Raw genomic sequence first — 72089 nt, forward strand, 5'->3', positions numbered from 1 at the left:
TACAGCGCAGAAGGAGGCCATTTGACCCTTCGTGACCAGGCCAGATCTCTGCAAGAACAACTCTGCTAGTCCCCCTCCCCTACCCTTTCCCTATAACCCTGCAAATTATTTTCTTCTCAGGTGCTTATCCAATTTCCTTTTGAACGCCATGATTGAATGTGCCTTCACCACACTCTCAGGTCATGTATTCTGGATCCTAACCAGTCGCTGCGTAAAAACGTTTTTCCTCAAGGTTACCTTTGATTCTTTTGCCAATCACCTTAAATTGGTGTCCCCTGGATGGGAAAGTTTCTCCCCATCTACTCTGTCCAGACCCCTCATGATTTAGAACACCTCTATCAAACCTCCTCTTAACCTTCTCTTCTCTAAGGAGAAGAAGACTAGCTTCTCCATTCTATCCACGTAACTAAAGTCCCTCATCCCTGGAACCATTCTCGTCAATCTTTTCTGCAACCTCTCCATTGTCTTCAGGATTTTGACCCAGCGACAGTGAAGGAACGGCGATATAGTTCCAAGTCAGGATGGTGTGTAAGTTGGAGGAGAACACGCAGGTGATGGTGTTCCCATGTATTTGCTGCCCTTGTCCTTCTAGTTGATAGAGGTTGCGGGTTTGGAAGGTGCTGTCTAAGGAGCCTTGGTGCATTGCTGCAGTGCATCTTGTAGATGGTACACACTGCTGCCACTGTGCGTCGGTGGTGGAGGGGGTGAATGTTTGTAGATGGTGTGCCAATCAAGCGGGCTGCTTTGTCCTGGATGGTGTCAAGCTTCTTGAGTGTTGTTGGAGCTGCACCCATCCAGGCAAGTGGAGAGTATTCCATCACACTCCTGACTTGTGTCTTGCAGATGGTGGACAGGCTTTGGGGAGTCAGGAGGTGAGTTACTCACCTCAGGATTCCTAGCCTCTGACCTGCTCTTGTAGCCACGGTATTTATATGGCTACTCTATTTAGTTTCTGGTCAATGGTAGCCCCTAGGATGTTGATAGTGGGGGATTCAGCGATGGTAATGCCATTGAACATCAAGGGGAGATGGTTAGATTCTCTCTTGTTGGAGATGGTTATTGCCTGGCACTTGTGAGGCGCGAATGTTACTTGCCACTTATCAGCCCCTGCATCCCCTTTAGAACTGTACTCTTTATTTTATATCGCCTCTCTTCACTCTTCCTTCCAAAATCTATCGCTTCACACTTCTCTGCATTAAGTTTCATCTGCCATGTGTCTGCCCATTCCACCAGCCCTGTCTATGCCCTCTTGAAGTCTATCACTTTCCTCCTCACAGTTCACAATAATTCCAAGTTGTGTGTCATCTGAAAATATTGAAATTGTGGCCTGCACACCCAAGTTCAAGTCATTAATATATATCAAGAAAAACAGCGATCAAAGAACAGACCCCTGGGAACCCGACTGCACACGTTCCTACAGTCTGAAAAACAACCGTTCACCAGTGCTCTCTACTTCCTGTCACTTAGCCAACCTTGTAAGCATGTCCCTTTTATTCCATGGACTTCAACTTTGCTGGCACTTTATCAAATGCCTTTTAGAAGTCCATGTACACCACATCAACCACATTACCCTCGTCAACCATCTATGTTACCTCATCAAAAAAACTCAAAACTAGTTAAACATGATTTTCTTTTAACAAATCCGTGTTGGCTTTCCTTAATTAGTCCATGCTTGTCCAGTGACTGTTAAATTTGTCGCGGATTATCGTTTCTAAAAGCTTTCCCACCACCGAGAATAAACTGACTGGCCTGTAGTTACTGGGCTTACCTTTACACCCTTTTTTGAACAAGGGTGCAACATTTGCAATTCTTCAATCCTCTGGCATCACCTCCACATCCAAGGAGGATTGGAAGATTATGGCCAGTGCCTCCACAATTTTCACCCTTACTTCCCTCAGTATCCTCAGATGCATCCCATCTAGTCCTGGTGACTGATCAATTTTAAGTACAGCCAGTCTTTCTAATACCTCCTCTTCAGCCATTTTTAGAGAAAGGGCACATGGCAGTGGGGACTCTTTTCATGGGGTTCCTCACTTCTCATCCTTTGCTCCCCCCACCACCACCCCCCCACCACCAAAGCAGTCAGAGCCCTACATGCTGCCTCCTGTCCCAATGACCGTATCTGCCCCTGCATAGGTGCAGGTGGGAAAGTTTTTGACAGGGCCCTCACAGGCTCCAAAACCCAGAGAGCATCTGTCACAAGCATTTCCTATGTCAGAGCAGGGGAACGAGCAGCCTGCCTCCAGCTCTGCTAAAGCCACAAGGGTTGGATTATGTAGGATTGAAGCGGATGAGAAGGATTTAATAGTTGCACAAGGGGATTCACTTGGATGTGTAAATTCTAACGTTTATTTCAAGAATGAAAGACTTTATTTGAACTCCTCATTCTCCTGGTCTCCACTTTGTTCCATTCCCCATTCATCCTGGATGGTAGCCTCCAGGTGAATGGTATGATTTGTTTTTATGAGGAGGAAAGAGTGTGAACATGATGGTTGTCAGGTTGACTGTTGCAATGAAGTGTATCTGGGGGGGGTTGGGGGTGCAGGGAAGGGCATGGGGTTTCTGATGGAATTCTAAAATGGTTTGACGTACACAGATTAAGTGAATCATGCTTGGATGAGTCCGCAGGCTTCTCTGGCTGCAGGCACCATGGCTACATCTGGCTCCTCCTCCTCGGATGCCGGCTGTTATAGAGCCATAGAGTCGTACAGCATAGAAACAGGCCCTTCGGCCCACCGCGTCCATGCCGACCATAATGCCTATCTATACTAATCCCACCTGCCTGCATTAATTCCATATCCCTCTATGCCTTGCTCATTCAAGTACCTGTCCAGATGCCTCTTAAATGTTGCTACTGTTCCTGCCTCCACCACCTCCTCTGGCAGGTCATTCCAGATACCCATTATTCTTTGTGTGAAAAATTTACCCCTTTGATCCCCTTTAAACCTCACCTTCCTTTTGCTGCAGCTGCACTCCACTCTTCAGTGCAATGTTGTGACGGAAGCAGCAAACCAAAACCATTCTGGAGACCTTTAATGGACATACTGAAGGGCGCCTCCAGATCTGGTCAGGCACCTGAAGTGCATCTTGAGCAACACACTCGCTTGTTATATTATTGCTCTGGTGACGATGCAGCTCCTGTTGTATCTCACTCCTGTTTCACTCGTAGGCTTCCTAACAGGAGTCGGCAGCCAGGTCTTAAGAGGGTAACCCTGGGTCTCCCAGAAGCCAGCTGCTGAGGCTGTGTGGAGGAAAGAAAACCTGCAGGAGATGTGATTACTGCAGAATGAATAAGTCACGGCAGCTCCCTGGATATCTGGTGCAGACATGCGCTACCTTCCAATGGTCACATCGTAGCTGGACATTGAGGGAGTGGAATCCCTTGCGATTAATGAAGACACCTTACTGATCTGAGGGCACCTTGTTTGCCACATGCTTGTATACAATGACTCCCTACACTTACCGAAACCCAGTCACTGCAGCAAAGCCGACAGCCTACTTCAGTGTTTGACTGGCCTCAACCATGGCAAAGTTCACACAATTGGCGGCCTTGGAAAACAAAGATTCGGTGACCTGGGTGGTGCACTTATGGACAGCAGATTGAGAAATCCTGCAGATGTCACCAACAGATCTCTGGAAGGAGCCAGAGATGAAGAAATTCAGGGCTGTGGTAACCTTGAAGGCCACAGTCCTCTTGTTGCAGGAGGTTGCAAATATCTACAATAACCAGCTGCGAAAGCCTAAGCCTTCTGAGACACTATTACTCTGTCATGTTGAGGAAGCTCTTCCTCTGTCTATAGACCCTGTGCTGGGGTATCACCTTCTTCGAGCTGTAGCTCCCTGTCTATCTCCTCTGACACGTGAGGCAGCATGTGGCCGCGGTGAAGTCAGCTGCTGTTGGTGATGTTGCTAGCCTTGGTGCTGTAGGTATTTCTGTTATTCCTAGTGTGGCTGCTCCTTATCAGAAGTCCAGGAACATAGGTTGCTGCCATGCTGCAGTGCAAGGAAGTTGAAATGACTGTGAGTAAACTCCAAGGCAGTACTACCAAAAAGTTGAAATTGACCCTCATAGCAGTTACTTCAAGCTTTCAGAACTAATCCTGCAAGCATAAACCTTTTACTGTGCCACAGGCTTTGTCACTCCCTGAAGTTTCCCAGCACATCAATTTCATTAAACAATAACTCACGGCCGTGCACTCACCTCAGTGATGCTGGCGAGATGCAGAGAGCTCGGCGAACCTGCGCGTTGTCTGATAGTGCCAAATTGCAGTGCTAAATTCAAAGTTAAAGACCTGTTTGCAGACTTTAATGACTTTCCCAACAGCTGCATGGGGGTTCTCCACCTGCCTGCAAACCTGCCCAGGTGAAACCCAGAAATGCGCAGAATTATGTCAGGTTCCAGACCTGCTGCCACTATTCCAGGATTTAACTTTGCACTCGCACCAAGCCTCCTCCCCTTGACAGTTAAAATTCTGCCCCTTGTTTCTGACCCTGCCCTCAGTTGCCTGTTTAAATATGCAGAGCTATGCAGAAGCTTCAGGGAGGACAGGTCAAGTTGGTGCAGAAAAATACCTGGATGAGATGTAGACACTTGGTGCAGGAGCCGCAAGTAAAACCTACTGCTACTTGTTTCGACCAAGGTGGGAGTAATGCACTGCTAACGCAGTCCCACTACTCCACAGGTCACAGCATATGAGTAAAGTTTCCCACCTACCGGAAAAATCCAAATTATTCACTTTATTTATCCCCAGAATAAAGCACGCCAAACTTGGTTTCTTTAAACAACAACAAAATTAACTATTTATTAATAAATCAAATTTTAAACAGTAATGAGATGGATCTATATGTATGAAAAGGCTTTATAACTCCTAATCTTCCTAGCCCTCATGCACACACATACATTAAATTACCAACGGTTAACTGGGAAAAAATGACTTTACAAGAGTATTTTTAGGAATAAATAAATAACAAGGTTGTAACGTTTGGTTGTATTTTCCTGAGAGGTGTCCCAAAGTCGAATAGTCAGATGCCACTCGATGGCTCTCCGGGTGAAATTAATGAACAGTCTATGGTGGGTAAGTGATCAAGGTAGTTCGTCTGCAGCAGACACCACACAGATCTTTTAGCAACAGTTTTCAGCGACAGGGCTATTTAAATTTTAAAGTAGCAGTCTCATCGTAAGGATTAGATACAGAGTAAACCTCCCTCTACACGAGGACTTACTCTTAGCAAAAGAGCCTTCTCCACAGAGCACAACAATTACAGAACTCACTCTTCAGGCAGGAATCCTTGAAGCGAGGCATCAGCAACTTGCCACACCCCCGAAACAGAGGCTTCTTTTCTCCGAAAGTCTTTCTCCACAGAGGGTAACAATTCCCCTTTTCTCTGGGTCTCTTCGTCTCTTTTCAGGCAGGTCAAAACCTCAGCTTAAATGTAGCACTTTTTCCCTTCAAATACAGAGCTTATTTTCAGAGAGAATAAGCCTTTTCCTCTGGTCGATCAACAACTCTCAGTTCCAGCCACTGCTCACAGCTCTCTGTGTACTGTTTCACTGCAGAACTGCAACTAACAGTTTTTCACAGGAGTCATAAGATCGTTGTAAAAGTTTCTGGTTGCTTGGATACAAATTTACAGCCTGTACTCTGCAAACACCAAATGCCAACACTCAATGCACAGGAAGTCCTTTTTTTCTCCTCAGTCTTAAAGGCACACAGACCTTTTAGTTTTTTGGAAAAAAAACTCTAATAACATACTTCACAGGAAAACAGTCAGATTGAACAAACAAGCAGCAAACTTAAAGGAGCCAGACTTACAATATGCCACAGGAGGGATGGTCAGTTTGGTTCAAGGCCAGAGGCCCTGAATGAATGTTGGAAACACTTTGTGGAGTGAGAAGGCCAGAGGCTCTGAATGAATATTGGAAACACTTTGTGGAGTGAGGGGACTCTGGCAGTGATTGCCAACACCTTGTAATGCATTACAGTGCGGGAAGGAGATTAACAACCTGACCAGAGCAGTCAAGGTACATTTCTAACTCCAGCTGACCTTTGCAGTCCAGGTTTGCTATGTATATGTGACACATAGGAGTGGATTTATCTGCCTGTACCAGGCACAGGATTATTTACCTGAAGCTTTGAGCAGGTCATTAGTTCCTTTAGTTTGTTGATTTCACTGACAACCGTATTTTCAGGCCCAGAATGTGCCCGGGATATATAATCTGTGCAATGTAGAAACAAACCAATGATAACAGTGACAGTAGGATACATGGCCAGGTGAAACTGAAGAAATAAGTTACTTTATGCTGGAAATGATTACACGGAGGAAGGATCTATTTTCAGTGCTGACCCTGTCTATGGATTCTTCCCACACATCCATTTTATGCTATTCTTACTGAAGTGGACAGATGGTGTCTGTTCTGAAATGACCTGGGGACTAAAATTCTGATGTCCTACAGGAAGAGCTGGTGTATTTAGCTCAGTGCACTTTATAACTCCCCCACATTTCCTGCTGTCTGTCCACAAAGCTGCTGATTGGTGTCACATGTTGAGATGACCTGGTCATTACCACTTTGCAGTTTGTGGGAGTTTGCTGTGCACATACTAACGGCTGCATTTCCTACACGACAAGTGACTACGCTTCAAAATTATTTCATTAGTAGGAAAGCGCTCTGGGATGTCCTGAAATCATGAAATGTGCTATATAAATGAAGTTATGGTTTGGCCCATTAACCATCTCACTACTGCACTGATACTGCACCAATGTATCCATGCCTGCAGCCAAGGAGCTGACAGTACAAGGGAACACAGAGTCTGGAACTATTAATACGCACTGGAAAACCTGACCCTTGACATCATGAGCGTGCAACTCATGGTCCCACTGGTAGTGGTGACCCTCAATCCACATGCTCATCAATTCAGCCATCTTTCCAATATCTCAAGGGAGGGCAGGAACATTTCTGGCAGGGTGGCCTGACTCCTTGCAAATGGTGAATCATGCTGAAGGAGACGTAGCAGCAAGGGCAGGAGAGGGAGAGGGAAGTGTCCCTCATGGTGACTGAAGGAAATATATTATTTCACACATAATACCTTAGTTAAGTTAATCATTATTTAATCTAATTACAAACCCCAAACGCCCAGCATTCAGTCATCTTCAAACCCCTATTATCCAGTCTTTAATACAATTCCAAATCTCCATTACCCAGTTTTTAATACAATTCCAAACCCCTATTACCCAGTTTTTAATACAATTCCAAATCCCTATTACCCAGTTTTTAATACAATTCCAAATCCCTATTACCCAGTTTTTAATACAATTCCAAATCCCTATTACCCAGTTTTTAATACAATTCCAAACCCTATTACCCAGTTTTTAATACAATTCCAAACCCCTATTACCCAGTTTTTAATACAATTCCAAATCCCTATTACCCAGTTTTTAATACAATTCCAAATCCCTATTACCCAGTTTTTAATACAATTCCAAATCCCTATTACCCAGTTTTTAATACAATTCCAAACCCTATTACCCAGTTTTTAATACAATTCCAAACCCCTATTACCCAGTTTTTAATACAATTCCAAACCCCTATTACCCAGTTTTTAATACAATTCCAAATCCCTATTACCCAGTTTTTAATACAATTCCAAATCCCTATTACCCAGTTTTTAATACAATTCCAAACCCCTATTACCCAGTTTTTAATACAATTCCAAACCCTATTACCCAGTTTTTAATACAATTCCAAACCCCTATTACCCAGTTTTTAATACAATTCCAAACCCTATTACCCAGTTTTTAATACAATTCCAAACCCCTATTACCCAGTTTTTAATACAATTCCAAACCCCTATTACCCAGTTTTTAATACAATTCCAAATCCCTATTACCCAGTTTTTAATACAATTCCAAATCCCTATTACCCAGTTTTTAATACAATTCCAAACCCCTATTACCCAGTTTTTAATACAATTCCAAATCCCTATTACCCAGTTTTTAATACAATTCCAAATCCCTATTACCAGTTTTTAATACAATTCCAAACCCCTATTACCCAGTTTTTAATCCAATTCCAAACCCCTATTACCCAGTTTTTAATCCAATTCCAAACCCCTATTACCCAGTTTTTAATACAATTCCAAATCCCTATTACCCAGTTTTTAATACAATTCCAAATCCCTATTACCCAGTTTTTAATACAATTCCAAATCCCTATTACCCAGTTTTTAATACAATTCCAAATCCCTATTACCCAGTTTTTAATACAATTCCAAACCCCTATTACCCAGTTTTTAATACAATTCCAAATCCCTATTACCCAGTTTTTAATATAATTCCAAATCCCTATTACCCAGTTTTTAATACAATTCCAAACCCCTATTACCCAGTTTTTAATACAATTCCAAACCCCTATTACCCAGTTTTTAATACAATTCCAAATCCCTATTACCCAGTTTTTAATATAATTCCAAATCCCTATTACCCAGTTTTTAATACAATTCCAAACCCCTATTACCCAGTTTTTAATACAATTCCAAACCCCTATTACCCAGTTTTTAATCCAATTCCAAACCCCTATTACCCAGTTTTTAATACAATTCCAAATCCCTATTACCCAGTTTTTAATCCAATTCCAAACCCCTATTACCCAGTTTTTAATACAATTCCAAATCCCTATTACCCAGTTTTTAATACAATTCCAAATCCCTATTACCCAGTTTTTAATACAATTCCAAATCCCTATTACCCAGTTTTTAATACAATTCCAAACCCCTATTACCCAGTTTTTAATACAATTCCAAATCCCTATTACCCAGTTTTTAATACAATTCCAAACCCCTATTATCCAGTCTTCAGTACAATTCCAAATCCCTATTACCCAGTTTTTAATACAATTCCAAATCCCTATTACCCAGTTTTTAATACAATTCCAAACCCCTATTACCCAGTTTTTAATACAATTCCAAACCCCTATTACCCAGTTTTTAATACAATTCCAAATCCCTATTACCCAGTTTTTAATACAATTCCAAATCCCTATTACCCAGTTTTTAATACAATTCCAAACCCCTATTACCCAGTTTTTAATACAATTCCAAACCCCTATTATCCAGTCTTCAGTACAATTCCAAATCCCTATTACCCAGTTTTTAATACAATTCCAAACCCCTATTACCCAGTTTTTAATACAATTCCAAATCCCTATTACCCAGTTTTTAATACAATTCCAAATCCCTATTACCCAGTTTTTAATACAATTCCAAACCCCTATTACCCAGTTTTTAATACAATTCCAAATCCCTATTACCCAGTTTTTAATACAATTCCAAATCCCTATTACCCAGTTTTTAATACAATTCCAAACCCCTATTACCCAGTTTTTAATACAATTCCAAACCCCTATTACCCAGTTTTTAATACAATTCCAAACCCCTATTACCCAGTTTTTAATACAATTCCAAATCCCTATTACCCAGTTTTTAATACAATTCCAAATCCCTATTACCCAGTTTTTAATACAATTCCAAACCCCTATTACCCAGTTTTTAATACAATTCCAAACCCCTATTATCCAGTCTTCAGTACAATTCCAAATCCCTATTACCCAGTTTTTAATACAATTCCAAACCCCTATTACCCAGTTTTTAATACAATTCCAAATCCCTATTACCCAGTTTTTAATACAATTCAAATCCCTATTACCCAGTTTTTAATACAATTCCAAACCCCTATTACCCAGTTTTTAATACAATTCCAAATCCCTATTACCAGTTTTTAATACAATTCCAAACCCCTATTACCCAGTTTTTAATACAATTCCAAATCCCTATTACCCAGTTTTTAATACAATTCCAAATCCCTATTACCCAGTTTTTAATACAATTCCAAACCCCTATTACCCAGTTTTTAATACAATTCCAAACCCCTATTATCCAGTCTTCAGTACAATTCCAAATCCCTATTACCCAGTTTTTAATACAATTCCAAATCCCTATTACCCAGTTTTTAATACAATTCCAAACCCCTATTACCCAGTTTTTAATACAATTCCAAATCCCTATTACCCAGTTTTTAATACAATTCCAAACCCCTATTATCCAGTCTTCAGTACAATTCCAAATCCCTATTACCAGTTTTTAATACAATTCCAAACCCCGATTACCCAGTTTTTAATGCAATTCCAAACCCCTATTACCCAGTTTTTAATACAATTCCAAACCCCTATTACCCAGTTTTTAATACAATTCCAAACCCCTATTACCCAGTTTTTAATACAATTCCAAATCCCTATTACCCAGTTTTTAATACAATTCCAAACCCCTATTACCCAGTTTTTAATACAATTCCAAACCCCTATTATCCAGTCTTCAGTACAATTCCAAATCCCTATTACCCAGTTTTTAATACAATTCCAAACCCCTATTACCCAGTTTTTAATACAATTCCAAACCCCTATTACCCAGTTTTTAATGCAATTCCAAACCCCTATTACCCAGTTTTTAATACAATTCCAAACCCCTATTACCCAGTTTTTAATACAATTCCAAACCCCTATTACCCAGTTTTTAATACAATTCCAAACCCCTATTATCCAGTCTTCAGTACAATTCCAAATCCCTATTACCCAGTTTTTAATACAATTCCAAACCCCTATTACCCAGTTTTTAATGCAATTCCAAACCCCTATTACCCAGTTTTTAATACAATTCCATACCCCTATTACCCAGTTTTTAATGCAATTCCAAACCCCTATTACCCAGTTTTTAATACAATTCCATACCCCTATTACCCAGTTTTTAATACAATTCCAAATCCCTATTACCCAGTTTTTAATGCAATTCCAAACCCCTATTACCCAGTTTTTAATACAATTCCAAATCCCTATTACCCAGTTTTTAATGCAATTCCAAACCCCTATTACCCAGTTTTTAATACAATTCCAAACCCCTATTACCCAGTTTTTAATACAATTCCAAACCCCTATTATCCAGTCTTCAGTACAATTCCAAATCCCTATTACCCAGTTTTTAATACAATTCCAAACCCCTATTACCCAGTTTTTAATACAATTCCAAACCCCTATTACCCAGTTTTTAATACAATTCCAAACCCCTATTACCCAGTTTTTAATACAATTCCAAACCCCTATTACCCAGTTTTTAATACAATTCCAAACCCCTATTATCCAGTCTTCAGTACAATTCCAAACCCCTATTACCCAGTTTTTAATACAATTCCAAACCCCTATTACCCAGTTTTTAATACAATTCCAAACCCCTATTACCCAGTTTTTAATACAATTCCAAACCCCTATTATCCAGTCTTCAGTACAATTCCAAACCCCTATTACCCAGTTTTTAATGCAATTCCAAACCCCTATTACCCAGTTTTTAATACAATTCCAAACCCCTATTATCCAGTCTTCAGTACAATTCCAAATCCCTATTACCCAGTTTTTAATACAATTCCAAACCCCTATTACCCAGTTTTTAATACAATTCCAAACCCCTATTATCCAGTCTTCAGTACAATTCCAAATCCCTATTACCCAGTTTTTAATACAATTCCAAACCCCTATTACCCAGTTTTTAATACAATTCCAAATCCCTATTACCCAGTTTTTAATACAATTCCAAACCCCTATTATCCAGTCTTCAGTACAATTCCAAATCCCTATTACCCAGTTTTTAATACAATTCCAAACCCCTATTACCCAGTTTTTAATACAATTCCAAACCCCTATTACCCAGTTTTTAATACAATTCCAAACCCCTATTACCCAGTTTTTAATACAATTCCAAACCCCTATTACCCAGTTTTTAATACAATTCCAAACCCCTATTACCCAGTTTTTAATACAATTCCAAACCCCTATTATCCAGTTTTTAATACAATTCCAAACCCCTATTACCCAGTTTTTAATGCAATTCCAAACCCCTATTACCCAGTTTTTAATACAATTCCAAACCCCTATTACCCAGTTTTTAATACAATTCCAAACCCCTATTATCCAGTTTTTAATACAATTCCAAACCCCTATTACCCAGTTTTTAATACAATTCCAAACCCCTATTACCCAGTTTTTAATACAATTCCAAACCCCTATTATCCAGTCTTCAGTACAATTCCAAATCCCTATTACCCAGTTTTTAATACAATTCCAAACCCCTATTACCCAGTTTTTAATACAATTCCAAACCCCTATTACCCAGTTTTTAATACAATTCCAAACCCCTATTACCCAGTTTTTAATGCAATTCCAAACCCCTATTACCCAGTTTTTAATGCAATTCCAAACCCCTATTACCCAGTTTTTAATACAATTCCAAACCCCTATTACCCAGTTTTTAATACAATTCCAAACCCCTATTATCCAGTTTTTAATACAATTCCAAACCCCTATTACCCAGTTTTTAATACAATTCCAAACCCCTATTACCCAGTTTTTAATACAATTCCAAACCCCTATTACCCAGTTTTTAATACAATTCCAAACCCCTATTACCCAGTTTTTAATACAATTCCAAACCCCTATTACCCAGTTTTTAATACAATTCCAAACCCCTATTACCCAGTTTTTAATACAATTCCAAATCCCTATTACCCAGTTTTTAATACAATTCCAAATCCCTATTACCCAGTTTTTAATACAATTCCAAATCCCTATTACCCAGTTTTTAATACAATTCCAAATCCCTATTACCCAGTTTTTAATGCAATTCCAAACCCCTATTACCCAGTTTTTAATGCAATTCCAAACCCCTATTACCCAGTTTTTAATACAATTCCAAACCCCTATTACCCAGTTTTTAATACAATTCCAAACCCCTATTACCCAGTTTTTAATACAATTCCAAACCCCTATTACCCAGTTTTTAATACAATTCCAAACCCCTATTACCCAGTTTTTAATACAATTCCAAACCCCTATTGCCCAGTTTTTAATACAATTCCAAACCCCTATTACCCAGTTTTTAATACAATTCCAAACCCCTATTACCCAGTTTTTAATACAATTCCAAACCCCTATTACCCAGTTTTTAATACAATTCCAAACCCCTATTACCCAGTTTTTAATACAATTCCAAACCCCTATTACCCAGTTTTTAATACAATTCCAAACCCCTATTACCCAGTTTTTAATACAATTCCAAACCCCTATTACCCAGTTTTTAATACAATTCCAAACCCCTATTGCCCAGTTTTTAATACAATTCCAAATCCCTATTACCCAGTTTTTAATACAATTCCAAATCCCTATTACCCAGTTTTTAATACAATTCCAAATCCCTATTACCCAGTTTTTAATGCAATTCCAAACCCCTATTACCCAGTTTTTAATGCAATTCCAAACCCCTATTACCCAGTTTTTAATACAATTCCAAACCCCTATTACCCAGTTTTTAATACAATTCCAAACCCCTATTACCCAGTTTTTAATACAATTCCAAACCCCTATTACCAGTTTTTAATACAATTCCAAACCCTATTACCCAGTTTTTTAATACAATTCCAAATCCCTATTACCCAGTTTTTAATACAATTCCAAACCCCTATTACCCAGTTTTTAATACAATTCCAAACCCCTATTACCCAGTTTTTAATACAATTCCAAACCCCTATTACCCAGTTTTTAATACAATTCCAAATCCCTATTACCCAGTTTTTAATATAATTCCAAACCCCTATTACCCAGTTTTTAATATAATTCCAAACCCCTATTACCCAGTTTTTAATACAATTCCAAATCCCTATTACCCAGTTTTTAATATAATTCCAAACCCCTATTACCCAGTTTTTAATATAATTCCAAACCCCTATTACCCAGTTTTTAATACAATTCCAAATCCCTATTACCCAGTTTTTAATATAATTCCAAACCCCTATTACCCAGTTTTTAATATAATTCCAAACCCCTATTACCCAGTTTTTAATACAATTCCAAATCCCTATTACCCAGTTTTTAATACAATTCCAAACCCCTATTATCCAGTCTTTAATACAATTCCAAATCCCTATTACCCAGTTTTTAATACAATTCCAAACCCCTATTACCCAGTTTTTAATACAATTCCAAACCCCTATTACCCAGTTTTTAATACAATTCCAAACCCCTATTACCCAGTTTTTAATACAATTCCAAACCCCTATTACCCAGTTTTTAATACAATTCCAAATCCCTATTACCCAGTTTTTAATATAATTCCAAACCCCTATTACCCAGTTTTTAATACAATTCCAAACCCCTATTACCCAGTTTTTAATACAATTCCAAACCCCTATTACCCAGTTTTTAATACAATTCCAAATCCCTATTACCCAGTTTTTAATACAATTCCAAACCCCTATTACCCAGTTTTTAATATAATTCCAAACCCCTATTACCCAGTTTTTAATACAATTCCAAATCCCTATTACCCAGTTTTTAATACAATTCCAAACCCCTATTACCCAGTTTTTAATATAATTCCAAACCCCTATTACCCAGTTTTTAATATAATTCCAAACCCCTATTACCCAGTTTTTAATACAATTCCAAATCCCTATTTCCCAGTTTTTAATACAATTCCAAACCCCTATTATCCAGTTTTTAATACAATTCCAAACCCCTATTACCCAGTTTTTAATACAATTCCAAACCCCTATTACCCAGTTTTTAATATAATTCCAAACCCCTATTACCCAGTTTTTAATATAATTCCAAATCCCTATTACCCAGTTTTTAATACAATTCCAAACCCCTATTACCCAGTTTTTAATATAATTCCAAACCCCTATTACCCAGTTTTTAATATAATTCCAAACCCCTATTACCCAGTTTTTAATATAATTCCAAACCCCTATTACCCAGTTTTTAATATAATTCCAAACCCCTATTACCCAGTTTTTAATATAATTCCAAACCCCTATTACCCAGTTTTTAATACAATTCCAAACCCCTATTATCCAGTTTTTAATACAATTCCAAATCCCTATTACCCAGTTTTTAATACAATTCCAAATCCCTATTACCCAGTTTTTAATATAATTCCAAACCCCTATTACCCAGTTTTTAATACAATTCCAAACCCCTATACCCAGTTTTTAATACAATTCCAAACCCTATTACCCAGTTTTTAATACAATTCCAAATCCTATTACCCAGTTTTTAATACAATTCCAAATCCCTATTACCCAGTTTTTAATACAATTCCAAACCCCTATTACCCAGTTTTTAATACAATTCCAAACCCCTATTACCCAGTTTTTAATACAATTCCAAACCCCTATTACCCAGTTTTTAATACAATTCCAAACCCCTATTACCCAGTTTTTAATACAATTCCAAACCCCTATTACCCAGTTTTTAATACAATTCCAAATCCCTATTACCCAGTTTTTAATACAATTCCAATCCTATTACCCAGTTTTTAATACAATTCCAAATCCCTATTACCCAGTTTTTAATACAATTCCAAACCCCTATTACCCAGTTTTTAATACAATTCCAAACCCCTATTACCCAGTTTTTAATACAATTCCAAAACCCCTATTACCCAGTTTTTAATACAATTCCAAATCCCTATTACCCAGTTTTTAATACAATTCCAAATCCCTATTACCCAGTTTTTAATACAATTCCAAATCCCTATTACCCAGTTTTAATACAATTCCAAACCCCTATTACCCAGTTTTTAATACAATTCCAAACCCCTATTACCCAGTTTTTTAATACAATTCCAAACCCCTATTACCCAGTTTTTAAATACAATTCCAAACCCCTATTACCCAGTTTTTAATACAATTCCAAACCCCTATTACCCAGTTTTTAATACAATCCAAATCCTATTACCCAGTTTTTAATACAATTCCAAACCCCTATTACCCAGTTTTTAATACAATTCCAAACCCCTATTACCCAGTTTTTAATACAATTCAAACCCCTATTACCCAGTTTTTAATACAATTCCAAACCCCTATTACCCAGTTTTTAATACAATTCCAAATCCCTATTACCCAGTTTTTAATACAATTCCAAACCCCTATTACCCAGTTTTTAATACAATTCCAAACCCCTATTACCCAGTTTTTAATACAATTCCAAATCCCTATTACCCAGTTTTTAATACAATTCCAAATCCCTATTACCCAGTTTTTAATACAATTCCAAACCCCTATTACCCAGTTTTTTAATACAATTCCAAACCCCTATTACCCAGTTTTTAATACAATTCCAAACCCCTATTACCCAGTTTTTAATACAATTCCAAATCCCTATTACCCAGTTTTTAATACAATTCCAAATCCCTATTACCCAGTTTTTAATACAATTCCAAACCCCTATTACCCAGTTTTTTAATATAATTCCAAACCCCTATTACCCAGTTTTTAATACAATTCCAAATCCCTATTACCCAGTTTTAATACAATTCCAAACCCCTATTACCCAGTTTTTAATACAATTCCAAACCCCTATTACCCAGTTTTTAATACAATTCCAAATCCCTATTACCCAGTTTTTAATACAATTCCAAACCCCTATTACCCAGTTTTTAATACAATTCCAAACCCCTATTACCCAGTTTTTAATACAATTCCAAACCCCTATTATCCAGTCTTCAGTACAATTCCAAACCCCTATTACCCAGTTTTTAATACAATTCCAAACCCCTATTACCCAGTTTTTAATACAATTCCAAACCCCTATTACCCAGTTTTTAATACAATTCCAAACCCCTATTATTAGTCTTCAGTACAATTCCAAACCCCTAATTACCCAGTTTTTAATGCAATTCCAAACCCCTATTACCCAGTTTTTAATACAATTCCAAACCCCTATTATCCAGTCTTCAGTACAATTCCAAATCCCTATTACCCAGTTTTTAATACAATTCCAAACCCCTATTACCCAGTTTTTAATACAATTCCAAACCCCTATTATCCAGTCTTCAGTACAATTCCAAATCCCTATTACCCAGTTTTTAATACAATTCCAAACCCCTATTACCCAGTTTTTAATACAATTCCAAATCCCTATTACCCAGTTTTAATACAATTCCAAACCCCTATTACCCAGTTTTAATACAATTCCAAACCCCTATTATCCAGTCTTCAGTACAATTCCAAATCCCTATTACCCAGTTTTTAATACAATTCCAAACCCCTATTACCCAGTTTTTAATACAATTCCAAACCCCTATTACCCAGTTTTTAATACAATTCCAAACCCCTATTACCCAGTTTTTAATACAATTCCAAACCCCTATTACCCAGTTTTTAATACAATTCCAAACCCCTATTATCCAGTTTTTAATACAATTCCAAATCCCTATTATCCAGTTTTTAATACAATTCCAAACCCCTATTACCCAGTTTTTAATACAATTCCAAACCCCTATTATCCAGTTTTTAATACAATTCCAAACCCCTATTATCCAGTTTTTAATACAATTCCAAATCCCTATTATCCAGTTTTTAATACAATTCCAAACCCCTATTACCCAGTTTTTAATACAATTCCAAACCCCTATTACCCAGTTTTTAATACAATTCCAAACCCCTATTATCCAGTCTTCAGTACAATTCCAAATCCCTATTACCCAGTTTTTAATACAATTCCAAACCCCTATTACCCAGTTTTTAATACAATTCCAAACCCCTATTACCCAGTTTTTAATACAATTCCAAACCCCTATTACCCAGTTTTTAATACAATTCCAAACCCCTATTACCCAGTTTTTAATACAATTCCAAACCCCTATTATCCAGTTTTTAATACAATTCCAAATCCCTATTATCCAGTTTTTAATACAATTCCAAACCCCTATTACCCAGTTTTTAATACAATTCCAAACCCCTATTATCCAGTTTTTAATACAATTCCAAACCCCTATTATCCAGTTTTTAATACAATTCCAAATCCCTATTATCCAGTTTTTAATACAATTCCAAACCCCTATTACCCAGTTTTTAATACAATTCCAAACCCCTATTACCCAGTTTTTAATACAATTCCAAACCCCTATTATCCAGTTTTTAATACAATTCCAAATCCCTATTATCCAGTTTTTAATACAATTCCAAACCCCTATTACCCAGTTTTTAATGCAATTCCAAACCCCTATTACCCAGTTTTTAATACAATTCCAAACCCCTATTACCCAGTTTTTAATACAATTCCAAACCCCTATTATCCAGTTTTTAATACAATTCCAAACCCCTATTACCCAGTTTTTAATACAATTCCAAACCCCTATTACCCAGTTTTTAATACAATTCCAAACCCCTATTATCCAGTCTTCAGTACAATTCCAAATCCCTATTACCCAGTTTTTAATACAATTCCAAACCCCTATTACCCAGTTTTTAATACAATTCCAAACCCCTATTACCCAGTTTTTAATACAATTCCAAACCCCTATTACCCAGTTTTTAATGCAATTCCAAACCCCTATTACCCAGTTTTTAATGCAATTCCAAACCCCTATTACCCAGTTTTTAATACAATTCCAAACCCCTATTACCCAGTTTTTAATACAATTCCAAACCCCTATTATCCAGTTTTTAATACAATTCCAAACCCCTATTACCCAGTTTTTAATACAATTCCAAACCCCTATTACCCAGTTTTTAATACAATTCCAAACCCCTATTACCCAGTTTTTAATACAATTCCAAACCCCTATTACCCAGTTTTTAATACAATTCCAAACCCCTATTACCCAGTTTTTAATACAATTCCAAACCCCTATTACCCAGTTTTTAATACAATTCCAAATCCCTATTACCCAGTTTTTAATACAATTCCAAATCCCTATTACCCAGTTTTTAATACAATTCCAAATCCCTATTACCCAGTTTTTAATACAATTCCAAATCCCTATTACCCAGTTTTTAATGCAATTCCAAACCCCTATTACCCAGTTTTTAATGCAATTCCAAACCCCTATTACCCAGTTTTTAATACAATTCCAAACCCCTATTACCCAGTTTTTAATACAATTCCAAACCCCTATTACCCAGTTTTTAATACAATTCCAAACCCCTATTACCCAGTTTTTAATACAATTCCAAACCCCTATTACCCAGTTTTTAATACAATTCCAAACCCCTATTGCCCAGTTTTTAATACAATTCCAAACCCCTATTACCCAGTTTTTAATACAATTCCAAACCCCTATTACCCAGTTTTTAATACAATTCCAAACCCCTATTACCCAGTTTTTAATACAATTCCAAACCCCTATTACCCAGTTTTTAATACAATTCCAAACCCCTATTACCCAGTTTTTAATACAATTCCAAACCCCTATTACCCAGTTTTTAATACAATTCCAAACCCCTATTACCCAGTTTTTAATACAATTCCAAACCCCTATTGCCCAGTTTTTAATACAATTCCAAATCCCTATTACCCAGTTTTTAATACAATTCCAAATCCCTATTACCCAGTTTTTAATACAATTCCAAATCCCTATTACCCAGTTTTTAATGCAATTCCAAACCCCTATTACCCAGTTTTTAATACAATTCCAAACCCCTATTACCCAGTTTTTAATACAATTCCAAACCCCTATTACCCAGTTTTTAATACAATTCCAAACCCCTATTACCAGTTTTTAATACAATTCCAAACCCCTATTACCCAGTTTTTAATACAATTCCAAATCCCTATTACCCAGTTTTTAATACAATTCCAAACCCCTATTACCCAGTTTTTAATACAATTCCAAACCCCTATTACCCAGTTTTTAATACAATTCCAAACCCCTATTACCCAGTTTTTAATACAATTCCAAATCCCTATTACCCAGTTTTTAATATAATTCCAAACCCCTATTACCCAGTTTTTAATATAATTCCAAACCCCTATTACCCAGTTTTTAATACAATTCCAAATCCCTATTACCCAGTTTTTAATATAATTCCAAACCCCTATTACCCAGTTTTTAATATAATTCCAAACCCCTATTACCCAGTTTTTAATACAATTCCAAATCCCTATTACCCAGTTTTTAATATAATTCCAAACCCCTATTACCCAGTTTTTAATATAATTCCAAACCCCTATTACCCAGTTTTTAATACAATTCCAAACCCCTATTACCCAGTTTTTAATACAATTCCAAACCCCTATTACCCAGTTTTTAATACAATTCCAAACCCCTATTACCCAGTTTTTAATACAATTCCAAACCCCTATTACCCAGTTTTTAATACAATTCCAAACCCCTATTACCCAGTTTTTAATACAATTCCAAACCCCTATTACCCAGTTTTTAATACAATTCCAAATCCCTATTACCCAGTTTTTAATATAATTCCAAACCCCTATTACCCAGTTTTTAATACAATTCCAAACCCCTATTACCCAGTTTTTAATACAATTCCAAACCCCTATTACCCAGTTTTTAATACAATTCCAAACCCCTATTACCCAGTTTTTAATACAATTCCAAATCCCTATTACCCAGTTTTTAATACAATTCCAAACCCCTATTACCCAGTTTTTAATATAATTCCAAACCCCTATTACCCAGTTTTTAATACAATTCCAAATCCCTATTACCCAGTTTTTAATACAATTCCAAACCCCTATTACCCAGTTTTTAATATAATTCCAAACCCCTATTACCCAGTTTTTAATATAATTCCAAACCCCTATTACCCAGTTTTTAATACAATTCCAAATCCCTATTTCCCAGTTTTTAATACAATTCCAAACCCCTATTATCCAGTTTTTAATACAATTCCAAACCCCTATTACCCAGTTTTTAATACAATTCCAAACCCCTATTACCCAGTTTTTAATATAATTCCAAACCCCTATTACCCAGTTTTTAATATAATTCCAAATCCCTATTACCCAGTTTTTAATACAATTCCAAACCCCTATTACCCAGTTTTTAATATAATTCCAAACCCCTATTACCCAGTTTTTAATATAATTCCAAACCCCTATTACCCAGTTTTTAATATAATTCCAAACCCCTATTACCCAGTTTTTAATATAATTCCAAACCCCTATTACCCAGTTTTTAATATAATTCCAAACCCCTATTACCCAGTTTTTAATACAATTCCAAACCCCTATTATCCAGTTTTTAATACAATTCCAAATCCCTATTACCCAGTTTTTAATACAATTCCAAATCCCTATTACCCAGTTTTTAATATAATTCCAAACCCCTATTACCCAGTTTTTAATACAATTCCAAACCCCTATTACCCAGTTTTTAATACAATTCCAAACCCCTATTACCCAGTTTTTAATATAATTCCAAACCCCTATTACCCAGTTTTTAATATAATTCCAAACCCCTATTACCCAGTTTTTAATACAATTCCAAATCCCTATTACCCAGTTTTTAATATAATTCCAAACCCCTATTACCCAGTTTTTAATACAATTCCAAACCCCTATTACCCAGTTTTTAATACAATTCCAAACCCCTATTACCCAGTTTTTAATATAATTCCAAACCCCTATTACCCAGTTTTTAATATAATTCCAAACCCCTATTACCCAGTTTTTAATATAATTCCAAACCCCTATTACCCAGTTTTTAATATAATTCCAAACCCCTATTACCCAGTTTTTAATATAATTCCAAACCCCTATTACCCAGTTTTTAATACAATTCCAAATCCCTATTACCCAGTTTTTAATACAATTCCAAACCCCTATTACCCAGTTTTTAATACAATTCCAAACCCCTATTACCCAGTTTTTAATACAATTCCAAACCCCTATTACCCAGTTTTTAATACAATTCCAAACCCCTATTACCCAGTTTTTAATACAATTCCAAATCCCTATTACCCAGTTTTTAATACAATTCCAAATCCCTATTACCCAGTTTTTAATACAATTCCAAACCCCTATTACCCAGTTTTTAATACAATTCCAAACCCCTATTACCCAGTTTTTAATACAATTCCAAACCCCTATTACCCAGTTTTTAATACAATTCCAAACCCCTATTACCCAGTTTTTAATACAATTCCAAACCCCTATTACCCAGTTTTTAATACAATTCCAAATCCCTATTACCCAGTTTTTAATACAATTCCAAACCCCTATTACCCAGTTTTTAATACAATTCCAAACCCCTATTACCCAGTTTTTAATACAATTCCAAACCCCTATTACCCAGTTTTTAATACAATTCCAAACCCCTATTACCCAGTTTTTAATACAATTCCAAACCCCTATTACCCAGTTTTTAATACAATTCCAAATCCCTATTACCCAGTTTTTAATACAATTCCAAACCCCTATTACCCAGTTTTTAATACAATTCCAAACCCCTATTACCCAGTTTTTAATACAATTCCAAATCCCTATTACCCAGTTTTTAATACAATTCCAAACCCCTATTACCCAGTTTTTAATACAATTCCAAACCCCTATTACCCAGTTTTTAATACAATTCCAAACCCCTATTACCCAGTTTTTAATACAATTCCAAATCCCTATTACCCAGTTTTTAATACAATTCCAAACCCCTATTACCCAGTTTTTAATACAATTCCAAACCCCTATTACCCAGTTTTTAATACAATTCCAAATCCCTATTACCCAGTTTTTAATACAATTCCAAACCCCTATTACCCAGTTTTTAATACAATTCCAAACCCCTATTACCCAGTTTTTAATACAATTCCAAACCCCTATTACCCAGTTTTTAATACAATTCCAAATCCCTATTACCCAGTTTTTAATACAATTCCAAATCCCTATTACCCAGTTTTTAATACAATTCCAAATCCCTATTACCCAGTTTTTAATACAATTCCAAATCCCTATTACCCAGTTTTTAATACAATTCCAAACCCCTATTACCCAGTTTTTAATACAATTCCAAACCCCTATTACCCAGTTTTTAATACAATTCCAAACCCCTATTACCCAGTTTTTAAATACAATTCCAAACCCCTATTACCCAGTTTTTAATACAATTCCAAACCCCTATTACCCAGTTTTTAATACAATTCCAAATCCCTATTACCCAGTTTTTAATACAATTCCAAACCCCTATTACCCAGTTTTTAATACAATTCCAAACCCCTATTACCCAGTTTTTAATACAATTCCAAACCCCTATTACCCAGTTTTTAATACAATTCCAAACCCCTATTACCCAGTTTTTAATACAATTCCAAATCCCTATTACCCAGTTTTTAATACAATTCCAAATCCCTATTACCCAGTTTTTAATATAATTCCAAACCCCTATTACCCAGTTTTTAATACAATTCCAAACCCCTATTATCCAGTTTTTAATACAATTCCAAATCCCTATTACCCAGTTTTTAATACAATTCCAAACCCCTATTACCCAGTTTTTAATACAATTCCAAACCCCTATTACCCAGTTTTTAATATAATTCCAAACCCCTATTACCCAGTTTTTAATATAATTCCAAACCCCTATTACCCAGTTTTTAATACAATTCCAAATCCCTATTACCCAGTTTTTAATACAATTCCAAACCCCTATTACCCAGTTTTTAATACAATTCCAAACCCCTATTACCCAGTTTTTAATACAATTCCAAACCCTATTACCCAGTTTTTAATACAATTCCAAATCCCTATTACCCAGTTTTTAATACAATTCCAAACCCCTATTACCCAGTTTTTAATACAATTCCAAACCCCTATTACCCAGTTTTTAATACAATTCCAAATCCCTATTACCCAGTTTTTAATACAATTCCAAATCCCTATTACCCAGTTTTTAATACAATTCCAAACCCCTATTACCCAGTTTTTAATACAATTCCAAACCCCTATTACCCAGTTTTTAATACAATTCCAAACCCCTATTACCCAGTTTTTAATACAATTCCAAATCCCTATTACCCAGTTTTTAATACAATTCCAAATCCCTATTACCCAGTTTTTAATACAATTCCAAACCCCTATTACCCAGTTTTTAATATAATTCCAAACCCCTATTACCCAGTTTTTAATACAATTCCAAATCCCTATTACCCAGTTTTTAATACAATTCCAAACCCCTATTACCCAGTTTTTAATACAATTCCAAACCCCTATTACCCAGTTTTTAATACAATTCCAAATCCCTATTACCCAGTTTTTAATACAATTCCAAATCCCTATTACCCAGTTTTTAATACAATTCCAAACCCCTATTACCCAGTTTTTAATATAATTCCAAACCCCTATTACCCAGTTTTTAATACAATTCCAAATCCCTATTACCCAGTTTTTAATACAATTCCAAACCCCTATTACCCAGTTTTTAATACAATTCCAAACCCCTATTACCCAGTTTTTAATACAATTCCAAACCCCTATTACCCAGTTTTTAATACAATTCCAAACCCCTATTACCCAGTTTTTAATACAATTCCAAATCCCTATTACCCAGTTTTTAATACAATTCCAAATCCCTATTACCCAGTTTTTAATACAATTCCAAACCCCTATTACCCAGTTTTTAATACAATTCCAAACCCCTATTACCCAGTTTTTAATACAATTCCAAACCCCTATTACCCAGTTTTTAATACAATTCCAAACCCCTATTACCCAGTTTTTAATACAATTCCAAACCCCTATTACCCAGTTTTTAATACAATTCCAAACCCCTATTACCCAGTTTTTAATACAATTCCAAACCCCTATTTCCCAGTTTTTAATACAATTCCAAACCCCTATTACCCAGTTTTTAATACAATTCCAAACCCCTATTACCCAGTTTTTAATACAATTCCAAACCCCTATTACCCAGTTTTTAATACAATTCCAAATCCCTATTACCCAGTTTTTAATACAATTCCAAACCCCTATTACCCAGTTTTTAATACAATTCCAAACCCCTATTACCCAGTTTTTAATACAATTCCAAATCCCTATTACCCAGTTTTTAATACAATTCCAAATCCCTATTACCCAGTTTTTAATACAATTCCAAATCCCTATTACCCAGTTTTTAATACAATTCCAAATCCCTATTACCCAGTTTTTAATACAATTCCAAATCCTTATTACCCAGTTTTTAATACAATTCCAAATCCCTATTACCAAGTTTTTAATATAATTCCAAACCCCTATTACCCAGTTTTTAATACAATTCCAAATCCCTATTACCCAGTTTTTAATACAATTCCAAATCCCTATTAACCAGTTTTTAATACAATTCCAAATCCCTATTAACCAGTTTTTAATACAATTCCAAATCCCTATTACCCAGTTTTTAATACAATTCCAAATCCCTATTACCCAGTTTTTAATACAATTCCAAACCCCTATTACCCAGTCTTCAACACAATTCAGAACCCAGATTCCCAGTATTTCATTAAATTCAACACCCGAATTACCCAGTATTACAATTCCAAACCCCTATTACCCATTACTTAATATAATTCCACAACCCATATGAAATATAATTCCACACTCGTATCACCCAGTGGTTAAATATAATCCAAGATCTATAGTTACCTGAAAGACGACTTCTTGCTTTAAATCCACTAGCTGATGACCGACCACTGCCAGATCTCAGAGAGGAAGCATCGATCTAAAAGGGATAGGCATAATAATGAGAAATTTTTTAGAATAACTTCTCTCGTATTTGGTGTTATTTCAGAGGCCAGCAGGACGGGTCATGGCTCGGGGGCAGGCTCCGGGAGGGATGCTGCTCAGGAGCCCAGGGTTGGGGTCTGGGAGGAACGCTGCTCAGAGGTCTCAGAGTGCCGCTTGAGGGCAGAAGAACACTGCTCGGGGGCAAACGGACACTGCTCGGGGGGCAGAAGGACACTGCTCGGGGGCAGAAGGACACTGCTCGGGGGGCAGAGAGAGACACCACTTAGGGGTTCGGGGGGAAAAAGACACTGCTTGGGGGCAAAGAGACACCTGCCCTCAAGCCTGTTCTGCCAGTCACTGAGACCACAGCTGATCTGTATCTCAACAGCCCTTGATACCCTTACCCAATAAAAATCTATTTCTCTCAGTCTTCAAATTTCAGTTGATCACAGCATCCACAGCCTTTGGGGGTGTTAGAACAGGAGGCCATTCAGCCCCTCAAGCCTGTTCTGCCATTTAACTGGATCATGGTTAATCTGTATCTTAGCTCCATCACTCCCCTTGGTTTCACAATCATTCATACATCTGACAAAAAATGATCACTCAATTGATCCCCAGCCTCAACAGCCTTTTGGGAGGGGGAAGAGTTCCAGATTTCCATTAGCCTTCTGTGAAGAAGTGCTTCCTGATTTCACCCCAGATTATGCCTCATTGTTCTGGACTCCCCCACCAGAGGCAATAGTTTCTCTCTCGCTACCCTATCAAATCTCTACCATTTTAAGCAACTTGATTAATTTACCCCTCAACCATCTGAACTCAAGTGACGGAAAATAGCTGAAGTTGACCTTTAAAAAAGGTTAGTGTTGACTGCCAGACTAGCTTGCATCTAATGGAGTTTTTCTGTTCCCATAGATGCCTTTCTTCTGGATTAACAAGTTGTGATGACTATCCCTCTAAATTCAGACAGTGACCTAGACACAGAAACAGAAGCAAACTGGCTCCATCCTTACACGTTTCAGTGCATATTTTTCCAAGTTCAGCAGCTTTCTCCGGTTGGAAAGTATGGTTTCTCGCTCTTTCTTCTCCATGCTGTATGACTTCTCCAGGGCATCTAACTCGATCTTTATACAGGGAAAAATAAATATCAACCAACAGCAGCTTAACATCGCTGAAGGCACCATTTCAAATATTTAGCATATATATGTTGCTGGAAGACACTAGTCAGAAAAATTGAGGCACGTGTTATTACAGGGTATGTGTCGATGCTGATAGAGAGATGGTGAGGGAGCAGAAAGCAAACAGTAAAGACAAATAGATGTATTTCAGGCATGTAGCCTAGTGATCGTGCTGGAACCCATTTCATTTTCCATTTATGTACATGTTTTGAACAGAACCACAAGAGATACACATCAAATCTGCTGAGGGCGAGCAACCAGTGAAGGGGAATACAGAAAGATTGCACGAGTGCACAGACTTAGTGCGGTGGGCAGATGGGGGGCAGTTACAGTTTAATGTACAACAAGATGAGGTAGTGCATTCTCAGGAAATGGAAAGGGACAGAAAGTACATTCCAAATGGTTAAATTGTTAATAGAGAAGCAGGATCTGGAGTAGCAGATACATAAATCCTTAAAGGTTAAAATGCAGGTAAGAAAAGAAAATTGAATTTAAAGTTGCATACATGAAGCATCAAACATAAAGGAAAAGAAAAGCTAAATTAGTATAGGACATTAATGAGGACGCAATACTGTGCATGATCCTGAGAACCACATTTTAGGGAGGATAGAATCCAGGAAGGGCAACAATGAAAATTCACGAGAATGATAACAGCAATGAGAGGGTCATTTAAGAAGACCAGCTCAAAAAAATTCATCCCAATTACTTTGGAAGAATGATTGCTGGAGTTACAGGACTATATTTTCCACACAGAGGATTATCAGAACATAGAGTGCGTTACCACAGTGACTATTGAGATAGAGGGGAATATAGGGACTGGTGGGGATGCGGTAGGAATATAGGATTAGTGTATTATTAGTATAAATGGGTGGTTGATGGTCGGCACAGACTCGGTGGGCCGAAGGGCCTGTTTCAGTGCTGTATCTCTAAAACTAAAACTAAAAGAAGAAACATAACATATAAGGAAATTGGATAATTACTTTAAAAAATATTTAAAAGAGTTACAGATAGGGCTTGAAATTGGAATTAGACAGTCTGGGAGACAGCAACACAGGTTCAATGGCACTCTGCATCTAATCCATGCTGTTCCTGCCTTGGGCATGTTTGATGGAACAGTGTAGAGGGAACTTTACTCTGTATTTAACCCGTGCTGTGCCGACCCTGGGAGTGTTTGATGGGACAGTGTAGGGGGAGGTTTACTCTGTATCTAACCCAATTTTTTTTTCTTTTTTTTAATCTTTTCTTTATATGGGGGCAGTGTAGAGGGAGCTTTACTCCATATCTAACCCCCTTTTTTTCCCATTCCCGTGCTGTACCTGTCTTGGGAGTGTTTGATGGGAAATGTAGAGGGAGCTTTACTCTGTATCTAACCCGTGCTGTATCTGCCCTGGGTGTGTTGACAGGGACAGTGTAGAGGGAGCTTTACTCTGTATCTAATCCATGCTGTACCTGCCCTGGGTGTGTTTGATGGGACATTGTACAGGGAGATTTACTCTGTATCCAGGATGTTCTCTGTGTTGAAAGATTTCAGTCCTTACCCACATGTTTTTCCGGGCCTCTGCAGCTTCTCGAGACACCTGGGCTAATGCGGTGAGCTCAGCTTTGTGTGCATCCACGATCGCGCTGAAGTTGTCCACTCTCTGAGGTATGAACGCCGCATCCTAGAAAAATACAAAGTCAGTAGATAAAGTCTGAAGTAATAAATAGCCACTCAACCCATCACTTCCATTGCATCCAGAGTCCAAATATGTTTCTAGCACAGATCTCCACTTTCACACCTGTCACACCCCTGCTTTCAGAGACACGAATTTCGTGCCCCTACCTGCCTCGGAATTAAAGTGAGTAGTATAGCTCAGCGATCCTCACCTTTCTCAATAGATGTCAATGCAATTTTTATTACAGGAGCTAACTGAATCTGATCCATCCCATTTTGCTGGAACTAAATTCCTCATCATCAGTGTTCCGTGAGCAAAAAGGATTCTAATCTCTAATCTAGTTTAATGCTTATGACTACTGTACTGTACACCCCCATGCAGTGCCTTGTGCTGTTTCTCGATGTTGGAGGTACTATAAAGGGGTAAGTTCTTGTTGTTGTTGTGACCCTTTGTTCCACACTCGCTTTCCAAATACCACAGCTTGTGTACTTCAACCTTATCAATCCCTCCATTATTTTGAAGAGTTTTATCTTGACTCCTTCCGATTTTTTCTTCAGTGCCAGTGAGTTGAGTCACTTGAGTCTTTTGTTATAACCCAGTGCCGATGCCTGGATTAATTCTGGTCATTTCTCTCTGAACCTTTTGTAATGAACCCGCATCCTTTTTAAAATAGCTTGTGCTGACTTGTATTCTAGATGCAATCCACTATCTGATTTTCCTGATTTTTGCCTCACCCTAAGCAGATGCATTCAGGATACGGAACAATTCCTGTATCCTTTTGTTTCTCAACCTGTACTAGTGGAAACCTCATCATATTATTCATCTTGTTACTCTTACCTTAAAAACTAGAGTCTCTCGTCCCTGAGCCTTAAGTATTGATCATCCCTTTAAGACTTTGCCCAATCTCACGACCTCACTAGCAGTTGGCCAAATAGAGCTCTTTCATGTTATATACACATTTCCTGCTCCCTCTGAGTTCAAGGCCCATTCCAGGACATGTATAATCCCAGATAAGCATTCAGTGCAGTACTGAGGGAGCACTGTACTGTTGGAGGTGCCATCTTTCAGATGAGACATTAAAGCGAAGCTCTGGGCGCAAAAGATCTCATCTTGGTGCATATCATTCCCAAATATTGACAACAGCAAGGGGAGACGGAGAGAGAGGTATTGTAGAAAATCCGAGACACAGCATCCTCCATTTATCACCTTCCTGTCTCAAGCAGTGATGTTGCTGAACTATACACACCAGCAAGGTCCAGAGTTTGAAATCTCTGGCTTGCGCTGAGTTCGCTAACTGCACCTTTGGATTAAAGGATCAACAATAAGTCACCCAGCGTTCTCATTCCTGATTACTCTCCAGTGACCTCTCTGCTGGGAGGTGCCCATGTGGGTGCCGGGTGAGAACAATATTGAACTGGGCTGTGATGACCACTTTGAATAACTCCCATGCCACTCAGTTTGGGTTTATACATGGCTGAGATATTGGAAGGTACCCTGTACCCATGGAACCTGTACCCCAGAAACAACCAACATTTCGGGAGAGTAATTACCAGCGAAACAGAAACTTTTATATTTTTAATTTTTTTCCTTCCCTTTCTTGTGTCTGCTGTCAGCTATCCCTGAGTGGACAGCAATTTCACCTTAGAGTCAGAAGGTCGTGGGCTCAAGATTCACTCCACAGACTTGAGCCCATAATCCAGGCTGACATTCCAATGAAATACTGAGTGAAGGAGTGCTGCACCGTTGGAGGTGCTGTCTTCTGGATGAGATGTTAAACTGCAGCCCTGTCTTGCCTGCTCAGCAGCACTCAATTTGCACAAAGTTCCCACAAACAGCAATGTGATAATGACCAAATAATTTGTTTTTTTTGGCGATGTTGATTGAGGGGTAAATATTGGTCAGGACACAGGTAAGAATTAAAAGGTTTTATCTATTGAGTGAATCTGTAAGTTATAGTCTGATTAAACTCATGAGATGCTATGTCTTAAATTAGTTTAGAACTAAGTTGTGGACTTTGTGTTTAGAAGCATGTTGTTAAATATGAGATGTATATCGGTATACTGTAGTGGGGAGCTGGTGAGAGACAGTGTTTATTTTCACAACCATAGCAGAAGTAGCGTTGCTATGAGACCGGATGCCCATTCTGCATTTCAAACTAAGACAGCTTCAGTCACAATAGGGGATAGACTTGGTAGGGCTCATGAAGGATGATAATGCAAATAAAGATATTCAGAGACCATTCAAGACTTGAATTGACATCAAACATTCCCCATTGTGTGACAATGACTGGGCCATCAAGCTGTCTGCAGAGACAATGTACAGAGGGTAGGGTCATATCTGCTGTAATCTGATTACTATAACCTAACCAAGAAGAGACAATGTACAGAACTTCTTTCAATCATAAGGTCAGAAGTGGGGATGTTCGCTGATGATTGCACAATGTTCAGCACCATTCGTGACTCCTCAAATACTGAAGCAGTCCGTGTAGAAATGCAGCAAGACCTGGACAATATCCAGGCTTGGGCTGATAAGTGGCAAGTAACATTTGCGCCACACAAGTGCCAGGCAATGACCATCTCCAACAAGAGAGAATCTAACCATCTCCCCTTGACATTCAATGGCAGTACCATCGCTGAATCCCCCACTATCAACATCCTAGGGGCTACCATTGACCAGAAACTGAACTGTAGTAGTCATATAAATGTTGTGGCTACAAGAAAGGGTCAGAGGCTAGGAATCTGCAGCGAGTAACTCACCTCCTGACTCCCCAAAGCCTGTCCACCATCTACAAGGCACAAGTCAGGAGTGTGATGGAATACTCTCCACTTGCCTGATTGGGTGCAGCTCCAATAACACTCAAGAAGCTCGACACTATCCGGGACAAAGCAGCCTGCTTGATTGGCACCCCATCTACAAACATTCACTCCCTCCACCATCGACATACAGTGGCAGCAGTGTGTACCATCTACAAGATGCACTGCAGCAACTCACCAAGGCTCCTTAGACAGCACCTTCCAAACCCGCGACCTCTACCAACTAGAAGGACAAGAGCAGCAGATGCATGGGAACATCACCACCTGCAAGTTCCCCTCCAAGTCACACACCATCCTGACTTGGAACTATATCGCCGTTCCTTCACTGTCACTGGGTCAAAATCCTGGAACTCCCTTCCTAACAGCACTGTGGGTGTACCTACCCCACATGGACTGCAGTGGTTCAAGAAAGCAGTTCACCACCACCTTCTCAAGGGCAATTAGGGATGGGCAATAAATGCTGGCATAGCCAGTGACGCCCACATCCCATGAATGAATTTTAAAAAAACTTGAGGTTAAACCTGACCAAAGGGTTAAGGTGGACTAAAGCCTAATATGGGAGGAAAGAACCCTTGGAGAGAGCCATAAATGACAGGTGCTGGGACAGCTCGGCACGCACCAATTCAAGAAAGCAACATACAGTCAACAGAACACCTCAAGAAAGAAGACGGCGCCACAGCAGCTCGGAAGGCAAGGACCGAGGACACCCTATATCCTGCTGTATAACTATTGCTGTTGATTAAGTATTGCTTGTATATTCTTGCTGTACTTAATAAACTATTTATCTTGATTAACAAACAAGAGGTCATACCTTGTGGGTCAAAACCTAGTCAACAAGCCCCCTAAACACACAAAAATCTTACACACAGGGGATAAATCCACTGCTCTTCTTCAAACTGGTGCCGCGGTATTTTTTACATCCACCTGAGAGGGCAGACAGAGCCTCGGTTTAACATCTCATCCAAAAGATGGCACCTCTGGCAGTGCACCAGTCCCTCAGTACTGCACTGGATTATCAGCTTTGATTTTTAAGCTCAAGTCCTAGAGTGGGATTTGAACCCACAACCTGCTACCAACAGTGCCACGGCCATGTTGCTCTTTGAGAGATTAATATTTCCAGGACACCAGGGAAAATTCCACTGCTTTTCAAGTGGTGGTTTAAACTAGCAATCAGGCTTATGACCCTCCTTCGTACCTTTCCACAGCCTCAATCTCACCCACTTTAAAAGGAGGACCAAACCTCAAGACAGTATTCCAAATAAGGTCTAACTAAGGTCTTGTACAAGAACAAAATTTTTTTTTATGTATTCATTTTAGAGGATGGGGGTATCGCTGGCAAGGCCAGCATTTATTGCTCATCCCAAATTCCCCTCCAGAAGGTGGTAATGACCTGCCTTCTTGATCCACAGTCCATGAGATGTATGAGTTACTACAGTACTGTTAGGTAGAGGGTTCCAGAATTTTGATGCAGCAATGATTAAGGGAGGATGGTTTATTTCCAAGTCACGATAGCATGTGACTTTGAAGTGAACTTGCTGATGGTGGTGTTCCCATGCATCTGCTGCCCTTATCCTTCTAGGTAGTCGAGGTTCCGGGTTTGGAAGGTGCTGTTGAAGGAGCCTTGGTGAGTTGCTGCAGTGCATTTTGCTGCCACTGTGCATCGGTGGTGAAGGGAGTGAATGCTGAAGGTGGTGGATGGGATGCCAATCAAGTGGGCTGCTTTGTCCTGGATGGTGTCGAGCTTTTTGAGTGTTGCTGCACCCATCCAGGCAAGTGGAGCGTATTCCATCACACTCCAGACTTGTGCCTTGTAGATGGTGGACAGGCATTAGGGAGACAGGAGATGAGTCACTCGCCGCAGAATTTCCAGCCTCTGACCTGCTCTTGCAGCCACAGCATTTCTGTGGCTGGTCCAGTTCAGTTTCTGGTCAATGGAAACCACAGGATGTTGACAGTGGGGGATTCAGTGATGATAATGCCACTGAACATCAAGAGGAGATAGTTAGATGGTCATTGCCTGGCACTTGTGTGGCACGAATGTTACTCGCCACTTATCAGCCCAAGCCTGGATATTGTCCAGGTCTTGCTGTATTTCTACATGTACTGTTTCAGTATCTGAAGAGTCGCGAATGGTGCTGAACATTGTGCAATCAGCAGTGAACATCCCCACTTCTGACCTTATGATTGGAGGAATGTCATTGATGAAGTAGCTGAAGATGGATGAGCCTAGGACACTACCCTGAGGAACTCCTGTAGTGATGTCCTGGAGCTCAGATGATTGACCTCCAACAACCACAACCATCTTCCTTTGTGCTAGGTATGACTCCAACCAGTGGAGAATGTTTCCCGATTTCCACTGACTCCAGTTTTCCTAGGGCTCCTTGATGCCATACTCGGTCAAATGAAGGACATATGGAAGACTGCCCAGTTAAGGTCAGGGTCGGGTATCGACTAACCACAGTAGAGTTTGGATCGCAGGGAACACTGGTCACTCTCACCTGTCTGGCCTGTCTTGGTGGGTCTTGGCCAGTCATTAAAGACCAAGTGACCAGTTGCAAAGTTTACAGACAACTGACTCCTTCCAACACATGCCCATGGAATCAGGGTTCCCAGTTAACATTGTTGTCATTAGGGCTGAATCAGTTTCACGTAACCATCTATTGTAAACATATTGCTAGCAGTACATCATACAGGATGCTCCTGAATCTTCCTCTCACACTTCCACACCAGTCATAGATCTGTATCCACCAGTACTGTATCACAGTGTCATACACTGACAGACCAGTACTGTATCCCAGTGTCATACAGTGATAGACCTGTACCCACCAGCACTGTACCCCAGTATTATACAGTGACAGACCAGTACTCACGGTTAACTCCAGAAAGCTGGTTATTGAAGGATAATGCTGGAGCCGATATTTACACAGTTTCACATTTATTGTGCAGAATAAAAGGATTACAAACATGTAGCTCCTCACTCAAACCCTCCACCAGTCTCAATGAGTGTCTGTTTATAAATGCTCAACTAAGACCCGAATTAACACCCTTCACCTGCACATAATCAAACCATTGATACACGATTAACACCCACCAGTACTGTACGCTAGTGTTATACTGTGACAGTCCTGTACCCACCAGTACTGCACCCATGTTATAGTGACAGACCTGTACTGTACCCCAGTGTCAGACAGTGACAGACCTGTGTCCACCAGCACTGTACCCCTGTGCAAAACAGTGACAGACCTGTACCCACCAGTACTGTACCCCAGTGTCAGACAGTGACAGACCTGTATCCACCAGTACTGTACCCCAGTGTCAGACCTGTATCCACCAGTACTGTACCCCAGTGCTATACAGTGACAGACCTGTAGCCACCAGCACTGTACCCATGTTATACAGTGACAGACCAGTACTGTACCCCAGTGTCATACAGTGGCAGATCTGTACCCACCAGTGCTGTACCCCAGTGCAAAACAGCGACAGACCTGTACCCACCAGTAATGTACCCCAGTGTGAAACAGTGACTGATCTGTACCCACCAGCACTGTACCCCAGGCTTTTACGATGACCGGCCTGTACTCACAGTTGAACTCCAGAAAGTTTGTTTTGGAAGGATAATGCTGGAGCCGATATTTACACAGTTTCACATTTATTGTGTGGGGTAAAAGGATTACAAACATGTAGCTCCTCACTCAAACCCTTCACCAGTCTCAGTGAGTGTCTGTTTGTAAGTGCTCAACTAAAACCCCAATTAATACCCTTCACCTGCACATAATCAAACCATTGATATATGATTAACTGATTAACACCCACCAGTACTGTACGCTAGTGTCATACAGTGACAGTCCTGTACCCACCAGTACTGCACCCCAGTGTTATACAGTGACAGTCCTGTACCCACCAGTACTGTACCCTAGTGTCATACAGTGACAGTCCTGTACCCACCAGTACTGTACCCCAGTGTTATACAGTGACAGTCCTGTACCCACCAGTACTGTACCCCAGTGCTATACAGTGACAGTCCTGTACCCACCAGTACTGTACCCCAGTGTTATACAGAAACAGACCTATACCTACATGTACTGTACTTCAGTGTGAAACAGAACAGAACTATACCCACCAGTACTGTACCCCAGTGCTATACAGTGACAGTCCTGTACCCACCAGTACTGTACCCCAGTGTTATACAGTGACAGTCCTGTACCCACCAGTACTGTACCCCAGTGTTATACAGAAACAGACCTCTACCTACATGTACTGTACTTCAGTGTGAAACAGAACAGACCTATACCCAATACTGTACCCCAGTGCTATACAGTGACAGTCCTGTACCCACCAGTACTGTACCCCAGTGCTATACAGTGACAGACCTGTACCCACCAGTACTGTACCCCAGTGCTATACAGTGACAGACCTGTACCCACCAGTACTGTACCCCAGTGTTAGACAATGACAGACCTGTACCCACCAGCACTGTACCTCAGTGTGAAACAGTGACAGACCTGTACCCACCAGCACTGTACCCCACTGTTAGACAGTAGCAGACCTGTATCCTGTACTGTATTGTTATACAACAACAGACCTGTACCCACCTGTACCCTAGTGCTCTACAGGTCAAGACAGAGCCCAGGTTTGTAGGAGCAAACTTTTTGACAGGTTGAGTGGACTTGGTATAAAAGTTTCACCCACCCAGTGTTGCAGTGCAGTGAAACAGATGGAGGTGTCGTACTAGATGCAGCTGACACAGGCAACAATAGACATGGAGAATGTCTGAATCGCAGTCCAAACTGTCATTTACTCACTCTCTGTAGACACTCCAGGATATTCTGATACATCTGATAAATCTGCTTCGCAACCTGGACTTTTGTATCCATCTTCTCTATTTTATTCTCAATTTGACGAATTATCTATAAATAAACAAACAGATCTTTAGCACATCTTGTACAGTGTGCATGTGGCAACAAAGAGCAACAGGAGATAATGGGAAAAAGAAAGGTAGCTTGAAATGCTGATGAGGGAGACTCCTAGGTGCTAGATGGGAGGATTGAAAAAATTGGAGAGGTTATCCATGTTGGTCAATAAGTAAATCATAGATCCTCCACGACCCAACAATCCTCTGGCCCTCTGGCAACCAGAAATCTGAATAGTTTTTATTAAGAAAGGTCATTAAGGATTACAGAACTAAAGTGGTTGAATGAAATTAAGATACAAATCAGCCATGGTCTCAGTGAATGACGGAACAGGTTCAAGGGGCTGAATGGCCTATTCTTATGCACCTAATTCAACATGTGACAGTTTTCTTGGCATCTGAACTCGAGCCTGCAAAGGACAGATTGCCAGGCAATGAAACCACTTGGGAGTGCTCCAAGGGCAGAAGATGCTGCCAGTGGGCAGTCAAGGTGGTCGTATTTCACCTTTCCAGCTCATGGAACTCAGCGGAGGACCATCCAGGGTCTTGACAGGATGCTGGTCTTGAAGTAGAGGGAAAGGCAGATTCAGCAGATCACTAAAGACACAATGTCAGTGCTGCTTGCAGGACAAAGGGAGGTCAGCTGGGGGTTGCAGAACACAATAGTGAGGAAACTAGGCAACAATTTCAAGCAGCAGCAAGAACAGAAGTTGGAGGAGAAAGGAGTATCAGAGGATAGTCAAAGAATGAAGCAATCATTGGACATAGTCCTGTTGGGGATCTGGACCTATAAGGGAGCGAAGCCTTGACAGTGAGTAAGAGGTCAGGGAGGTCAAGATGAAGAAGAAACTGGAGGTGATGGGGCTGTGGAGAAGCTAAAATTATCAAGGTGAGGAATGACTCAGAGGAAAGGCTGAGTGAGGACAGAAGAGGGAAGATTTTGGCAAGGTAGGCAGTGAGGTGTTGAAATGAGGAAAAGTATAGTGATAATAGAGAAATGAGTGGCATGGTAGCTCAAGTAGGGAATGTGGTGGAACATGCAGCTGGATTGAGTGGTCTTGGTGAGAGGGAGAGAATTGGCAGGTGAGCAAGGCATAGAGGGATATGGAATTAATGCAGGCAGGTGGGATTAGTATAGATAGGCAATATGGTCGGCATGGACTGAAGGGCCTGTTTCTATGCTGTACGACTCTATGACTCGTTGGTCAGCATTCTCACCCAAGGTAGGCAATGCAACACTTCTAGAAGAATTGATATTTTTCAGGGAAATACAGAAATGATGAGCCAGAGTTATTTGAAGAATTAGACGTAGCATGAAGAGATTCACTTAGAGGCAGAGTCATAGAGTCATTTACAACACAGGAGGCGGCCATTTGGCCCATCAAGTTCATGCCCGCTCTCTGCGGAGCTATCTATTCAGTCCCACTCCTCCGCTCAATCCCCGTAGCCCTGCAAATTTATTTCCTTCAAGCGACCATCCAATTTCCTTTTGAAATCATTGATGTCGCCGCTGCACCACTCTTGTGGGCAGTGAGTTCCAGGTCATTACCACTTGCTGTGTAAAAATGTTCTTTCACATCCCCTCTGCATCTCTTGCTCAAAACCTAGTCCTTGTATCATTTAATAATGATTTTTTTCTTGAATAATTTATCTAAGCTTGTCATAATCTTGTACACTTCTAATAAATCTCCCCTCAATCTCCCTTGTTCTCAGGTGAAAAACACCAGCTTTTCCAATTTAACCTTGTAACTAAAATCCCCCATCTCTGGAACCATTCTGGTTAATTTCCTCTGCACCTCCTCAAGGACCCTCATATCCTTCCTAAAGTGTGGTGACCAGAACTGGATGCAATATCCCAGTTGGGGCCTCACCAGAGCTTTATAAAGGTTCAGAATAACATCCCTGCTTTTGTACTCAATGCCTCTATTCATGATGCCCAAGATCCCATATGCTTTGCACACCACTCTCTCAATATGTCTCAACACCTTCAAAAATTGATGCACATGCACCCCCAGGTCCCTCTGTTCCTGCACACTCTTTAGAACTCTGTCATAAAATACATACTGCTTCTCATAAAATGTATCACCTCACACTTGTCAGTATTAAATTCCATCTGCCATATCTCTGCCCATTCTGCTAGCCTATTGCCCTGTTGCAGGCGGTTCATATCATCCTCACCGTTTGCCACACCCCCAAGTTTGGATTCATCAGCAAATTCTGAAATTCTACTCTGTATTCCAAGATCCAACATTGGAGCAGGAGTAGACCATTCAGCCCATTGAGCCTGCTTGCCATTCAATTAGATCATCTACCTCAACGCCACTTTCCTGCGCTATCCCATATCCCTTGATGTCATTAGTATCCAGATATCTATCGATTTCTGTCTTGAACATGCTCAATGACTGAGCTTCCACAGCCTTCTTGGGTAGAGAATTCCAAAGATTCACTACCCTCTGAGTGAAGAAATTCCTCCTCATCTCAGTTTTAACTGGCTTACTCCTTATTCTGAGACTATGTCCCCTGGTTCTAGACTCACCAGCCAGGGAAACATCCTATCTACATCCCACCCTGTCACGCCCTGTAAGAATTTTGTAAAATTCAATGAGATCACCTATCTTCGAAACTCTAGAGAATACAGGCCCAGTTTCTTCAATCTCTCTTCATTAGACAATCCCACCATTCCAGGGATGAGTCTCCATTGCACTCCCTCTATGGTAAGTATATCCTTCCTTAGATGAGGAGACCAAAACTGTACACAATATTCCAGGTGCAGTCTCATCAAGACTATACAATTACAGCAAGTCTTCTCTACTCCTATACTCAAAACTCCTTGCTATGAAGGCCAACAAACCATTTGCTTTCCTAACTGCTTGTTACAACTGCATGCTAGCTTTTAGTGATTCATGAACAAGGACACCCAGGTCCCTTTGGACATCAACACTTACCAACCTCCCACCATTTAAGAAATACTCTGTTTTTTCTATCAAAGTGGATAACTTCACAACTATTCACATATTCTATCTGCCATGTTCTTGCCCTTTCGCTTAGCCTGTCCAGGTCCCCTTAAAACCTCCTTGCATCCTCCTCACAACTTACATTCCCACCTAGTTTTGTGTCATCAGCAAGTTTTTAAATATTATATTTGGTCCCCACATCCAAAACATTAATAGAGATTGTGAACAGCTGTGGCACCAGCATTGATCCTTGCAGTACCCTACTAGTACAGCCTGCCATCTTGAGAATTACCAGTATATTCCTACTCTCGGTTTTCTGCATGCTAACCAATTCTCAATCCATAGCAGTATAATTACTCCCAATGCCATGTGCTCTAAGTTTTTTTTACTAACCTCCTGTGTGGGACCTTATCAAAAGCCTTCTGTAAATCGAAATACATCACATCCACCAGTTCTCCTTTATCTACGATACAAGTAACAGAAAAAGCAGTGGTCCTAGCACTGACCCTAGGGGAACACCACTGTCCACCATCCTCCAATCTGAAAAACAACCATTTACCACGACTCACTGTTTTCTGTCCTTAAGGGCCATTTTTTTTTATCCAATTGCACACTGGCCCTTCTATTCCATAAGCCTCAATTTTGTTAACTAGCCTTTTATGTGGTACTTTATCAAATGCTTTCTTAAAATCCATATAAACAACATCCACCACATACTCTTCATCAAAAAATTCAATTCGATTAGTCAAGCATGATCTCCCTTTTACAAATCTGTGCTGACTCTCCTTAATTATCTCAAACGTCTCCAAGTGTCTGTTGATATTTTTTCCCTGATTATTGTTTCTAAAACCTTCCCCACGACTGATGTTAAACTAACTGGCCTGTAGTTGCTAGGACTGTCCTTACACCCTTTCTTGAAAAGGGTGTCACATTTCCCACTCTCCAATCTTCTGGCACCTCTCCCGTATCCAGGGAAGATTGGATGATTATGGCAAGCCCTTCCGCTATCTCCATCCCCACTTTCTTTAGGGCAGAATTTTGGGCAACTCATCATTGGAAAGATAGTCAAGCCATGGAAAGGGGGACAGTGAAGATTCACTAGAATGATGTCAGGCTTATAGCTTATAGATAAGAACAATCAAAAAATTAGGAGTTTTCCACTGGCCTCGAGGTTAAAGGAGGATCTACCAGAGATTTTCAGTATTACAAATGCTCTTGAGAGATAAATAGCGAAGAATTGTTGCCACACGGACTGACAGTCAGTCACAAGGGTACACAGACTGAGGGTCAGTAACTCACTGCCCTTCCCCGACCCTGCAAAATTCAGCAGGGGTGGGTGGCAGAGGCCCTGGGCAGACCCTTGTACGGCTATGGAGATCGAGCAGGGGAGTGGGACTGAATGGATTGCTCCACGGAGGGCTGGCATAGCCTCGATGAGCTCAATGACCTCCTACTGTGCCATAAATAACTATGTGACCTCTCTACACCAGGATGTCCTCCCTCATGGATTAGTGAGGCCAATAACATCACTTGGAATGGGAAGAGGATAAGTATTTAAAATGAGGAAAATCAGACAGTGCAGGGAAAGGGCAGAAGAAATGGGATTAGAGTGGACCTGTTCTGGTTTGAACAGCAGGCACCAACACAGCTGAGATGGGACAACTAGCCTCCTTCCTGTGCTGCAATATTCATTCTTAATGATCTAGTATGTGCATGCCTTTTCCCATTTCAGAAGACACACTATTTTTGAAACTAATTGACCACGCTACATCCTCTCCATTTACCATCCCAACCCTTTTTTTCCCCCAAAGTCTTAGCAGCTACACTCCGACCCTTCGCAGCACTTACTGTTTGAAACTCTCCAACCAGGCTTTTGCTCCAGTCACACCACCAAATCCACACTGATTAAAGTCACAAATGGTGTGGCCCGCTGACTGTGGCTCGCTGTCCCCCTTTCATCCTATTCATTTTCAACACTGTCAATCATTCCATCCCCTTGAGCATCCTCTCTACAATCCACCTCTGTGGTACTCCTCTCTCTCCTGGTACCATTCTTAACAATCCCCTCCAATGCTTCGCTTTCCAGCTCAGTATGGTGACCTCTGGTATACCCAAGGCTCCAGTCTTGACCACTCCTCTCTAGTGTTTATGTGCTAGACCTTGGTGACATCATCCAGGGGTTTGGGGCCATTTTTTACAAGTCTCTGGTGAAACGCAGATCAACCTCTCCTCCTCCATTAATGCCATCGTTTTTTTTTTAAATTCTCTCAAATTGTTCCTGACATTCATTACTTGGATAAGGCAAAACTTTGCCCAGCTCAATGTCAGAAGACCAAAACCAGTCACTTGCTGCAAACCCCTACGGACATCTAGCCTCAACTCTGCCTCCGCCATGGCTGCCATCTCGGTTTCAGTCCAGGAGTGCACAACTTTGGCATGTTACTCAACCACAAGCTCAGCCAATGTGTCTTCAGGACTGCTTCCTTTCACCTTTAAAGCATTGAGCACCTTCAGCAGAACTCTCCGGCTCTACCACCGAAATCCTAAATCACATGTTTATTAACACACACTCAACTTCTACAATGCTGTCTTGGCCAGGCTCTCTAATTCTACTTTTGTAAGCTACAAGTCATCTGGAATGCTATGGCCCATGCCTTTACCCACAATAAGGTCCACATCCCTGTTATCCCTGTCCTTGCTGAGCTCCACTGGCTTCCTGTTTTCCTCAGAACCCTCCATGGCCATCCCTCCCCAAATCCTATGTCCCTGCATCTGCCTTCAGCTTCTCCAACACTGAAAGTTCACATCCCTTTTTTCCCCACTGGAAACTGCTCTCAGTCACTACCTACCCCCCACCCCCACCACCCCGATTTCCCTCTGCAACTCCCTTCCTCGATAATTCTGCTTTCTTGACTCCCTCATGTACAAATTTCTCTTGCTACCCTTTCCTTCGGGCGTGCTCTTGTCTCTTCTTTTCTTCCTTCTGCTTGGTTGGTCTGCCATCATGTACATCTCTGAGACATAAGGTACTAACTTTAGCTGGACATACACCTGCAGGTTTCCTCACATCATTCCCACCTCCAATCAGCCCCACACTCACACCATAGGACACCATCCTGTTCATCCTCATTGTGCATCACATTGTTACACCAATCGGAAGGTGAACAGACACTACCCAAGTTTTTACCATATCTGGCATCTTTATATCCAGTAAATGTTAGTAGCATAACTAGCAAGAATCTTCAAAGAAGTTTGTTTGGAAACAATTTTTTAAAGCCTCGATGATTTTTCTCTCGGAGTTGATTACAGCAGCGTCCTGGAGATTCATGTTCAATTCCTGGGCAATGCTGGAGGCTTGCCAACCACCTGAGACATGCATGTCTCTGCACATACAAGCGATATTGCCAGTTAATGTTGATTTCCAAATTTTGGTAAAATATTACAGACATATCGATAAACAAAGTGGATGGAGTGAACAAGTTTAAAAATATAAAAAGGAAGCATACCTGAAGATCATTGTGCTCCACTGCATCAAACTGCGTCTCCTTTTTAACAGTCTTCAGGGTTTGCATAAGGTCCATCAAGATCTTCTGTCGTTTCTTAACCTCATAGCAGTTCAGATTGTAGTGGTTTACTGTGTCGTACAGATGTTTATTCAACAGCTCCTTGGAATCCTATGGGATCAGCAATGCAGCAGAGTGAGGGAATACCAAGACATGTGTCCAGAAAATGAGAAACAAGGCGTCAAGTTCAAGACAGTTGCAGGTAAGGTGGAAATAAACCTCATTCTCGCACCTTCCTTCCACCCCACCACCCCCCAACCCCAGCCAGTTATTCACCCATGAGGGCCATGCCACTCTTTTGTTTAATCGTTGTGCTCAGTACTGAGATTACTCAACTGCTCAATAGCGACAAAGAACTTGGTGGTGGCATAATGTCACTGGAACCCTGAATAAGGAATGGCCATAATTCATATTGCTACAGTGTTGTCCTCCTGAACTGCTTCAAAAACTGAAAATCAACGCCTGGAATTTCCTCAGGTGGTGGGCTAGGACATAGTGGGGGCTGATGGGTGGGACATGGTTGGATGGATCCAGGGATATCAACTCTGGTTCAGTGCGTTCTTGCGGTTTCATCACATGATCTCGTGCCTCAAACAGCCTGCCCCCTGTACTCCCACCATTGGTCCATCCTCCAGGCACACTGCCTTCCCACAGCCAACTGCAATGTAAATAGAATGTTTTTACCCATTAATCTTGGTTAGTCAAACAGCCTTTTTTTAAAAAACAAAAAAAAATTTTGTTTAATGCCCTTATGATTTTCCTCCTAAATTTGGCAATCCAGGAGGGGTGGTCTCTTGATTGCTACTGTAACTTTTGTTGTGATCCCCGTGGAGATCACCAACAAACCAAAAGAATCAAATCCACTGGCCAACCCCAATTTAGGAAACAAAAACCAAATGGAAACGATTCCACTTTTATAAATTTTACGTTGACACTCAAACCAAAACCAACACAAATTAAATATGAACTCACAGTCAAGCCACGATTAATGTAGATCTTAAAAGTTACATGTTAATTAGCAGATGCAACAAAAATAATCCTTACCAATCCTCTGAATAGGATTATCAGCAAGATGGCGATGAACAGTTTCACAGTACAACAAAATCAGGAACTTCCTCAGGTAGTTTTCCAAGTCCTGTCCTCAAGGATGCCGATATGGAAGTATTTGTATCCGTCAATAGCAAGTGACGCAATCTTCCCATTAACGGTTTGGTCTTCTTGTCTCTCAAACAACCTCAGCCTCGCCCACAACTGTCCTGTTCCGCTGTGAACCATTTAAGTCATTGAAGACAACTGCCGTAGGTCATTCACCAACAGTCAACACTCAGTCCAGGCTCCTCTGCCTGCAGCCTGTCTCTTTGAAACAATTGTCTGCTGTTTTATTTCACACACACGCAGCAGTCTGTTTTAGGTCCAAGCAGCTTTCTTGGAAGCACCACAATCTGCTGCGTGATTTCCCCACAGCAGATCAGGAATCAGCTGCCAAACTCAGTCAACTGTCCACTCAGAATGCCTTTTACCATTGGACAATCTTTTCAATCCTTTCTTAATCCACTTGTTAATTTACATTTTTAGCAAAGACGTTCTCCTGTTCAACATGGCTCTCTCTCACAGCCAAAACAACTATCCCAGCCTGCTGTTTTTGCAGTGTGTGTGTAATCTTGAAAAAAACATGAAACTTGAGCTCCAGTCACATGTCTCTGGTTAAAAAAAACCTTTGGTTTGTTAACCTGATTCTGACCTCACAGAACCTTGAGCTTCTCAGTTTCATTTTCAAATCGAGATCTGTCTCAAAAAAACACGCGATGAATCCAAAGTCACAGCTCCCAATAGATCAGCTGCACAGAACGCAGTCTGCACACGAGGACTCCATCACACTTTGGACAGACAGACGCACACACGTGGTTGCCTCAGGCCCACCAGGGAAACACCCCTCCCCCAAGGACATTCCTGGTGCTGATATTTTTGTTTTTGAAGCTGATTCAGGATGACGACATTCCAGCAATGTGAATCGTGGCTGTCCCTTATAGGGGCCAGGTCATTCCTGGCAGGACTTTCTGGATTCCCGTTCATTAGGTGCAGCATAATGAAGTAATTGCAGGGAATGGTGATTACTGCTGTCCCATAAGCCAATCTTATTCCTGTGTACCGGCATGGGAGACCTTTGCACAAGACCATCTAGAAGCAGTGTGCGTGGAATTGGGGCCTCTGGCAACACATATGAGCAGTGCTACTGAGGTTTTCACAAAATAAAGGGGCAAGAACAACAGAATTTAAATCCCATGTAATAAAAATGTAGATAGATGTCTTGTCACGGAAAACTAGATGCCCTGATTGTATCATCCCATCTGCCACACAGACTCCTCAAGACACAATGCACTTAAGAGCTGAATAGGTTCATGTGCTGCATTACCAGAATGTCCGTGTGCTTGAAGTTCCCTCGTTCATTATTGAATGGACTAGCTTTTCCGCTATCTATGTAGGTCAGACCTGATTTGCTACTGTGAGCTTCAGACACACTCAAATGGGAAGTATGCTGTTTGTGCCAACTTTTTCCAGAGTCAGCTCATTCTAAATTGCAGATTAGGTCAAATGTGGTGAGCATGTAAAACTGCTTGCTAAGTGAAATTTGAAGTAATGGGGACAAATAAAGGTAGGCGTCACAATCAAAGGACAACATTTTTGTAAGCTTTGAAGAACTTCAATATGGAATCTCTAACCATTAACAGCTGAAGGGGTAAAAGACTAAAAACAAAAGGCAAAAATGAAGGGGAAACAAACCTACAGACTGGAGGGAAGGAGTTAACCTCATAGTGGGTTATTAATAAAGCCCCTCACATAAGGGTCTGGAATTAGCCACTGGTGATGAGTGAGCATGGCAGACTCCACTGGACTTGGACATCGGAACAGAAGAAAGCCATTCAGCCCCTCAAGCCTGTTCCACCATTCAATTAGATTACGGTTGATATGAATCTGAACTCCTGCCTTGGTTCCGTAACCCTTAATACCCTAACCTAACCAAAATACCTATCAATCTCTGTTTTGAAATTTTCAAGTAACCTCCAGTCTCAACAGGTTTTTGGGGAGAGAGTTCCAGAATTCCATACCCTCTGTGTGAAGAAGGGCTTCCTGACATCACCCTTGAATGGGCTAGCTCTAATTTTAAGGTTATCCTCTCTTGACCTGGACTCTCCCACCAGAGGAAATAGTTTCTCTCTGTCTACCCGATCAAATCCTTTAACTAGCTTAAACAGCTCAGTCAGGATTAATGGGTCTTTTTCGGGTTAAAAAAGCCGTAACTAGTGGGGTGCCACGAGGATCGGTCCTAGGGCCTCAACTATTTACTATCTATATTAATGACTTGGAGGAAGGGACAGAGTGTAGTGTATCCAAATTTGCTGACGATACAAAAATAGGTGGGAAGGCATGTTGTGATGAGACACGAAGAATCTGCAAAGGGATATATATAGGTTAAGTGAGTGGGCAAAAACTTGGCAGATGGTGTTCAATGTGGGAAAGTGTGAGGTAATCCACTTTGATAGGAAGAATAAAAAGGCAGATTATTATTTAGATGGAGAAAGACTACAAAATACTGCAGTCCAGAGGGATCTGGGTGTTCTTGTACATGAAACACAAAAAGTTAGCATGCAGGTGAAGCAAGTAATTAGGAAGGCAAATGGAATTTTGGCCTTAATTGCTAGGCGGTTAGAGTTTAAAAATAGGGAAGTCTTGTTACAACTGTACAGGGTGTTGGTGAGGCCACATCTGGAGTACTGTGTACAGTTTTGGTCCCCATATTTAAGGAAGGATATAATAGCATTGGAGGCAGTGCAGAAAAGGTTCACTAGGCTGATTCCTGGGATGAAGGGGTTGTCTTATCAAGAATGGCTGAACCGGTTAGGCCTTTACTCGTTGGAGTTTACAATAACGAGAGGTGATCTTATTGAACCATATTAGATTCTAAGGGGGATTGATAAGGTCGATGTTGAGAATATGTTTCCACTGGTGGGGGAATCTCGAACTAGGGGACATAGTTACAGAATAAGGGGTCACACATTTAAAACTGAGATGCGAAGGAATTTCTTCTGAGGGTGGTGAATCTCTGGAATTCTCTACCTCAGAGAGCTGTGGAGGCTAGGTCACTAAATGTATTTAAGGAAGAGGTAGATAGATTTTTGAAATCTCAGGGAGTCGAGGGTTAGGCAGAGCTGGCCTGAAAGAGGAGTCGAGGCCTGGGACAGATCAGCCATGATCTTATTGAATGGTGGGGCAGGCTTGAGGGGCTGAATGGCCTACTCCTGCTCCTATTTCTTATGTTCTTAATTCAATGACATCTTAATCTTCTATATTCAAGCTTAGACTGTGTAACCTGTCCTCATAATTTAACCTTTTAACCCAGATATCATTCTGGTGAATCTACACTGCACCCTCTCCAAATCCTTCCTGAGGTGCAGTGCCCAGGACTGAACACAATGTTCCAGATGAGGTCTAACCAGAACTCTGTACAGCTGTAGTATAACTTCCTCCCCTTTATATTCCAGCCCTATTGAGATGAAAGCTAACACCCATTATCCTTTTTAACTATTTTTTGTACCTGTCCACTTGCTTTTAGTGATTTCTGCACTTGGATCTCTAAATCTCGGCTCATCCACATTCCGAGCTTCTCACCATTTAGAAGATACTCTGCTCTATCTTCCCTGGATGAGCTCACACTTTCCCACATTGAACTCCATCTCCTACAGTTTTTCCCAATCACTTCATCTATCAATGTCCCTTTGCAACTTTCTGCTCCATCTACACTATTTACTGTGCCACCTAACTTAGTGTTGGCAGCAAACTTAGATGCACTGCTCTCTATTCACACATCCGAGTCATTGTTAAATACAGTGAAAAGCTGCAGACACAGATTCCTAGTGGACACCACTTGTCACATACTGCCAATAGGAGCACATAACCATTATCCCTACCCTCTGTCTCCTATCTGCTATCCAAACTGATAGGTTGCCTCCAATTCCATCCACTCTCATTTTTGTTTACAGTCTCTTGGATAGGTACTTGCAGAATTCCTTCTGGAGGTCCGTATCATTAACATTCATAGACACTCCCTTATCTACCACATTAGTTACCTCCTCAAAAAATTCAACTAGATTCATTGGACATGAATGCATGCTGGCTCTCTCTCTGATCAGCTCATACTTGTCTAAATGCTCAGTCACTCTGTCCTTAATAAAAAATTCCAGTAACTTCCTCACAACTGACATTAGACTACTAAGCCTATGATTTCCTAGTTTCTGTCTCTGAACTTTCTGAAATAATGGAGTGACATTCGCAATTTTCCAATCCAAGGGAACAATTCCTGAATCGAGGCTGTATTGGAAAGTTATGACTCCACGTCAACAGTTCCCTCACCTATTTCTGTAATACCCTGTGAGGAAACCATTGGGTCCGGCGCAATGTTCCCTCTAAGCTGGGCAGCCACGCAACAACCCAAGAGTCCCCGCACAGACTGCACACAAGTCGGCCCGTCTAAATTAACGGGTGTGCACGGCCATGCAAAAAAAAAAGGGTCGTACACTTACATAAGTTGTTCATGTGCTTCAAATAAAATTGAGAGCCAACATTAGTCCAGGGGCTTTGTCTACCTTTAATTTCATTAGTTTTATTAATTTGAATCTGGTTAGTTCCTGCCCTTGATTTTCTTTTCAGTTTTTTTCATATCGCTGATATTTTATCCTCATCCTCTACTGCGAAGACCAATACAAATTGCTATTTCAGAAGTCTGCTATTTCCTGATTTCCAGTTACAATATCAGTTGCATTTCTCCTTCTCAGTTTATTTGTAAAAACCTTTAGTCTTGTCCCTAATAGTCCTCACAAACTTCTCATATTCCCTTTCTGCAGCTCTTACCTTTCTTCTTCATACGTTTCCCAGTGTGCCGGATTCCTACTGTTCTTTTGCTTTAGTATAATCATTTTCTTTTAGTTTTATCTTATCTCTCACTTCCCTTGTTGACCAGGGATATATACAGTAAAGCCTGGCTCGGGTATAAAACTAAAGCCTGACCTGGGCTCAACCCAACAATAGCAACCCAAACTCGCCCCGGCCCGAGTCCTTTAATTTCTTTTCATGCCCGGCCTGACCCGAAAACATCAAACATTATTGAAACAGAAAGAAATTGTAGATTAAAAAGAAAACAATATCACCAGCTAATAGGAACGGCAATGAGTAGATCAATTGGGAAATTGATCAGTAGCCCTGTGTCACAGAGTTCCCAAACTCTGCTAGGGTGCCTAAGGTAGACAAGATAAGTCAACAAGTGTGAGGATGAGCCATCCAAATTACCCTTGCATTAGCAGACAGTTCAGGAACCCAGACATGGCGCTGTCAGACAGCTTTTGTCTGCTTTAGATCCTCTGCTATTTACTTCTTCGTCTATAATATTGAGGAAGTAGGTATTTGTAGCATTTGTTACATTCCGGTCCCTGTACAATTTGAGTGGACATAGAGGGAAATTTCTAGCTTACAAACATATGGAAATGACGCAGGAAGACTAGCTGGTCCATCAAGACTGTCCCACACCAAGATAGCTGGACCATCATGGCTAAACACTTCTTCCCTCTCCCTAAATCGCATCTAAATAAACTAGGAGTGGCAAAAACATAAAAACCCTGGGCCAATGTAGGAAAAATTTCCTCTCCAATGCCCTGGCAATCGAAAACCTGTCCAGGAGATTACATGGACCACATGTTACTTATAAAGAAACTTACCTTCTATATGACGCAATCTTTCGCACAGTCAGGAACTGATCGAGCTTCCTCTTGAAGCCACTGAGAAAGTCAGAACCCACCACACCAGCTGACAATGTAGTCCAGAGGCTCTACATTCACTGGGAAAAGAACCACCTAACATCCTGTCTATTCCTACGCGTACGTGGTTTGATATACATTTTTTTAGTTAAGCTCATAGAAAGTTTTCTCTCTGCAATGTTACTTGTCTGCTACTGTGAAACAATCAGTTGGTGAGCAATGGGGCAAAGGCTTGCTTTTGAAAATCAATCAACATTTCTTCTACAGCCATTAAAGCTTGTTTGAAATTATCTACATTTGATGGGAAATATTGCATTAATAATGCTACACTGTTTAATGTCTTCAAAATGGTTTTGACATGAACCAAAGTTTCTAGAGATAGCCAACTCTCTATTCAGTCCCATGGAACAGAACACCAGCCCTTTGGGATCAGAGGAATACTTCATTCAAGGAACACAAGCTATTAGGTTGAATGATATAGACTGTAACAGCAGATTAATATGCCAGGGTGTTTTAATTCATTACTATGGAAGATTTAGAATTTATACTTGGATGGCCAGTGGTGATAGGGAAGAAAAGTGTGCACAATGCCAATTAATGTCTAGACTAGATACAATAAATATTAGTTCTATGCACTTTTATTTTTTACATTTGCATTTGAAACACTGGATTATCAAAACTAAGATAACTTGAGTACAAGTTAATCCCTCACCCACTCAGTAATGAGGATTAAGTAAATTGGATCCTGTGTTTTGGCTCATCTCATAATTCCTCGTGGATTTTGTCCATAAGATCCATTGATGTGGTCAATGGCACTCGCTTTCAATCATAATGTAGCAGCTTCCCAGATGTACATCACACAACAGCTACAACATGACTTTCGACATAAACAGTCCTAACATGGAATTCTATGGTAGACTAATTTTTTTTGTCCTCTTTTTTGTTGTCCTCTTCCAATAACCAGATAGATGTAATTCTTGAAAATTTTTGTTTTTTGTGGGTACCACAGGGATTATTGCTTGGGCCCCAGCTGTTCACAATATATATTAATGATTTGGATGTGGTGACTAAATGTAGTATTTCCAAGTGCGCAGATGACACAAAACTAGGTGAGAATGTGTGTTGTGAGGAAGATGCAAAGCGACTTCAAAGGAATTTGATAGACTTAGTGAATGGGCAAGAATGTTGAAAAATGTGAGGTTATCTACTGTGGTAGGAGGAATAGATGTGCAGAGTATTTCTTAAGTGGTAAGAGATTAGAAAGTGTAGATGTACAAAGGGACCTGGGTGTCCTCGCCAATAAGACACTGAAGCTAACATGCAGGGGCTGCAAGCAATTAGGAAGGCTAATGGTATGTTTGCCTTTATCGAAAGAGGATTTGAGTACAGGAATAGTGAAGTTTTGCTTCAATTGTACACAACCTTGGTTAGTTTAGTTTAGTTTAGTTTAGAGAAACAGCACTGAAACAGGCCCTTCGGCCCACCGAGTCTGTACCGACCATCAACCACCCATTTATACTAATCCTACACTAATCCTATATCTATATTCCTACCGCATCCCCACCAGTCCCTATATTTCCCTACCACCTACCTATACTAGGGGCAATTTATAATGGCCAATTTACCTATCAACCTGCAAGTCTTTTGGCTTGTGGGAGGAAACCGGAGCACCCGGAGGAAACCCACACAGACACAGGGAGAACTTGCAAACTCCACACAGGCAGCACCCAGAATTGAACCCGGGTCGGTTAGACCGCACCTGGAGTACTGGGTGCAATTTTGGTTCCATTACCTTAGGAAGGATATTATTGCCATAGAGGGAGTGCAACGAAGATTCACCAGACTTGTTCCCGGGATGGCGGGACTGTCCTATGAGGAGATTTTGGGGAAACTGGGCTTGTATTCTCTAGAGTTTCGAAGAATGAGAGGTGATCTCATTGAAACCTACAAAATGCTTAAAGGGATAGACAGGGTAGATGCAGCTAAGATGTTTCCCCTGGTTGGGGAGTCTAGAACCAGAGGACACAATTTCAAAATAAGGGGGAAGCCCCTTAGGACCTAAAAGAGGAGAAATTCCTTTACTCAGAGGGTTGTGAATCTTTGGAATTCTCTACCCCAGAGGGCTGTGGAAGTTCAGCCATTGAGTGTGTTTAAACAGAGATCGACCGATTTCTAAATACAAAGGATATAAGGGGATATGAGGATAGTGTGGGAAAAAGGCATTGAAGTGGATGATCAGCCATGATTATATTGAAAGGCGGGGCAGGCTCGAAGGGCTGAATGGCCTACTCCTGCTCCTATGTTCCTATATTGCCCCTATATAATGCTGTAATAGTTCCCCTTGCAAATATTGCTATTCTTCCTCCTTTTCAAATGTTCCTGTGCTTCCTAAAGATCTTACAATCTGGAATATTTATCTCCCATTTATAGCCAGCTTATAGCCAGGTCTCTGGAATGGCCACTACGTCATACCCTTTTAGCTGAGTTTGTTTTGTTTCTGATGCTATGTGTATTAGTACATAGAACTTGTCATTGGGATTGGACCCTGTCCTGTCATTATGCCCTAAAGTTTCTAACTCATTTTGATGCATCACACTCCTTGCTTTATATCACCTGTCATATTTTAGAGTCATAGAGTTATACAGCACAGAATCAGGCCCTTCAGCCCAACGCACCTGTGCCGGCCATCAAGCACCCATCCTAACTAATCCCATTTCCCCGCACTTGGCCTGTAGCCTTGTATGTTATGGTGTTTCAAGTGCTCATCTAAATACTTTTTGAATGTCGTGAGTGTTCCTGCTTCTACCACCCTTTCAGGCAGTGTGTTCCAGATTCCAACCACCCACTCAGTGAAAAAATTCTTCCTCAACTAAACCTCCTGCCGCTTACCTTAAATCTATGCCCCCTAGTTATTCACCTCTCCGCTAAGGGAATAAGTTTCTTCCTATCTATCCTATCAATGCCCCTCATAATTTTTTATACCTCAATCAGGTCCCCCCTCAGCCTTCTCCGCTCCAAGGAAAACAACCCTAGCCTATCCAGTCTGTCTTCATAGCTGAAATGCTCCAGCTCAAGCAACATCCTGGTGAATCTCGTCTGCACCCTGTGGTGACCAGAACTGTACACAGTACTCCAGCTGTGGTTTAACCAGCATTTTATACAGCCCGATCACAGCCTCCCTGCTCATATTCTATGCTTCGGCTAATAAAGGCAAGTATCCCATATGTCTTCCTAACCACCTTATCTACTTGTGATGCTGCCTTCAGAGATCTATGGACAAGCACCCCAAGGTCCCTCTGACCTTCTGTACTCCCTTGGGTCCTACCATCCATTGTATATTCCCTTGCCTTGTTAGACCTCCCAAAGTGCATCACCTCACACCTCTCAGGATTATGCCATTTGCAACTGCTCCGCCCATCTTACCAGCCCATCTATATCGTCCTGTAGACTAAGGCTTTCCTCCTCACTATTTACGATACCACCAATTTTCGTGTCATCTGTGAACTTACTGATCGTACCTCCTATATTCACATCTAAATCATTAATGTACACTGCAAACAGTAAGGGTTCCAGCACCGATCCCTGCACGACACCACTGGTCACAGGCTTCCACTCACAGAAACAACCCTCGACCATTACCCTCTGCCTCCTGCCACTAAACCAATTTTGAATCCAATTTGCCAAATTACCCTGGATCCCATGGGCTTTTACTTTCTTAACCAATCTCCCATGCGGGACTTTATCAAAAGCCTTACTGAAGTCCATCAGCTGCTTTACCATCATCTACACATCTAGTCATCTCCTCAAAAAATTCCATCAAATATGTTTGACGCGATTTCCCCCTGACAAAGCCATGCTGACTATCCTTGATTAATTCCTGCCTCTCCAAGTGGAAATTAATCCTGTCCCTCAGAATTTTTTCCAATAATTTCCCTACCACTGATGTTAGACTCACTGGCCTGTAATTACCTGGTTTATCCCTGCTACCTTTCTTGAATAATGGTGCCACATTCGCTGTCCTCCAGTCCTCTGGTACCTCTCCTGTGGCCAGAGAGGATTTGAAAATTTGTGTCAGAGCCCCTGCTATCTCCTCCCTTGCCTCACATAACAGCCTGGGATACATCACGCTAATGCAGCTAATACGTCCTCCTTTTCAATGCTAAATTGATCAAGTATATCACAATCCCCTTCCCTGATCACGACACCGACATCGTCCCTCTCCATAGGGAACACAGATGAAAAATAATTGTTCAAAACCTCACCTATGTCCTCCAGCTCCACACACAGATTGCCTCTATGATCCTTAATGGGCCCCACTTTTTCCCTGGTTATCCTCTTGCCCCTAACATACTTATAAAATGCCTTGGAATTTTCCTTTATCTTGCTCGCCAGTGATTTTTCATGCCCCCTCTTCACTCTCCTAATTACTTTTTTTAAGTACTCCCCGACACTTTCTATACTCCTCTAGGGCTTCCGCTGTTTTCAGCACTCTGAATCTGCCATACGCCTCCTTTTTTTTCCTTATCCAATCCTCCATATCCCTTGACATCCAGGGTTCCCTTGACCTGTTGGTCCTACTCTTCACCTTTACAGGAACATGCTGCACCTGAACCCTCATAATTTCCCTTCTAAGTGACTCCCACTGGTCTGATGTAGACTTTCCGATAAGAAGCTGCTCCCAGTTCACTTTGGCCAGATCCTGTTTTATCATATTGAAATCTGCCTTCCCCCAATTCAGTACTTTTTTTTCCGATTCCTCTATGTCCTTTTCCATAACAACCTTAAATCTTAGAGTTATGGTCACTATCCCCGAAATGCTCCCCCACTGCCACTTCTACCACATGTCCGGCTTCAATCCCTAGGATTAAGTCCAGTACCGCCCCTCCTCTTATAGGACTCTCCACATGCTGGCTCAAAAAGCTCTCCTAAATGCACTTGAAGAATTCCACCCCCTTTAAGCTATTTGCACTAATACTATCCCCTCTAATATAGGGGAAGTTGAAATCCCCTACTATTAATCCCCTATTATTATTGCACCTCTCTGAGATTTGCCTACGTATCTGCTCCTCTACCACTGCCTGACTGTTTGGAGGCTTGTAGTACACTCCCAGCCAAGTAATAGCCCCCTTTTTGTTTTTAAGTTCTACCCATATGGCCTCATTACAGGAACCTTCGAAGATATCATCCCTCCTTACTGCAGTAATTGTCTCTTTAATCAACAGTGCAATGCCACCTCCTCTTTTACCCCCTCCTCTATCACGTCTGAAGATTCTATACCCTGGGATATTAAGCTGCCAGTCCTGCCCTTCCCTCAACCATGTCTCAGTGATAGCAATAATATCACATTCCCATGTGTTAATCAATGCCCTCATCTGCCTTACTAGTAAGACTCCTTGCATTTTGATCAGTTATTTTGCTATTTCCTACCTTTGGTTGTGAACCTGAATTATTTATATTACCTTTTACACAACTGATGGTCTGTGCTTTGCTCATTTTTTAAAAAATCTTTAGACTATTTTTATTTCTACTTCAATCCTTTCCACAGCTCTATTTACCCTTTCTGCTATGATCCTAATCCCATCCCAGTTCAGGTGCAGCCACTGTTCTGAAACAATCCCATTTAGCACAGTGGTAGAGCCACACAACACAATGGAGAGTATCCTCAGTGTGAAGACAGGATTGTACGGTGGTCAATGGACCACCTGTAATGGACATTCACATCTGCAACAGGTAGATTGGTGAGGACAGGTTTTACTTCTTGTGGTTCCCTCAGCACCTGCTGCAGGCCCAGTCTGGCAGATATGTCCTTCTGGACTAGGCCATCTCAGTCAGTAGTGATGTTACCGAGCCACTCTTGGTGATGGACACTGTAGTCCCCATGCAGGGTATATTTTGTGCCCTTGCCACCCTCAGTGCTTCTTTCAAGTGGTGTTCAACATGGAGGAGCGCTGATTCACCAACTGAGGGAGGGTGGTAGGTGGTAATCAGCAGGAGGTTTCCTTGCCCATGTTTGACCTAATGTCAATGGCAGTCAATGTTGAGGACTCCCTGGGAAACTCCCTCCCAACTGAACATTACTTTGCCGCCACCTCTGGTGAGTCTGTCCTGCTGGTGGGACAGGACATATCCAGGAATGGTGATGGTGGTACCTGGGATATTGTCTGTAAGGTATGATTCCGTGCGTATGACTATGTCATGCTGTTGCTTGACTAGTCTGTGGGACAGCTCTTCTAATTTTGACACAAGTCCCCAGATGTTAGTAAGGAGGGCTTTTCAGGGTCGACAGGGTTGGGTTTGCCGTTGTCGTTTCTAGTGTCTAGGTTGATGCCGGGTGCTCCGTCGGGTTTTATTCCTTTTCAACTTTTCTGCAGCAGTTTTGTACAACTAGGCCATTTCAGAGAGCAGTTCAGACTCAACCACATTGCTGTGGGTCTGGAGTCACATGTAGGCCAGACCAGGTAAGGACGGCAGCTTTCTTTCCCCAAAGGACATCAGTGAACCAGATGAGTTTTTACGACAATCGATGATAGTTTCATGGCACCATTACGGAGACTAGCTTTCAATTCCAGATTGTCACTAATTAATTGAATTTAAATTCCACCTGCTGCTATGGTGGGAAGTGAACCCGTGTCCCTGGAGTATTAGCCTGGATCCCTGGATTACTAGTCCAGCGACATTACCACTATGCCACTGTGATCGCCTTCTTAAACCACTGCAGACCATCTGGTGTAGATACAGCCACAGTGCTGTTAGGGAGGGAGTTCCAGGATTTTACCCAGCGACAATGAAGGAATGGTGATACCGTTCCTAGTCAGGATGGTGAGTGACTTGGAGGGGAACTTGCAGGTGGTGATGTTCCCATGCATCTGCTGCCCTAGTTCTTCTAGGTGGTCGAGGTCGCAGGTTTGGAAAGTGCTGTTGAAAGAGACTAGGAGAGTTGTTGCAGTGCATCTTGTAGATGGTACACACTGCTATGCGGCAGTGGTGGAGGGAGTGAATATTTAAGGTGCTGGATGGGGTGGCAATCAAGTGGGCTGCTTTGGCCTGGATGGTGTCGAGCTTCTTCAGTGTTGTTGGAGCTCGACTCATCCAGGCAAGTGGCGAGTATTCCCTCAAATTCCTGGCTTGTACCTTTCAGATAGTGGACAGGCTTTGGGGATTCGGGAAGTAAGTCACTCACCACAGAATTCTCAGTCTCTGACCTGCTCTTGTAGCCACAGTATATATGTAACTGGTCTAGGTCAGTTTCTGGTCAATGGTAACCCCCAGGATGTTGATGGTTAGGGGGGGGCGAGGGGAAAGAGGGGTTCAGCAAAAGTAATGCCATTAAATGTCAAGTGAAGATGGTTAGGTTCTCTCTTCTTGGAGATGGTCACTGCCTGGCACTTGTGTGTTGCGAATGTCACTTATCAGTCCAAGTCTGAATGTTGTCCAGGTTTTACTGCATATCCCTACTCCAAAGGTAAAATGAAGGATATGCTGGGCCATCAGGTTACAGATTGTGGTGGAATGCAATCCTACTGCTGCTGATGGCCCATAGCGCCGTATGGATGTGCACTTTTGAGCTGCTAGATCTGTTCTGAATCTATCCCATTTAGCATGGTAGTAGTGCCACACAACATGATGGAGCGTGTCCACAGTGCAAAGACAGAACTTCGTCTCCACAGAGACTGTGCGGTGGTCACTCCTACCCACACTGTCATGGACAGAAGCATCCGCAACAGGTAGATCGGTGAGGATGAAGTCAAGTAGGTTTTTCCCAAAGAAACCCCATTCCCTAGCTACCGACTCCATCCTCTCCCTGACTAAACCTGCCTGTTCGCCCTCTTGGTGTCATAATTGACACCAAGTTGAGCTTCCAACCACATATTCACACCATCACTAACCACCTATTTTCCACTTCTAACATTGCAGGGCAAGGCTAATATACTTAATGAGTACTTTGTATCATTGTTCACTGACAAAGTGGAATGTGACAAATATTGGTAGGAGTGGAAAGAGTAGAGGCAATAGATAGGGTAACAACTGAGAGGGGGGAGGTACTAAAAAGGCTGGCTATGCTTAGGGTAGATAAGTCACCTGGTCCAGATGGCTTGTATCCCAGGTGGCTCAAGGAAGTGGGGATGGAGATAGCGGAAAGGCTTGCCATAGTATTACAATTTTCCCTGGATACAGGGGAGGTCACCGAGGATTAGAAAGTAGCAAATGTGACACCTTTATTCAGTCGTAGCAACTGCAGGTCAGTTAGTTTAACATCAGTAAGGTTTTAGAAAAATAATCAGGGGGAAAAAAAAATCAGACACTTGGAGAGGTTTGAGTTAATTAAGGAGAGCCAGCATGGATTTGTAAAAGGTGGATCATGCTTGACTAATCTCATTGAATTTTTTGATAAAGTAACAGAGGTTGATGAAGGAAATGCAATGGATGTTATTTATATGGATTTTAACAAAGTGTTTGATAAGATACCACATAAAAGGCTGGTTCATAAAATTGAGGCTCATGGAATAGGAGGGTTAGTGTACAATTGGATAAACAATTGGCTTAAGGACAGAAAACAGCAAGCCAAAGTAGATGGTTGTTTTTTAGACTGGAGAATGGTAGACTGTGGTGTTCCCAAGGGTCATGCTGGGACCACTGCTTTTTTTGCTATATATAAATGACTTGGATCTTGGGATACAGAGTAAAATCTCAAAATTTGCCAATGACACCAAACTGAGAGGATGATATGAACTGCCTGCAACAGGACATAGATAGGCTGGCAGAATGGGCAGACAGGTGGCATATGGAATTTAATACAGACACATCTGAGGTGATGCATTTTATCAGGAGGTATAGGGAGAGGCAATATATACTTTATGGCACAGTTCTAAAGAGTGTGCAGGAATAGAGGGATCTGAGGGAGCATGTGCATCGATCTTTGAAGGTGGCAGGATATATTGAGAGAGTGGTTAGTAATGCATATGGGATCTTGGGCTTCAGAAATAAAGGCAGTGAGTAGAAAAGCAGGGAAGTTTATGATGAACCTTTATAAAGCACGGATTAGGCCCCAACTGGAGTACTGCATCCAGTTCTGGTCACTACACTTTATGCAGGATGTGAGGGTTCTTGAGGAGGTGCAGAGGAGATTTTGTAGAATGGTTCCAGGGATGGGGGATTTAGTTACAAGATTACGTTGAAAAAGCTGAGGTTGTTCTCCTTAGAACAAAGGAAATTGAGGGGAGATTTAATAGAAGTGTACAAGACAGGCTTAGCTAAGTTTGACATGAAAAAACTGTTCCCATTAAAGAATGGTACAAGAACAAGGAGGCACAGATTGAATGTTTTGGCCAAGAGATGCAGGGGAATAGGAGGGTGCAGCGGATGGTAATGACCTGGAACTCGCTGCCCACAAGGATGGTGAAAGTGGAGATGATCAATGACTTTAAAAGGAAATTGGATGGCCACTTGAAGGAAATAGACTTGCAGGGCTATAGGGATTGAGCGGGGGAGTGGGACTGATTGGACAGCTCCTTGGAGAACCAGCATGGACCTGATGGGACAAAAGGCCTCCTTCTGTTGTACAGAGCTCTATGACTTCACCCCCATCTCAGCTCATCTGCTGCTGAAACCCTCATCCATGCCTTTGTTACCTCCAGACTTTTCCAACACACTCCTGGTTGGACTCCCACATTCTACCTCAGTAAACTTGAGATATCTAACACTCTGCTGCCCATGTCTTAACTCACACCAAGTTCCCTTCACTATCACCCCACTGCTCGCTGTCTTACATTGTCTTCCAGACAAGCAACATCTTGATTTTAAAATTCTCACCCTTATTTTCAAAACCCGCTTTGGCATCACCCCTCTTTATTTCTAATTGTCTTCAGCCTCACAATGTCTGTGTTCATCTAATTCTGGCATCTTGCGTAGCCCCCATTTTAATTGTTCTACCGTTGGTGGTCGTTGCCTTCAGTTGCCTAGGCCCGAAGCTCTGGAATACCCTCCCAACACCCCTGCAACTCTCTACCTCGCTTTCCTCATTTAAAACCTACCTCTTTGACCAAGCTTTTGATCATCTGACCTAATACCTCCTTATGTGGCTCGACATCATATTTTGTTTTATAATGCTCCTGTAATGCATCTTGGGACATTTTATTACCTTAAAGGCGCTAAAGAATATAGGTCGTTGTTGCTGCCCAGTCTGGTAGCTTCGTCCTTCAGGACTTGACCAGCTCTTTCAGTCATGGCGTACTGCAATACACCACACGGCCACAGGGAGGAACAGTAAAGTGCGAGAGATACAACGACAAAGACTGCTCACAAGTTTGGGTTATCAGCTTTGAGTTGTAAAGGACCAATCCCCTCACCCGTTTTCTGAGTAGCATCAAAAGGAAATCCTTTGCTACTTCAAAATGTTAACTCCAGTCTTTACAAGCTAGGTAATACAATTCCCTCTGCTGCAGTTCCCACTCAATGAGGGCCAAGTTCAACTGGAAACATTGGCCATGCTGAAGATCACCCATTCAGATAATACAGCCAGTCTATGGCCAGTCATAGTCACAGTTATCTAGAGCTAGAGGGAGGAAGGCACAGGTTGAAGTTCTCATCCAACAATGTGCTCTGCCCAGTGAAGAGAACAAAAAGGATACTGAAAGCAGAGGAGTTATAGAGAGATACAGCACTGAAACAGGCCCTTCAGCCCACCGAGCCTGTGCCGACCAACAACCACCCATTTATACTAATCCCATATTCCCTACCACATCCACACCATTCTCCTACCACCTACCTACACTAGGGGCAATTTACAATGGCCAATTTACCTACCAACCTGCAAGTCTTTGACTGTGGGAGGAAAGCGGAGCACTCGGCGGATACCCACGCGGTCATAGGGAGAACTTGCAAACTCAACACAGGCAGTACCCAGAACCGAACCCGGGTCGCTGGAGCTGTGAGGCTGCGGTGGTAACCACTGCGCCACTGTGCTGCAATGTAACTACTGATATGGTCACGGATAAAGATTTAGAGGACACTATGCAAAGACCTCATGAAAATGATGGTGACAATGATGATGGACAATGTTCTTTGGCCACTCCTACTGGAGTTTGTGATAACAATACAGTGTGTTAAATTCCAGAAAGCTGGTTATTGAAGGATAATGCTGGAGCCGATATTTACACAGTTTCACATTTATTGTGAAAAGTAAAAGGATTACAAACATGCAGCTTCTCACTCAAACCCTTCACCAGTCTCAGTGAGTGTCTGTTTATAAGTGCTCAACTAAAACCCCAATTAATACCCTTCACCTGCATATAATCAAACCACTGACACACAATTAATACACTAACAGATTCCCTTCTTTCTTTTACAATACAGCTTGGATTAACATTTCAAAATAAATTCCAGATTGGGTACGCAGTTTTACATTGCGAGACACCTCTCCTCTAGCACTTCTTAACAATTTCTTTGCACTCGTATTTTTTTTTTAACCAGGGACCTTCCATTCCCTATGACCCTCTCTTTTATAATAGACCTAACCTCCTGAACTAAATTCCACCTCAGATGGCCTTATACGATGTCTTAGAGCTCCACGAATTTTCTCAGACCTCAGTCTTGATGAAAGCCCGTCTCCCTGCGTGTAAAGCATTCAAATGTGAAAATTGAACTAATTGTAGTACCTTCTAGAGCAAGAGGACTGTCGCACAGTAGAGAAGGCAATTTGGGATTCTGCCCGTAGACCAATTGATCGGGACTATATTCTCCAACCATCTGAAGTGAATTCTTCGTATGAACCGCCCATGCCAGGGCAGTTGTCAACTTACAGTTTGGCTGGTCAGCCAAGATTTTATGTAACATTTCATCAACCACTGCATGATTCCTTTCACAAAGCCCATTGCTGAAAGGACCTTTAGCTGCAGGATTCAGAACCATAATGTTCATGTTTTCACACATATCCCTGAACTCGTCATTGGCTAATTCCTCTCCATTAATAGTCAGAAACTTAGCTGGTGCCCCAAGCCCAGTCCCTATCCATTTCTCCATAATTTTGTCTAGAATCGCCCTTTTGTCCTTTATTATTTATTATTGTAGAAAGACTAAATCTAGTTGCTAGGTCGATAAAATGTAGAATGAAAATTTTCTTGTCTTTGCCCCATACCTTTAAATCCATGGCAACCACCTCGTTAAAGTCACATGACAATGGAAGGCTGACAATAGGACGTGATGGTGTCCTCCGATACTTTTTACAGATTTCACACTTTTCATTAATCTCTTCTATTATCCTCGTATACTCTCCACCAATCACATCTGCATCTTTTAGTAGGGTTTTTAATCTCTGACAAGAAGGGTGAGCAAATTGTCTGTGTAACTTTAAGACAATTTGCCTTTTATCTCTCTGATTCGGAACACCTGATGCCATCAACACTAACACGCTGTCTAGAAATATCAGGCTTTGTTAAGGGGATACAATAATGCCCTGATTGAATTTGCAATTTACCCACTGACTTTCCAAAAACAATTGTCTTATCATGCTCCACATCAAGTTTCATCTGTACCTTTTTCATTGAAGGCTTACTCGGTAGTAAAGGGATCTCACTGGAGACTACATCAGTACTGATAAAGTGGCTTACCCCAGCTATTTAACATGGGATTACCACTCTCTTCAATGACTTCAATGTGTTGTCATCATCAAACCTAAAGCTGGTAGTACTTTTATACTCCTTAACCTTGCATCGATCCTCACTACTGCGTGAATCTAGGTAACACTGTAACCAATCAGTTCCACATACTGTTGACGTGCAAGCACTATCCAGTACCACACAGCTGAACAAATCCGCAACCAACACATTCATCACAGGACTAAACCTCCTTGTGACTAGTACAATTCCTTCAGATTAATCAGTATCTTCCTCTTCTGCCTCAGAATTCTCTGTGTCGTGTGTTATTTCGAAGACTCTGCCCCTCCACTTAGGGCAGTTCATTGCATAATGATGCTTTGAGTCACATCTGAAGCACCTATTAACTGTTCCTTGGGCAGTCCTGGGATTCATTCATCTTTGATTGCTGTTCCAACCCTGTCTTCCACTGTAATATTCAGACCTGCTAAAGGTGCTTTCATCCTCATTCCTCCTGTCTTTAACTCTTCCATTGTACTTAAGCCTGCTTCCAGTACCTGGATTATTTCTAAATCTTGTAAACATTGAATTCTCCGTTCTTTGTGTCAGCGCAGAGTGTCCCGCTTGTTCTACCAGGACTGCAGGAAATGACTGTTTCCCCAGGAACTTCTTTAAGGTCGCAGACATTTGGACCAACAGGGAGTCTTTTCCAAGAACTGAACCCCAGTTAGAACCAGGAGCCTGTCCATATGCGACACCCAGCACAATCTAGCAACTTAAAGGCTAGCACTGAACCAGGGATCTCCAAATTGAAATCCCTCAATCCTTTATACAGTCTGTTAAAATCCATGATATATTACTCCATTGAATGACCATCTGTTTTCTGAAATCTATCAAAGTCTGACCATGCCTCATACACATTCAATAGGTCATATTGCTTGTAAATTTCATCCAAAAATCCTAACAGAAGATTCAACCCTTCATCAGTATCCAACTGACGAGCATCCAGTTCACAAAACACTTGACTTCTGATTTTATTTTTGGTAGGAAGTGACAATGCCAAGGCCATACCTTGTTTCCACTTTGGTAGAGATGTAACCCATGTCCACATATCCACTTCATTCTTCCTCTGGTCATATAGTTCAGACTCCAAGGAAATCGGAGGGTAATCAGACCCTGACAATTTACACTTGCTTTCTGCCATATTTTTCACAATGGGCCTTGAGATTTTAGTTTTCTATCCAAAAGAAAATTCCTATTTTCCAACCTTCAGCTTTAGGCAGCCATCCTCTGCTACAATGTTAAACTCCAGAAAGATTGTTCCAGAAGGATAAGGATGCAGCCTTTATTTACACAGTTTCACATTTATTGTGCAGGGTAAAAGGATTACAAACATGTAGCTCCTCACTCAAATCCTTCACCAGTCTCAGTGAGTGTCTGTTTATAAGTGCTCAACTAAAACCCCAATTAATACCCTTCACCTGCACATAATCAAACCATTGACACAGTGCACTAACACCTTAGCAAAAATCCTTGGTTTACCTGGCCACAAAAACAGAAAGCTGAAAACACTCAATTTTGGGGAGCATTCAAACCTTCCCGTATCTCATGCACTTGATTACAGAAGATTAAAGGTGATCTAATAGAGGTTTTAAAAGATGCTTGATGGATTTGAAACGGTGTTGAGAGAAACTATTATCGACTGGGGAAGTCCAGAACAAGGGGGCATAACCTCAAAATTAGAGTGAGGCCATTCAGGGGTGATGCCCTTAGACAGCACCTTCCAAACCCGCGACCTCTAACAGCAAGAAGGACAAGAGCAGCAAGTGCGTGGGAACACCACCACCTGCAAGTTCCCCTCCAAGTCACACACCATCCTGACTTGGAACTATATCACCGTTCCTTCACTGTCGCTGGGTCAACATCCTGGAACTCCCTTCCTAACAGCACTGTGGTGTACCTACCCCACATGGACTGTAGCGGTTTAAGAACAGAGCTCACCACCACCTTCTCAAGGGCAATTAGGGATGGGCAATAAATGCTGGCCTGGCCAGCGACGCCCACATCCCATGAATGAATAAAAAAATGTCTGGAAGTACATCTGCACACAAATGGGAGTAGAAAAATGGAACATTCTCCCCTAAAAAGTTGTTGAGACTGGGGAGTCAACTGAAAATTTCAAAATTAAGATTGATAGATTTTTGTTTGGCAAGGGTATTAAGGGATGCAGGACCAAGGCAGGTATATGGAGTCATGAGGGACAACTGACATCTTTCCACATCTCTTTTTTTCTTCAAGAATTAGCAAGCATTTTGTCTTTTTTTGGAACAGATCTCTGAAGAGAGAATTTCTGTATTTTTTTTTCAGTGTGTGAGTTTGTGTGCGGGGAATTTAACAAGGGGAACTTTCATATTTCAATCTGTGTTAATGCTTTGCTTCGTTACTGGTTAAGTATTGTTTTATAATAAACCGATAATTTTGTTGTTATTTAAAGAAACCTGGTTAGTGTATTTTATTCTGGCATAAAGAGTAGAGTACATGATTGACTGCATCGGTAACTGGGTAAACCTTTTAAAAATATATATTGTGACCTGTGGAGAAGTGGAACTAGAAAAGACACTGTGGGTACACTCCTCCCGCCTCAGTCTTAACATCCCTTTCAAGGACCCTCACATCTTTCCTAAAGTGTGGTGACCAGAACTGAATGCAATACTCCAGTTAGGGCCTAACCAGAGCTTTATAGAGCTTCAGCAAAACTTCCCTGCTTTTGTACTCACTGCCTCTATTTATGAAGCCCAGGATTCTATATGCTTTATTAACCACTCTCTCAATATGTCCTGCCACCTTCAAAGATCGATGCACATGCACCCCCATGTCCTTCTGTCCCTGCACACTCTTTAGAACTCTGCTATTAAGTACATATTGCCTCTCCCTACTCCTTCTGCCAAAATGCATCACCTCACACTTGTCAGTATTAAATTCCATTTGCCACCTCTCTGCCCTTTCTGTTAGCCTATCTATGTCCTGTTGCAGGCAGTTCATATAAACCTCACTGTTTGCCTCACCTCCCAGTTTGGTGTCATTGGCAAATTTTAAGATTTTACTCTGTATTCCAAGATCCAAGTCATTTATATACAGAAAAAAAGCAGTGGTCCCAGCACCGAACCTTGGGGAACACTGTCTCCCATCCTCCAGTCTGAAAAAAAATTTACCACAACTCGCTGTTTTCTGTCCTAAAGCCAATTTTTGTATCCAATCGGTCACTGACCCTCTTATTCCAGGGGCATCAATTTTGTTAACCAGCCTTTTATGTGGTACCATATCAAACGCTTCCTTAAAATTAATATAAACAACATTCACCGTATTCCCTTCATCAACCTTCTCTGTTACTTCATCAAAAAATTCAATTAGTCAAGCATGATCTTCCCTTTACAAATCCGTGATAGCTATCCTTAATTAAGTCAAACGTCTCAAAATTTATGTTGAATTTTCCCCTGATTACTGTTTCTAAAATCTTACCACTGATGTTAAACCATCTGGTCTGTAGTTGCTAGGGCTGTCCTTACACCCGGTCTTGAATAAGAGTGTCACATTTCCCATTCTTCATCCTCTGGCACCTACCCCATATCCAAGGAAGATTGGAAGATTATGGCAAGCCCTTCCACTATCTCCACCCCCACTTCCTTCAACAACCTGGGATGCAAGCCGGCTGGACTAGGTGACTTATCTATCCTAAGCATAGCCAGTGTTTTTAGTATCTCCCCCTCTCAAATGTTACCCTATCCATCGCCTCTACCCTTAATCCTCTACCAATATTTTGTCAGATTCTACTTCCTTCGTGAACACTGATACAAAGTACTCATTAAGTATTCTAGCCTTGCCCTGTGCCTCGAAGCAGATATTACCCACTTTGTCCCTAATAGGCCCCACTCCACCTCTGACTACCCGATTGCTATTTACATGCCAGTAGAAGACTCTTGGGTTCTCTTTTATGTTGACTGCCAATCTATTCTCATGCTCTCTCTTTGCCAGTCTTATTTTCCTCTTCATCTCCCTTCTCAACTTAATGTATATTGCCTGGTTCTCACTTGAAGAATTCACCTGACATGCATCATGCACCCTCTCTTTTTGTTTCACCATAATCTCTATCTCCCTCATCATCCAAGGGCCCTGTTTTTGGCTCCTGTGCATTTCACCCTTGTTGGAATGTACTTAGCCTGTACCTGAAGCATCTCTTCCTTAAAGATAACCCAGTGTTCTGATACAGCTCTTCCTGTCAGTCTTTGGTTCCATTTCACCCTGGCTAGATCCCTTCTCATCACGCTGAAATTAGTCATCCTCCAATCCTTGGCATTCTTCGCAGTCCTTCTCTGTCCACTCCCATTGAATACACAGCTACTACTACTTTCTCTAACATTCTGTTAGTTGTTTGGTAGTGCAGAAATTGAGTATTGCTGAAAATACAGTATAAATTTGTTGTTTCCCTTACATTGGTATTCTTGTGAATTGTCCTGATGAGTGCAAGACAAAAAGCTTCGACAAAATGTCTCTATTTTCAGCAATACTCTCACATTATGCACCTTATTCCTCTTTTCTACTTCTATATGCTGGTGCCCATACCCCTGAAAATTTAATATAAACCCTCCCAACCACACCAGTGAATCTCCCCGTGAGGACATTCCTCCCAGTCCTGTTGAGGTGCAACCCGTCTCTTCTGAATAGGTGCTTTCTGCCCCAGCCTGGTCTCAATGCCCCAAGAATCTGAAACCCTCTCTCCTGCACCATGCTTTAAGCCATGCATTGATCCTCCCTATCTTCCTATTTCTACTTTTGCTGGTGCATAGCACTGGGAGTAATCCAGAGATTACGACCTTCGAAGTTCTAATCTTTAACCTCCTCCCTAGCTCCTGAAAATCTGACTGTAGGACCTCAATACCCGCCCTTGCAACGTGTACCACAACTTCTGGCTCACTCCCTTCCCCTGCAGAATATCCTGCACCCTCTCCATGATGTCCTTCACCCTGGCACCAGGGAGGCAACACACCATGTGGGACTCACAATAACAGTTACAGAAATGCCTATCTGTCCCCCCTGGAATCACCTATAACAACTGCATTTCTGCACTTTGCTGCTTCCTCCTGTATAGTCCCTTACCTATTAGTGCCATGGTTTAGAATGCACTGCTTCAAGATATCATCACTCCCAGAAGTCTCCAAAGCTGAGCACCGGTTTGAGAGTACACACACCCCGAAGACTCCTGCGTTTCCTGCCTCTTCCTCGTCTTCTGGATGACCATCCATCTACTTTCCTGATCTCCGACTGCCTGTGGGGTGACCACCTCTCCTGCTCCCTTATCCTCAGCAGTGACTCCAGTTGCCCCTCAAGCTCAGAAATCCTGAGCTCAAGCTGAAGCACTTCCGATACACATAGTCGCCCGTCACACTTGAAGTGTCCTCAAGTTCCCTCATGACGCAGGAATTGCAAGCAACAGGTTGCAGCTGCCCATCCATGATGGAAGAAAAAACCCTCTATTTCCTTTTTAAACAATCTATTTCATACCCTGTTTAAACTATCAATTTTAATGAATACCTCTAATCCTGCTCTGTGCTTATACTCTTAACACTTATTGTTACACTAACCTGATTGAATATCTTTTAATTTTCCAGCTCCGAACTTGAACCAATGCCCCAGTTTAGATTGAGAAAATTGAAACATATTCACCAATCACTTACCTTCTTCCCTGTTATGGCAGATTTTGATTTATTTTGAACGCAGTCAGTCAGCACTGCCCTCTCATGCCCCTCTCCTTTACACTGCCGCCGGTCTCACTGTGCTCTCTCTCTGCCTCTCTCCTTTACACTGCCGCCGGTCTCACCGTGTTCCCTCTCTGCCCCTCTGCTTCACACTGCCGCCAGTCTCACTGTGCTCTCTCTCTGCCTCTCTCCTTTACAAAGCCGCCGGTCTCACTGTGCTCTCTCTCTGCCTCTCTCCTTTACACTGCCGCCAGTCTCACTGTGCTCTCTCTCTGCCTCTCTCCTTTACAATGCCGCCGGTCTCACTGTGCTCTCTCTCTGCCTCTCTCCCTTACACTGCCGCCACTCTCACTGTGCTCTCTCTCTGCCTCTCTCCTTGACACTGCCGCCGGTCTCACTGTGCTCCCTCTCTGCCCCTCTCCTTGACACTGCCGCCGGTCTCACTATGCTCCCTCTCTGCCTCTCTCCTTTACAATGCCGCCGGTCTCACTGTGCTCCCTTACTGCCCCTCTCCTTGACACTGCCGCCGGTCTCACTGTGCTCTCTCTCTGCCTCTCTCCTTTACACTGCCGCTAGTCTCACTGTGCTCTGTCTCTGCCTCTCTCCTTTACACTGCCGCCAGTCTCACTGTGCTCTGTCTCTGCCTCTCTCCTTTACAATGCCGCCGGTCTCACTGTGCTCTCTCTCTGCCTCTCTCCTTTACACTGCTGCCAGTCTCACTGTGCTCTCTCTCTGCCTCTCTCCTTTACAATGCCGCCGGTCTCACTGTGCTCTCTCTCTGCCCCTCTCCTTGACACTGCCGCCGGTCTCACTGTGCTCTCTCTCTGCCCCTCTCCTTGACACTGCCGCTGGTCTCACTATGCTCCCTCTCTGCCCCTCTCCCTTACACTGCCGCCGGTCTCACTGTGCTCTCTCTCTGCCTCTCTCCTTTACACTGCCGCCGGTCTCACCGTGTTCCCTCTTTGCCCCTCTCCTTCACACTGCCGCCAGTCTCACTGTGCTCTCTCTCTGCCTCTCTCCTTTACAAAGCCGCCGGTCTCACTGTGCTCTCTCTCTGCCTCTCTCCTTTACACTGCCGCCAGTCTCACTGTGCTCTCTCTCTGCCTCTCTCCTTTACAATGCCGACGGTCTCACTGTGCTCTCTCTCTGCCTCTCCTTTACAATGCCGCCGGACTCACTGTGCTCTCTCTCTGCCTCTCTCCCTTACACTGCCGCCACTCTCACTGTGCTCTCTCTCTGCCTCTCTCCTTGACACTGCCGCCGGTCTCACTGTGCTCCCTCTCTGCCCCTCTCCTTGACACTGCCGCCGGTCTCACTATGCTCCCTCTCTGCCTCTCTCCTTTACAATGCCGCCGGTCTCACTGTGCTCCCTTACTGCCCCTCTCCTTGACACTGCCGCCGGTCTCACTGTGCTCTCTCTCTGCCTCTCTCCTTTACACTGCCGCTAGTCTCACTGTGCTCTGTCTCTGCCTCTCTCCTTTACACTGCCGCCAGTCTCACTGTGCTCTGTCTCTGCCTCTCTCCTTTACAATGCCGCCGGTCTCACTGTGCTCTCTCTCTGCCTCTCTCCTTTACACTGCTGCCAGTCTCACTGTGCTCTCTCTCTGCCTCTCTCCTTCACAATGCCGCCGGTCTCACTGTGCTCTCTCTCTGCCCCTCTCCTTGACACTGCCGCCGGTCTCACTGTGCTCTCTCTCTGCCCCTCTCCTTGACACTGCCGCCAGTCTCACTGTGCTCCCTCTCTGCCCCTCTCCTTGACACTGCCGCCGGTCTCACGATGCTCCCTCTCTGCCCCTCTCCCTTACACTGCCACCAGTCTCACTATGCTCCCTCTCTGCCCCTCTCCCTTACACTGCCACCAGTCTCACTGTGCTCTATCTCTGCCTCTCTCCTTTACAATGCCACCAGTCTCACTGTGCTCTATCTCTGCCTCTCTCCTTTACAATGCCGCCGGTCTCACTGTGCTCCCTTACTGCCCCTCTCCTTGACACTGCCGCTAGTCTCACTGTGCTCTGTCTCTGCCTCTCTCCTTTACAATGCCGCCGGTCTCACTGTGCTCTCTCTCTGCCTCTCCTTTACAATGCCGCCGGTCTCACTGTGCTCTCTCTCTGCCTCTCTCCTTTAGACTGCCGCCACTCTCACTGTGCTCTCTCTCTGCCTCTCTCCTTGACACTGCCGCCGGTCTCACTGTGCTCGCTCTCTGCCCCTCTCATTGACACTGCCGCCGGTCTCACTATGCTCCCTCTCTGCCCCTCTCCCTTACACTGCCACCAGTCTCACTGTGCTCTATCTCTGCCTCTCTCCTTTACAATGCCACCGGTCTCACTGTGCTCCCTTACTGCCCCTCTCCTTGACACTGCCGCCGGTCTCACTGTGCTCTCTCTCTGCCTCTCTCCTTTACACTGCCGCGAGTCTCACTGTGCTCTGTCTCTGCCTCTCTCCTTTACACTGCCGCCAGTCTCACAGTGCTCTCTCTCTGCCTCTCTCCTTTACAATGCCGCCGGTCTCACTGTGCTCTCTCTCTGCCTCTCTCCTTTACACTGCCGCCAGTCACACTGTGCTCTCTCTCTGCCTCTCTCCTTGACAATGCCGCCGGTCTCACTGTGCTCACTCTGCCCCTCTCCTTGACACTGCCGCCGGTCTCACTGTGCTCCCTCTCTGCCCCTCTCCTTGACACTGCCGCCGGTCTCACTGTGCTCTCTCTCTGCCCCTCTCCTTGACACTGCCGCCGGTCTCACTATGCTCCCTCTCTGCCCCTCTCCCTTACACTGCCACCAGTCTCACTGTGCTCTGTCTCTGCCTCTCTCCTTTACAATGCCGCCGGTCTCACTGTGCTCCCTCTCTGCCCCTCTCCTTGACACTGCCGCCGGTCTCACTGTGCTCCCTCTCTGCTCCTCTCCTTCACACTGCCGCTAGTCTCACTGTGCTCCCTCTCTGCCTCTCTCCTTTCCACTGCTGCCAGTCTCACTGTGCTCCTTCTCTGCCCCTCTCCTTTACAGTGCCGCCAGTCTCACTGTGCTCTCTCTCTGCCCCTCTCCTTTCCACTGCCGCTAGTCTCACTGTGCTCTGTCTCTGCCTCTCCTTTCCACTGCTGCCAGTCTCTCTGTGCTCCCTCTCTGCCCCTCTCCTTTACAGTGCCGCCAGTCTCACTGTGCTCTCTCTCTGCCTCTCTCCTTTACAAAGCCGCCGGTCTCACTGTGCTCTCTCTCTGCCTCTCTCCTTTACACTGCCGCCAGTCTCACTGTGCTCTCTCTCTGCCTCTCTCCTTTACAATGCCGCCGGTCTCACTGTGCTCTCTCTCTGCCTCTCTCCCTTACACTGCCGCCACTCTCACTGTGCTCTCTCTCTGCCTCTCTCCTTGACACTGCCGCCGGTCTCACTGTGCTCCCTCTCTGCCCCTCTCCTTGACACTGCCGCCGGTCTCACTATGCTCCCTCTCTGCCTCTCTCCTTTACAATGCCGCCGGTCTCACTGTGCTCCCTTACTGCCCCTCTCCTTGACACTGCCGCCGGTCTCACTGTGCTCTCTCTCTGCCTCTCTCCTTTACACTGCCGCTAGTCTCACTGTGCTCTGTCTCTGCCTCTCTCCTTTACACTGCCGCCAGTCTCACTGTGCTCTGTCTCTGCCTCTCTCCTTTACAATGCCGCCGGTCTCACTGTGCTCTCTCTCTGCCTCTCTCCTTTACACTGCTGCCAGTCTCACTGTGCTCTCTCTCTGCCTCTCTCCTTTACAATGCCGCCGGTCTCACTGTGCTCTCTCTCTGCCCCTCTCCTTGACACTGCCGCCGGTCTCACTGTGCTCCCTCTCTGCCCCTCTCCTTGACACTGCCGCCGGTCTCACTGTGCTCTCTCTCTGCCCCTCTCCTTGACACTGCCGCCGGTCTCACTGTGCTCTCTCTCTGCCCCTCTCCTTGACACTGCCGCTGGTCTCACTATGCTCCCTCTCTGCCCCTCTCCCTTACACTGCCGCCGGTCTCACTGTGCTCTCTCTCTGCCTCTCTCCTTTACACTGCCGCCGGTCTCACCGTGTTCCCTCTTTGCCCCTCTCCTTCACACTGCCGCCAGTCTCACTGTGCTCTCTCTCTGCCTCTCTCCTTTACAAAGCCGCCGGTCTCACTGTGCTCTCTCTCTGCCTCTCTCCTTTACACTGCCGCCAGTCTCACTGTGCTCTCTCTCTGCCTCTCTCCTTTACAATGCCGACGGTCTCACTGTGCTCTCTCTCTGCCTCTCCTTTACAATGCCGCCGGACTCACTGTGCTCTCTCTCTGCCTCTCTCCCTTACACTGCCGCCACTCTCACTGTGCTCTCTCTCTGCCTCTCTCCTTGACACTGCCGCCGGTC

General features: G+C 42.0%; 1 protein-coding gene across 1 annotated transcript; it reads right to left on the reverse strand.

The window, feature by feature from the left end:
* Window positions 1-3887: 3887 nt before the first annotated feature.
* LOC137347483 (coiled-coil domain-containing protein 183-like) lies at window positions 3888-48572 on the reverse strand. The gene is made up of 10 exons (XM_068011928.1): window positions 48508-48572; window positions 47195-47336; window positions 42544-42711; window positions 35977-36081; window positions 28245-28367; window positions 26542-26652; window positions 25451-25526; window positions 6126-6217; window positions 4202-4272; window positions 3888-3993 (listed from the first exon to the last, which is right to left on the reverse strand). Exons 1-10 carry the CDS (start codon window positions 48570-48572, stop codon window positions 3888-3890), a joined length of 1059 nt encoding a protein of 352 aa, XP_067868029.1.
* Between the last annotated feature and the right edge of the window lie 23517 nt (window positions 48573-72089).

Source organism: Heterodontus francisci, chromosome 32, assembly GCF_036365525.1.
Source record: "Heterodontus francisci isolate sHetFra1 chromosome 32, sHetFra1.hap1, whole genome shotgun sequence".
Taxonomy (NCBI): Eukaryota; Metazoa; Chordata; class Chondrichthyes; order Heterodontiformes; family Heterodontidae; genus Heterodontus; species Heterodontus francisci.

Excerpts from the sequence above, each read along its gene's own strand:
- LOC137347483 (XM_068011928.1), bottom strand. The coding sequence starts at position 48,572 with ATGATTATACTAAAGCAAAAGAACAGTAGGAATCCGGCACACTGGGAA. Across the intron at positions 42,712-47,194 it reads CACTAAAAGCAAGTGGACAG|GATTCCAAGGAGCTGTTGAA; the intron begins GTACAAAAAATA and ends CTGATCCCATAG. Across the intron at positions 4,273-6,125 it reads TGACCTGCTCAAAGCTTCAG|CACTGCAATTTGGCACTATC; the intron begins GTAAATAATCCT and ends CTTTGAATTTAG.